The 71,750-nt window shown below is 42.9% G+C and overlaps 1 protein-coding gene and 16 non-coding genes across 17 annotated transcripts; 1 reads left to right on the top strand and 16 right to left on the bottom strand.

Moving 5' to 3' along the window:
* Positions 1-12,598: 12,598 nt before the first annotated feature.
* On the top strand, positions 12,599-19,399 carry grxcr2 (glutaredoxin and cysteine rich domain containing 2). The gene is made up of 5 exons (XM_030361045.1): positions 12,599-12,930; positions 14,147-14,333; positions 15,044-15,153; positions 16,203-16,436; positions 19,167-19,399. Exons 1-5 carry the CDS (start codon positions 12,874-12,876, stop codon positions 19,395-19,397), a joined length of 819 nt encoding a protein of 272 aa, XP_030216905.1. The 5' UTR covers positions 12,599-12,873; the 3' UTR covers positions 19,398-19,399.
* Positions 19,400-41,608: 22,209 nt separating this feature from the next.
* Positions 41,609-41,680, bottom strand: trnae-uuc (transfer RNA glutamic acid (anticodon UUC)). Its single transcript has one exon. It is a non-coding gene; the product is annotated as a tRNA-Glu (tRNA).
* A 198-nt stretch (positions 41,681-41,878) lies between these two features.
* trnae-uuc (transfer RNA glutamic acid (anticodon UUC)) lies at positions 41,879-41,950 on the bottom strand. The gene has a single exon. It is a non-coding gene; the product is annotated as a tRNA-Glu (tRNA).
* Positions 41,951-42,195: 245 nt separating this feature from the next.
* Positions 42,196-42,267, bottom strand: trnae-uuc (transfer RNA glutamic acid (anticodon UUC)). Its single transcript has one exon. It is a non-coding gene; the product is annotated as a tRNA-Glu (tRNA).
* Positions 42,268-42,557: 290 nt separating this feature from the next.
* trnae-uuc (transfer RNA glutamic acid (anticodon UUC)) lies at positions 42,558-42,629 on the bottom strand. The gene has a single exon. It is a non-coding gene; the product is annotated as a tRNA-Glu (tRNA).
* Positions 42,630-43,556: 927 nt separating this feature from the next.
* Positions 43,557-43,628, bottom strand: trnae-uuc (transfer RNA glutamic acid (anticodon UUC)). Its single transcript has one exon. It is a non-coding gene; the product is annotated as a tRNA-Glu (tRNA).
* A 250-nt stretch (positions 43,629-43,878) lies between these two features.
* trnae-uuc (transfer RNA glutamic acid (anticodon UUC)) lies at positions 43,879-43,950 on the bottom strand. The gene has a single exon. It is a non-coding gene; the product is annotated as a tRNA-Glu (tRNA).
* A 249-nt stretch (positions 43,951-44,199) lies between these two features.
* On the bottom strand, positions 44,200-44,271 carry trnae-uuc (transfer RNA glutamic acid (anticodon UUC)). Its single transcript has one exon. It is a non-coding gene; the product is annotated as a tRNA-Glu (tRNA).
* A 243-nt stretch (positions 44,272-44,514) lies between these two features.
* Positions 44,515-44,586, bottom strand: trnae-uuc (transfer RNA glutamic acid (anticodon UUC)). Its single transcript has one exon. It is a non-coding gene; the product is annotated as a tRNA-Glu (tRNA).
* Positions 44,587-44,877: 291 nt separating this feature from the next.
* Positions 44,878-44,949, bottom strand: trnae-uuc (transfer RNA glutamic acid (anticodon UUC)). The gene has a single exon. It is a non-coding gene; the product is annotated as a tRNA-Glu (tRNA).
* Positions 44,950-45,869: 920 nt separating this feature from the next.
* trnae-uuc (transfer RNA glutamic acid (anticodon UUC)) lies at positions 45,870-45,941 on the bottom strand. The gene has a single exon. It is a non-coding gene; the product is annotated as a tRNA-Glu (tRNA).
* A 250-nt stretch (positions 45,942-46,191) lies between these two features.
* On the bottom strand, positions 46,192-46,263 carry trnae-uuc (transfer RNA glutamic acid (anticodon UUC)). Its single transcript has one exon. It is a non-coding gene; the product is annotated as a tRNA-Glu (tRNA).
* Positions 46,264-46,512: 249 nt separating this feature from the next.
* trnae-uuc (transfer RNA glutamic acid (anticodon UUC)) lies at positions 46,513-46,584 on the bottom strand. Its single transcript has one exon. It is a non-coding gene; the product is annotated as a tRNA-Glu (tRNA).
* A 598-nt stretch (positions 46,585-47,182) lies between these two features.
* trnae-uuc (transfer RNA glutamic acid (anticodon UUC)) lies at positions 47,183-47,254 on the bottom strand. The gene has a single exon. It is a non-coding gene; the product is annotated as a tRNA-Glu (tRNA).
* Positions 47,255-48,845: 1,591 nt separating this feature from the next.
* trnae-uuc (transfer RNA glutamic acid (anticodon UUC)) lies at positions 48,846-48,917 on the bottom strand. The gene has a single exon. It is a non-coding gene; the product is annotated as a tRNA-Glu (tRNA).
* A 246-nt stretch (positions 48,918-49,163) lies between these two features.
* Positions 49,164-49,235, bottom strand: trnae-uuc (transfer RNA glutamic acid (anticodon UUC)). Its single transcript has one exon. It is a non-coding gene; the product is annotated as a tRNA-Glu (tRNA).
* A 455-nt stretch (positions 49,236-49,690) lies between these two features.
* trnae-uuc (transfer RNA glutamic acid (anticodon UUC)) lies at positions 49,691-49,762 on the bottom strand. The gene has a single exon. It is a non-coding gene; the product is annotated as a tRNA-Glu (tRNA).
* Between the last annotated feature and the right edge of the window lie 21,988 nt (positions 49,763-71,750).

Below are 71,750 nucleotides of genomic sequence, written 5' to 3'. Positions count from 1 at the left end.
CGCACACACACACAATCACACACACACACACACACACACACACACGCACGCAAGCACACACACACACGCACACACACACACACACACACACACACACACACACACACTCATGCACTCACATGCACACTCCTTGGTTTGCATCACTCTGTGGATGATTAACACCTGCTGGTTGGACTACTAGCCTTTTTTCTTCCTTTTCGAAGATGTAAGAATGGCGGCTCGATTTGTCAAGTAACTAACAAAAGAAAACATCAATGATTTATTCATGACTTCCCAGAAACACTACGGTATTCAACTGCTCCATTAAAGTTGTTCTACAATTGATTATCATTGATAATACGCACATTATATATTATTTAAAACCCTGAGGTTTTGGTTGCAGATTTTGTGCTGGACAATGGATCCGATGTGATTGACAGAATGCTGCTAGCATAGTGTTGTGTACAGAGCTTATGTTGCCATTGAAATTGTTTGGCCTACATATTATACGATGCAATATGGGTATAATTGGATTTTTATTATTATTAACTATTGGTTTCACAATAGCTAAACAATAAAAAAATGTCACACTTACTTAATGCAATGTTTGGTGCTGCATGGTTTTGCTGATGCCCCTCGAGTCTAGTTCACACTTGGTGAGGTTCAGCTTCATGCAGTCATCGAGGCATCAGTTCAACATGAGTGAAAATCGGTCTCCACTCATGTTCACGTAGACGGCCACAAAGCCTTTGTTTTTCCCCAAAATGCAAGTTGGACCATCAGTGGAATAAGTTTATCCATTGGTCAATTCTTTGGCAAAACTCCATGAAAGACCTGAACAAATCTTCCCCTCTTGTTGGTCCCTCCATTAGCTAAACAGCGAGTCTTTCTTCACGCAACGTGTCGCCTGCAACGTGTCTCACAGTTATAATGGCTAACATCTGTGGACTCATCGGAGGCCAGAGGAGAACCATCTTCTTCTTTTCTTTAAGAACATAGTTTTAAGAATACATCATGTTGCTTCCTCTATTAGTTCAACTCCACTGACCGTCCGATCACTGAGCTGTCAGATCTCCATCACAGCACACACAGTTCCTTAAGCGACATGTTAAATCAGACAACCGAGACGTGTGTGCTAGCTTAACCGTGGGCGCACTTACCTTAAAGGTCCTATGGCATGCTACTTTATGGATGCTTTTATATAGTGTTAGTTGGCCCCTACTACATTACTTGAAGACGTTCAAGAAACTCAGCAGAATTACAGCCGCTATGAGCCAGTCCCACAATGAGCTTTCCACAAACGTGCCGTTTTTAAGAGGCGGGTCAAGGTGGAGGGTGGGGGTGTTTGGCCCTGAGCAGCTTGCGGCCACAGTACCATGCGCTCCTTTTTACAGTGGATGCATCGGAATGGTTAGTTGCACGCAGCTTTTTGCTGTGTTCTGTAAATATTCTAGAACACTCCGGGTGATTTGGCGGGAGTCCTGCAGCTCTATTTCTAAATAATATTATAGTATACATAGATATCTATATCATATATTATATATTTTATCGCAGCCAAAAGCTGTGTGCGCCTCCAGACGATATTATGGATCACAAACGGCTGCGTTGGGTCTCTGGTTCTTCCATCAGAAGTAGACTGAACCGTGACATGGAGGAGAAAGGGATTGTTGCGCACGATTGTTGACCGCGATTGTCTCCCGCCGGAGACCCCCTGTCCGCTGCCGAGGCGGTGTTGCCTCGGCAGCGGGCAGGGGTCTCCGGCGGGAGACAATCGCGGCAAACCTCCTCATAAAGTGAAGTTTTCATGCCATCGGACCTTTAACAAATGGAATTAATTCAATATTAACAGTAAATAACAAGAGAAAGATCTGTTTACAGTGGACACATATTTTGCGTCTTATATTTGGGGGGACAGATTAGTTAGGCCAATGCAGGTGGGGTCGCCATGTTGACGGTGCTGTTGTTGTTGTACTAGTGCTGTTGGTGTTGCTATGGGGACTGCTGGTGGGGTTGTTGTATTAGTGCAGCTAGAGTTGATATATTAATGATGCATTACCACCCTATTACAACACTACTAATACTAGAACACTAGAACGCGTTGTCATGAGTGACCATAAATACCCCATGGGGTAGTAGTGCTGGTGGCGTTGCTATGGTGAAGTTGTCGTTCGAGTGCTGGTAGTGTTGCTATGGTGACAGTGGTGTTGGTGCTATTGAAGTGCTTACAATTAGACGCATATTTTTGGATTCCCTTTCAGTTAAGTGTGTGTGTTTGTGTGTGTGTGTGTGTGTTTCTATTCATATTGCTTTGGGTATTGGGTTTACATTTGAAAAAGAGGCAAGCCTAGACATTGAATCGGCTCCATTTTTCATCTTTTGTTTACATGAACAAGGTTTGAATGGAAGTGCTCATCATGAAGAACCACTAGCTGTATTACATCATTACAGACAGAAGCTGAAGCTCATTTGGTAGAAACCTATTCATTCATCTCCTGAATGAGCCGCTGATAGGAGAGAGCACTGCTGACAAGTCTGGTAGACCTTCTCAGTGGTAATTAAAGGAAAGCAAAATGGGACAATAATACGTTTTATGATTCAGTAACTACTCCATCCTCCTTCCCTAGATACTCCCTTCATATATCCTCCTTTTATGCTGTTTGGTCAGCAATAGTACTTTGACACAGTGTGAGAAGGTGAAATCCTCCCCCTTCTCACTGTCCCGCATTAGAGGAATTATTATTATTATTATTGTGTGTGTGTATACATTAGATTGGGCTGGTATAGAATTGGTCCTCCGTCCCGGTAGGGGGCAGTATGCTAAGGGAGCTTAGGATCAAAGTATCAGGGAATAGCCCAGGGGGGTGTTGATAGAAACAGCTGTTTTGTAAATATCTTTAGGTTCTGCACAGGGTGTGGGTATATATGTATTTGGTGATTGTTTGTTTAGTATCATGTTTATTTAGTATTCACACAATATACTTTCTGTTCAGTTATGTTGGATTGTTAGCTTTAGGGTAAATGTTCCCCCAGCTAATGGTCTGGCCCATATGGCCGTGATTGGTCCAATTACCATTTCCCTATTTAAGGGCCTTTTCATTTGGTGTTTGGGGCGGAAGGTGGTGCTGGCTTGACGTGAGGCCAGTACGAAAGGTTATGATATCCTATGTTATGTATCTTAGTTTTGTTTGCTGACCGATGCAGTAATTTCCTTTTCGTTTGGAACGTTGCTATATTTTTGTGTGAATGTTTTGGAGACATTAAAACTTCACTTTTTTCTTAGTCCTCTGTCCATTGCCCTCATTTTTGCCCACACTCGGAATTCCCAGTTTGCCGTATCCCAGATACGTGGGGCGACCACGCCGGTCCCTCACACACAGCAATAGTGTGGCCACATACAACGAAAGACAGACTCATCCCTAAAGAACACCAATGAAGGTCCATTTTAGGCTCTGATTGTCTGCAAGTTTCACGTCATACACTTAACACACAAACACTTGTGATGCACACACACGTCGCACACACACATACACACCAACCACTGTGAACGAATGCCATGCCATCTTGACCATCACTTGCATTAAGCCCTTCATACTATTTTGGACGCGATTCAGCTGATTGGTTCACCGCTGATTGGTGGTGTTGCTGGTGCTGGCAACAGCTCTGGTACTGATGATAGTAGCTGGTGGTACTGGCGGGGATAGATACTTTTGGGGGTACATGACATCAGATCACAGAGTCAATCTGAATCAGATCTTTAATCTGCATATCAAAATCTGTATCAGTATATCAACAGTTAAAATAATGTTTTTCAGGGAATATTCATTCATGCAATGAAAGTGTTTAAGGCCCGTCTTTTTGTAGATCATTATGCTGCCCACATAATAATGTTCTGTCAGCCCCAGTTGTTAGAACTGGTAGTTGTACCTGGGAAGTTTCTTAGGCATGATGTTGTATAGTGGCCAGGGTACTGCTGATCATTCTCCTCCTGCTCCACGCCCTTCATCCGCTCCTCCTCAATTAACTTCTCCTTTATTTGTCCTATTTATATTCACCCCACCTGTTCACTGTTTCTCCCTTCATTTCTAATCTTTATTTTTTCTTTATCTCATATAAAGTGTTTCTTTTTTGTCTTCTTTTTTTTATAGTACTCTTTGGTCCCCCTTATCTCCCCCCCCCCCACCTAATTTTCCATTTTCTTCCTCGTCTATTTCTCCAAGGTTTTTTTCATTGCTGGTCATTATCTTCCTTCTTTCATTCTCATTTGGTTTCTTTAACATTTCATTTTACTCTGGGGTGGAATGTGGCTCCGGAGGGGGAGCTGGGTTGGCTGGTAACCGGAGGGTTGCTAGTTCGATCCCCGGCTCCTCCTAGCTGAGTGTGGAGGCGTCCCTGAGCGAGACGCCTCACTGACTGCTTCCGACCAGCTGGCTGTCGCCTTGCATTGCTAACACCTTCGTCAGTGTGTGAATGAATGGGTGAATGGGAGGCAATATTGTAAAGTGCTTTGAGTGGCCACTGGTTAGAAAGGAGCTGAATAAATGCAGTCCATCTATTTTTACTCCTGGTCCCCGCCTCTTACTTTTCTATCTCTTATATCACCTTTCTTCTATTCTTCCTTCTCTTTTTACTCTGTATCAACGTCTATGCCTTCTTCAAAGGTCTCCTTTCTTCCAGAATTCCCCTCTTTTCGACACAGTTCTCCTTGCTCCATTACCCAGAACCCACTACCAGGAGGAAATATCCTGTTCTCTTCCTCTACTCCTCCTCCACTGTCGGTCTCCCATTGGTCTACTCCATTACCACAGTACTCCATTTCTCCACCTCCTCCTCCACTGTCGGTCTCTCATTGGTCCACTCCATTACCGCAGTACTCCTGTTCTCCTCCTCCTCCTCCTCCTCCTCCTCCTCCTCCTCCTCCTCCTCCTCCTCCTCCTCCTCCTCCACTGTTGGACTCTCATTGGTCTACTCCATTACCGCAGTACTCCTCCTCCTCTTCCTCCTCCTCCTCCTCCTCCTCCTCCTCCTCCTCCTCCTCCTCCACTGTTGGTCTCTCATTGGTCTACTCCATTACCGCCGTCCTCCTGTTCTCCTCCTCCTCCTCCTCCTCCAATGTCAGTCTGTTATTGGTCTACTCCATTACCGCAGTCCTCCTGTTCTCCTCCTCCTCCTCCAATGTCAGTCTGTTATTGGTCTACTCCATTACCGCAGTACTCCTGTTCTCTTTCTTCCTCTTCTTGACTGTCCTCTTCACCTTTCATCCCTCCCACTTCAAGGTGTTGCTGCTCCTACTCGTGCCCTTGGTGGTGGGAGTGCTGGTCATGATGGTGGAAGGTGGGTAAGCCTACTGGCAGGGAGCCCACATTCACAATGAGACTTGTGCTGGTTGAAGGTCAAACTTACATTCAGTAAATATTTTAGACCAAATTTGTGTGAGTGTGTGTGTGTGTGTGTCTCTCTCTCTCTCTCTCTCTCTCTCTCTCTCTCTCTCTCTCTCTCTCTCTCTCTCTCTCTCTCTCTCTCTCTCTCTCTCTCTCTCTCTCTTTCTCTTTCTCTTTCTCTCTCTCTGTCTCTCTCTCTTTTTGTCTCTCTTCCAGGCCCAACTACTCCAGATGACATCCCCATCAGGCCCGCTGGCCGACGTTTCATGTCTCTCTCTCTCTCTCTCTCTCTCTCTCTCTCTCTCTCTCTCTCTCTCTCTCTCTCTCTCTCTCTCTCTCTCTCTCTGACTCTATATCAATCCATCTCCTTATCCATCCATCTCTCTCAAGGGTTTGAGTTATGATTCCATCTCTGTGGGGGTCTCTTAAAGTTGTTGACGGGGGGCGAAGAGACCGTACCGGCCTTGCGCTGAGTTGTTGAAAATAAGTCGTAAATAAGCCCCTTCAGGTCGAAGCAAGACACCTCCGTTTCGCGTCGGTGTCTGGTTCGCCCAGTCCGGGCTTATTTTCCCGATAATGACAGACGTTCTTATTATCCCTTACTTAACGTCAATATTACTCTGTATGTGGAAGGGAAAATAGCTTTATTTGTAATTACAATATTATGCTGCTGTATTTTCAGAGCCCCCCACAATTATTTGAGTTTGCTGCTTTCATGGGAGCCAGACCTCTCTCTATGGGAGCTCAGCTCCCACTGGCTCCCACCTAACTCGAACCCTGTCTCTCTCTCCAATTCTCTTTTGCAGATCACATTGCCCTTTGCACTGGTTGTGCTTGTTTCTGCTCTTGTTTCATCACACAGACATATGCTAATGAATAACATCCAATTATCAGAAGCATGCTCTCTTGTGCTATGAATCTAAGAATTAGAAAAGACTAATTTCTAATTCTTAGATTCCGATCTAATAACAAAAATAACATAACACAGGCTGCTGTTCAGTTTTAGGATGCAAACCCATGGTTTGCCACAAAACATAGCCTCTCTTTTGACCCAACACATTGTTGTACTACGATTCTGGTTCACAGAAACAATAGAATCTTTTAAATCCACAAAGCATCAATATTTTAATGAAAGCTGATCTATTGGCTGCCATCACAGATGTTTAAATATAACGAATTGTTTTGTTTTCAAAGACGGAATAGATGAGCCTGCTCATGTCACTGATAAAGCGTGGATGAACTGAACACTGAAGTCTATGTGCTTCGCGCTAAGATTTAGTAGATTCTGTGGGCCTGATATTAGATGAGGGCAAAAAAATGTAGTTACATATCAGCTTTTTTAAGTTCAATAGGGATGCTTGGGGGTGAATACATCACAAGTACGTTAATTGAACAGAGTTTGTTTTAAAGGATTCTAACCAAAAATCTTTAAACAAAGTAGAAATATATATATATTTAAAAGATTTTTTTTTTTAAAAGTAAGCTATGAAAAAAAGAAAGTGCATGTAGAGCACAATCTGTATTTCTCTCTCTCTCCATTACTTTCCGATATACGGACGGACTCCACCACGGATAATTACAAACTGCGGCCACAATATTTGGCAGTGAGGACAAGAAAAGTTGTAGAATGTTGTAGAACTTAACTTGTGTTATTCTTAGATGAGGGTCCATTTCCAGTATCCCTTTCAGCAAATCTAAAAATGGCTTAAAGGCCATCTTCATCTTCCTCTTGATATTCTACTGAATTTAGAAACAATGTCAATTGAATGACGCTTAAAGCCACATCTTAATTCTGTAATATTTCAGTCATTTGTACACTACTATTTGACAATCTACCAACGATGTCATCAAGGGAGCTGAAGTATTCTTTATCCTCCTCCGTATCAGATTTGTTGTAACGATCCTCTGGAGTCTAAAACAACAAATGTTCAAATATATTATACTGGTATAAAAAAAAAACTGCCATCATTTCATGCAGTTATTTTTCATGATAAATAGCTTTAGGCTCCAGCCATGATTTAGAGAGCCCTGATTCTTGGTGAAATACAAGTTGGTCACCATCATCTAACAGGTGCTCAGATCGTAGGCCATTTGTATCCATGATGCCGGCCAGCTGGAGAGACAACACAGAAACCCATTAGCCTACATTATAAAAGACGGATCTACAAAGCTCTAAAGACTTTAGAGTGATGTGTTCCCACTGTAAGGGGATGTCTGGTGGTTAAGTCACACTGACCTGCTCCTCTTTATCGATTCAACTACCAAGAACAAGGAGGCATCACAGGGCTCTCTGTCATGTTTCCTCAGTACTATATGAGACATTGTACACTTTGACATTTTACATGAGTAACAACAACAGTAAAATGAAGACCCACAGCAACTGAGGGTCTGACTATGCCTTGGTAGAACTCACCTGAATTGCGGGGCCTGTATGGTATTAGCAAAGTCTAAATCGGAGATTGGGAAGACCAACCCATAGTCAATCAGTTCGCTTTTGGTTCGGCTGATAGGCAATCATGATGTTGTCGCCTATAAACTCGATGTTGATTATTCTGATGACCTTTGACGCTGCGAAGGCGACTGCAAACTGCGCTTACAAAGGCTTGAATAAGGATTACTGTTTTTCCACATTCATAATTAATATCAATGATTGTCATCGCTGCTGTTTACAAATACCCACACGTATTAGAGAAATACAATATGTAGATGTTGATTGAAACTAATTTCCAGAGGGCTCAGAGGTTGAATCTGTATAGCATTGATGCAGGCTGGTGGTTCCTGTGAACTAAGTGCTCAGGCCTCTGCACATAGGCACACAAAATATTTCCATCAGAGAGTGCATGGATTACCTCCTTTGGCTAGAAGCTAATGTTGTGGCTAACAGTTTAAGGTATTGAGAGACAATAGGCTGCTTTAAGGGCCCCATACTGCATACCGGAAGTTGAGCCAAGGGTGTTAAAAGACTTCCGTGAGGCACATTCCACAGTAGAAATGTGACTGTAGCCTACTACTGGTCAATTACAGACAAACAAACTCTACTGGAAGAACCATGTGTCTCCAAAGTCCCACGCATATGGCCACTGGCTCCCTGACAGGTGCAGGTGAAGGAGAATGTCAAGCTGATGGTGTTTGTTGTCAATCGAACTATTCTTTGTACGTATGGCATGGCCAGGCTTGTCTTCTTATTTGTGCTCCTCAGAGGCAGTGCATTCTGATTAGCATTACATCATGGCATTACAGCCCAGCCCATAATAACACAATGTAACAGTCTTTTGGGGAATTAAGTGTCTATGTAGCTCAGGCAATGTCAACATTGGGATCACCCACCCGAAACAACTCTGTCAAACTGAAGCAGGGACTGGGGGATCCAACTGAGGGTCCCAAAGAGCCTTGTTCCGGCGTGGGGGAAAAGCCAGGGGACAGCCCCGCCGTGGGGGGCGAGCCAACCCAACAGGTTGACTTATCGCCAGGTGGGCTGGCTCGAAGCGGTCCACGGAAACGTTATCTGGGTTACCACCAACGTCCCCCACGAAAGCCTCCTCCCCAGCCTCAAGGACCCGAATTGGAACATCATAGGGAGGGATTTTGCCCTCGCTGGGAAATATGGCAGATGAATATATACCCAGCTGTCTGAAGGGTGGGCGGGATGTGAAACTGGGAGACCGTGCTGTGATGTCGGGGCGGGAGCGAGAACCGTAATGTTGTCCAGGAGCGTGGCCCGGCAGCCCGGTGTCGGGCGGCAGACCAGGGGGCCGTTGCGTTAGGGACGAAATCCTCCGGAACTGCCCATCAACCAGCTCAGGGGATCAGGACAGAAGGATCTTTTTGGGGGTCGGTCCTGAGACTCAACATGACCAACGGGAGCCCAACCTTCATCCTTGAAGCTGGCTCGGAGCCTCAACGGAGCGATGGAACTGTTTGCACAACCCGTTGCCTGTGGATGATATGCGGTGTTGCAGTGCATCTTCACCCCAAGGCCACTAGCGATTGCGTTCCAGACCTCAGATGTTAACTTGGGCCCACTGGCCAAGGAGACGTCGAAATGGGCGCCAAAACCCAAGGGCCTATGAACGCCAGAATCACCAACCAACTCTGCGGGAGTTGTTGCCGACAGCGGAACGGCCTCCAGCCATCGGGTCTTTCTGTCAGTCATAGTGAGGAGGTAAGTGAACCTGAAGAAGGGAGGAAGAGGTCCCACCAGGTCCACATTAACATGGGCAATCCTCCTTTTGGGAAATGAGATATGTGCCAGTGGGGCTTTGGTGTGGCGATGCACCTACAAGCATTGACACACCATACCAGTATTAGCCCTATTTTTGTGTCCGTGTCAGATTAAACTAGCTGCCACCAGCCTTTGAGATGGCTTCCTGTCAATGTGGGAAAGGCCATAAATGGCGTCTCCATACCTGTTGTCTCCACCAGTCGGGTGCGACAGTGCTTTGAAATGCATTGAAGTGCTTGTTTAATCTCTTCAACACTCATTGAGTGTTGAACATTGCATCACTAACCCCTTTGTCACTGTGTCAAAAACAGTGACAAACACCTGAAGGGTGGTTTCCCATTATAACAGAATGTTTCAGTCTAATAGTGAATTATACGTGTGACTATGTTGCGACCGCCACAGTACCACCTAACTATCTTTCATTGACAAGTAGCTGAAACAAAACAACCAGGTGATGCACCTTCACAGGCGAGAGAGAGCCTCCCATTAGCACGTAAACCTTTTAGCGGTGGAGGTGACGGGGGTCTTATAATGCACAGTCCGACAGGGTGAGGGTGGCCATCAATTTAACTCTAAGCAACAGGATTCCTGATAGACGGAAGGACTCCTTCACCACGAGACACTCCTCCACCCCGAAACAATTTCTCGCTTGAGCAACTAAAAACCTGACACTCTGTTGGCAAGTTTGCGGCAGGAGAGGGGTCTTTATATTCTTTGGCATACGAGAAGTGTCTTCAAACCACATATGAACAGGCGCTACACTGTTTTAATGATGGCCCCTGTCTGGGAGGATAATTGCCATTGATCTTAAGTCGCAGAGTGGGGTTAATTGTAGCTCTGTGTTAGGTTAGCGTTCTATAAATGGTAACTTAAATAGCCTGATAAACCCACACCACAGCAAGGAGAGGTGGAGGATAATAACAAACACTTAATATTTTCAGCAGATTCAGGCCAATTAGAAATGTTATCTAATATTTGGCAGATTTGATACTGATGGGTGTAAAGCCCTACTGGAGTGTGGTGGAGGCATTTTCATAAGCAAACAAAGATGGCTGCGGCTAATGTTTCAAAAGTTACGTTGCTAACCCTTTGGGTCTATCCCTTCCAGAGGCATTTTGGTCGGTTCCCACATTTTCCAACACAAAGAGTATTGTGTTGAGCAATGTGGGACACGTTACTAATGCTGAGATGGGGTCAATTTTTTTTATACATTTTTCAAACTTAAAAATCTCAGAATCGCCTTGCACTGGCTTAAACCAGTTATAGTCTTATTTAGTCTTTATTCTAGTTGCATTTCCTTTTCTTTGTGTAGTTTCCATCATATTTATTTTTATCTGCATAGCTTGTGACTTTGTGGTACCTCATAATGTACAATGTTAGCAGCAGGCAGCAGAGACGGTGACAGGTTAACCTGCACTTGACCCACATATGCGCAGTTTGATTCAAATCAATCACAGCCCCATCTTGACAATCTTGCCTTTTTTCTTCCCAGTCATTGTATGAATTAAATGAAAATGGAGAGATTTCCGATGATTTAAAAATGAGTCTACAGATTTCACAATAGATTGTTTTTTTGTTAGTCTATTATATTTTACTGTTATTTATTCTCCCTTTTGTGCTGGGTAATAAACAAAATATCAAAATAACTGTTTTAAAGTCTTCAGCCATCACACTATCTTTAAATGAGCACAAACTCAATCAAACACATTTATGAAACACCCTTTAATATAACCTTTTGCACATGAGAAAGTTTGAAAAATGTATCACAGAAGATAAACATCTGCCACTGCCATCAATAAATGTCATCCTATTTGGTGGCCGAAGGCGGTCAGAAAAGCTCGTCTAGACCAAATTGGGCTAATGAATGCAATACACGTACACCTGACTGCCATCAAATCATCAAGTTCAAAGTTAGCGGGCCCATTTGGGGGAAAGAATAGCGCCTTCCCATTTGGAGAGAAACTGGAAAATGCTGAAAGCGGTTGTGTTGCAGGTTGTAAAACGAATATATATAGATGTATGGATATTTGTAGATGTCCGGATAATCAAACATGTGTAGATGTCAAATAATGTTCGGCCCCTGTGTCGGGTCATCGATCCAATAAGGGAGAAGGATGACTGCTGACCGATCACCTTTAATTTATTAAGGTATCACAAACACTCAGGTTCAGGCAAAGTAGAAATAAACGTTCAAACTTATCAAAGTTGTAATCCAAACACATGTCAAATTGCATTGACAAAGGGGCATCACGTTTTTGCAAAGTACCCCTATATACAGGTCTTGTGTATTCCTACAAAAAGTCTGAATAACACAAATTGACTTTTCGAAAGAAAATAAATACATGTAAGTGTATGCCCTCATGATAAGGCATAAGCAATTCAGGCACTTTTTCTTAACTCTACCGTCATCTATTTTATCTACTTGTTTACAGCTTAATTTCTCTTAGGCCTTTATTGAAATGCATTTTAATTGGTAGCACATTAGTTCTTATCTATTGACACAAACACGATTCCTCTCAATCTCACCATAGTAAGATATCTCAGATATAAGCTTAAGAAAGTAGGCCTTGAAAGTTTGTGAAATTCATCGAGAGGTAACTCCGTTAGTGGTTTACTTTGTTCAACAAACCACTACATCCTTTTTTGCAATGGCAGGCTGTTACTTCCTGTCAGCATGACCAAAAACACACACACACACACACACACACACACACACACACACACACACACACACACACACACACATCCACACGCACACACACACACACACACACACACACACCCACACGCACACGCACACGCACACGCACACACACACACACACACACACACACACACACACACACACACACACACACACACACAGAGTGGCTCCTTTTCAGAGGAGCATGATTATTTGATGACTGAGGATTCCAGTTTCGCGACAAGCCTTTTGCTAATACGATCCAACGGTGAATAATTGAACAACCGTCCGGCTCTTGACGCGGCTGCCCTGAAACACAGGGTCCTCCCTGGGTTAGTAAAGCATAGAAGGGGCAGAGGACCACGTTCGCTCCCTATTCACTGCCGCCTCGTCCCTATACCTCTCATATACATCATCCTGAGCGGTTCATTCCCTGACAAACCCCTTCTATCATCGCACACCTCTGTCCTGAGTGCAAGGATCTATTGGTTCATCCATCCGTCCATCCGTCCTCTCGCACTGTCTCCCCCATTGCCTTGACCTCATTCCGTCCCCAGGAGGACGCTTCTTCCCCGGCGGCTGAGCTCAGAGGTCCCCCCCTGAGAGACGACATGGAGGAGATCCAGAGGCAGCTGACTCAGCGGTATGAAGGCGCCAAGCATAGGAAGGTGAGTGGGTTGGACATTATATTGAATGCATTTAGAAGAAAAAGGTTGGTGGAGCAGACTCTGCTAAAAGGAAACCTGCCAGGTCTGTGTGCATATCAGCCTGAGATACAGGTCATTTGAAAATACATTGTGTGCATGTGATTAATTCACTCTTGATTGCTAATTGGATTTACACACTGATTTGATACAAACTAATTGAAAAGCTTTTGGATGTAATTTTTTTGTAAAAACTGCACAAATTGCAATGCATTTCAAAGCATTGAATATTGTTCTGAGAATAATACCAGCCATTTTTTCTTTTGATGGGTTTTTTCGAAACTTTGTTGCTGTGTTTGTATTTCAATCAATTATTACACATTAATAACACACATTAAAAATTTTCATGTTGACAAAATAAGTTTCACTGAGGCGACTGAAACCTGAGTTAAGACTAAGTTAAGTTAATATTATAACATCTAAATATTCAACCACTGAATGTGAAACATTTCTCTTCAACACAAGTATTACTATATTTGCCAGGGTTAAGTGGTAAAAGCAACACAGTAGGGGTCTCCCAGGAGTCTGGGAGCCATTGAGCAAATGGCAGGTTTGGATACATGAATCCCTCATGCATATATGCACATCCCTCATGTTTATATTTAGAAGGAGCACATTTGGCGTGGCATCGTTTCACAGGGACAAGACAACAGGTGAAAGTAGTTTCCCCTCATGCTGTCCTCTGCCTATTCACCCCTCAGACAGTCCTCTTAAAACGTGGACTTCAAAACGCCCAGTGCTTGGAACAAAACGACACAGACATAGACAGCAGAGAGAGAGAGAGCTCTGCCAACGATACAGAAATAGCCCTAGCTTTGAGCCGTCTCCCCGCCCCCCGTCATTGTCCTACCCCTCAACACCTCATCCTGCCACCACCAGGTCTTCACAGGAAAAAATAAATAAAGAATAGACAAAAGTAGAACTAGTTCGGGTGTGAAACAAACATCCATGCTCCGTCCAAGTTCCAAACAGAACAAGTCCTGGGTACAGAAGGAGTAACCCTCCCTGGAGCCAGCTACATTTGAGACAACCATCTGGCTCTGCTCATCAGCCTCGCCCATGGGTGCAATTAATGAGTGGAATCAGCTGGCTGGGAAAAAAAAACAACCAAACACCGAAAGAAGGCTGAGCATCAATAAAGCACAGAGGGCAGAACCGTGTGCTCCGCGGCGCCCTACAGGTGCGGTTCAAGCTGGCGTCGTCGTACAGCGGCCGCGTGCTGAAGCACGTGTACGAGGACGGCCAGGAGGTGGACAGCCCCGAGGAGAAGTACCCCCACAGCTTCCTCCACCGCAAGCTCCCCCCCAGCCACCTGGAGCTGGAGCAGCTGTGTGGCTTCCAGGAGCCCCCCCCCGAGGACCAGCCGGGTGAGCCCTTCAGCGCGCGCTGCAACGCTAGGCTACGCTAGGCTCTGAGCCATACGCTGCATGCTATACCTTAATGTTGGGGTATGCTTGTATAGTTTGGGGTTGTGCATGCATGTGTGTGTGTGTGTGTGTATGTGTGTGTGTGTGTGTGTGTGTGTGTATTTGTGTGTGTGTGTGTGTGTGTGTCTCTGTGTGGGGTCCTCTGTGTGTGTGCTTATCAGTTTATGCGTGTGTGTGTGTGGGGGGAGGGGGGTGCTCTGTGTGGTTTTGTACGTGTGTCTGTGTGTGTGTGTGTGGGGGGAGGGGGGTCCTCTGTGTGGTTTTGTATGTATGTGTGTGTGTCTGTGTGTGTGTGTGTGTGTGTCGGGGGGCAGGGGTTCTGTGTGTGTGTGTGCATGTGTGGGTTTACCTGTCTTACATAACACCTTCAACCTGTGCCTTTTTTGACTGCCACCATCACTTTTGCTCCAGTATGAAAAATGATAACAACAATAATGAACGAAAAACATCCATCAGTTGGTTCTTTCAAAGGCAGAGACACGACTTCTCCCTAACATGTGTTGGGGGTTTACTTCATCAATTTTCATGAGTGAATTTAGAACAAAACTAATTAAAATGTAATCTCTAACTTAATTGATTTTTAAAACTACCACCGTCACGGCGTCGTTTGTTGTGCTGTTCTGACGTGTGTCCTGTGTGTCTTTGTGCAGGTGTGTACCCTCCCACCGGGGTGATCGCCCAGCGCATCAACGTCTACCGGGGGATGGCTGGCTACAAGCCTGCTGTGTCCCAGGGCGACGGGACTCAGGGGGACCCCGATGTGAGGCCGTCCGTCAGTGTGTCTGCGCCCTGAGTTTGTGGCTGGCTCTGGAGATATGGATTAGCAATATGCAAATCCATATCCTATAACAAATAGGAATGTAGAGCAGACCCTATGAATGTAATAACGTACCTCCTTTTTGTCAGGTGAAGCGTGAGCAGGATGGATTTGTGCTTTCAGCCTCATTTAGTTTCATGGAATACAACAAAAATATTATTTTATTTTGCGATTATGTGTTTGGCAACAATCATAGATGTATCAACGATTTGGCATAATGAAGCAAAAAAAGTTGTTTATTCAAATTGACTAAATAGACTGATAAATAATATTCCAAACCACCAGACATATCATTTTTATTGCAGGGCGGTTACAGCATCTTCATTATTCCAGCGAGTGAAGGATAAATCGATGGCGCCTTGCGGTTCTGTCTCTCGTATGGCTTATTCTCTTAACAAAGTGCCGGAAGGCTAGGGCTTCGTATAACTATATTCTGGACATGAATTCTATCAAGGACTTTTCATTCTTAGCGGTATGTAGTATGGATTTGATGTTCACTAGGTCAGCATTGCTACTGGCCAGCCGAACTACGGCTGAAGATTATATTCAGGAAATCATAATTGTCTTGCTGAATAAGGACTTTTCTGTGGTCGTAAAGATTGGCTTTTCATGAATCAATATTGCCCTTCTCATGCGTCCATATTCTTTATATTACATGTAAAGCATCACAAACAGGGACGGACGTGGGCCAAAAAAAATGTCCCGGGGTTAATGCTCGCTGTGGGCCAGTCGACAGCAGGCCCACAGCGAGCTCATGCTCTCTGCTCCTTCTGTGTACGGCCGCCGTCAGAGTCCAGTTCTGATCGGCTGTTTTGGAATCTTCCAGTCCGTCACAAATCAGGCTCTAGATGAACCACCTGGAGTCTGATCAGAGGGCAGGACGTCCTAATGGAGGGTACACACGATGACATGGTAGGAGGATCCTAGGTGACCTCAAAGCACCGGGGTGTTAAGATGGTGTATAAAGGACCCCCCCCCCCCCTCTCTCTCAGTCCTCAGTGCTGGACTTTGGCAAGATCATCATCTACACCAGCAACCTGCGCATCATCCGGGCCCCCCGGCAGAGGACCCCGGATGCGGCCCCCCAGAGTAGCCCCGAGGCGCCACCGAGACGGGGCGGGGCCGGCCCGGAGCCCCGCCCCCACAGCAGCAGGAGGAGGAGATCCAGGAGGTCTCCGTCGTCTCCCCGCGACGGGGGGGAGACGGAGAGGGGGAAGGAGAGGGGGAAGGAGAGAGGGAAGGAGAGAGGGAAGGAGAGAGGGAAGGAGAGGGGGAAGCCATTAGGCGACGCTGACGACAAGGTAATGGTCCCTGACCGATGTCGCCAAGGTTACGCTACACACACACACACACACACACACACACACACACACACACACACACACACACACACACACACACACACACACACACACACACACACACACACACACACACACACACACACGCACACGCGCTTGTTGCTTGCTTTGTTTCCTTTCATCTGCTCCCTCCTCTCCCCGGTCTCTCCTGAACTCTTCCTCTCTCTCCGTCTCTTTCTGTCTCTTGACCAGATCTCCATTCCCCCCCCTTTGTTTGACTCTGCTTCCTGAATGGTTTAGTCCGGGGAGTGACTGAGTGCCAGGCGGCTGGGTTGCGGGGTATTGTTCAGCGATGAGAACAGTACATTTTGTCCCCACGGGGAGGCGCACAGGGGAATAGGCTTGGGGATGTGTATGTGCATGTGTTTAGTTAAATGTGTGAATGCATGTTTGTGTGCATGTGTTAATGTAAATTTGTGTTTTTGAGATTGTGTGGGTGTGTGTGTGTGTGTGTCTCCGCGGGTGTGTGTGTGTGTGTAGTTGTGCGTGTCTGTGCAGGTGTGTATGCATGTTTGTGTAGCTCTGTGTTTACGTGTGAGTGAGCGTACTTTTAGCAGTGGTTAAGCGGGTGAATGACCAGTATAATGTTGATTAACGACCATTAAATGGGATCCTCCTGTTTTTAATTAAATGTGTAAGCACAGGAGTGCAGTACATAATCAAGTGTTTAGTCTCTATCAGCCTACCCTCATATCACTTTTCATTGCCAGTTTTGTTGAACATTTAGAGAACAGCAAACACTCTGATTTGATGGAAGTCAGCCATCCAAGAAAAGACACAAATATGTTATATGAAGATACATGCACAACATCCCGGCTGGCTAAGAGATTCAGCATCCTCCACCCGGGCCGCAAGAGATCAATACTTTGCCAAGGTAGACATTGCCCCCTCCGAGCCACTAAAACAATCACCTTCTTATCAGAACGACACCGGTGTCATCCTGAGGTCTGTGTGTGTGAGCGTGTGTTCTTGTGTTGCCCTTTCTCACTCTCTTTCTCATGTGCATCCCCCCCACCTCTCCCCCAAACACCGCCACTCCCCTCCATACACCGGCACCGCCATCCCCTCCAGCCAACCGCTTCTGTCCTCACCTTGGTCCTTTTGCACCTATATGTTTCCTCTCTCTACCCCTCTCTCTCTTTCTCTCTCATTTAGGAGAGTCATCTATCACCACTATTTTATTCTCTTTCTTTTCTTGATACTTGGCACGGCCACACACACACCCACACACACCCTCCCACACACACCTCCGTTGGCGGATGCGGTTCTGTTCACCTTCTTCCTACCATCCTCACCTCTCCTGTTATATTCTCATGTTCTGCCGCCTCAGAGGAAGTGTGCTAGAGATGAAGAGAGGTTTAAGGAAAGAGATGGAGAGAGTTTTCAGGGCGCTCAGGCCTGTTAGCTGTTTTCTCCATCCTACTCATCTCCTAGTGTGGTCCTCTCTGTTCTGGTATCGCCACCCCCCTGCGTTCTGCTGCCGGCAGCCATGGCCCGGTGAGGTTCTCATGTCTTCGGGCCCTATTCTTGGTCTAATATTTTAGTTCAGTTTGCCTCCAGCCTGGGCTTTCTTTTTAAAATCATTCCAACCACCAAGGTTATGTATGCTGTTTGTGGTGTGAATGATACGTGACTATCTGTTTTCTATCTTTCTATCCATCCACCAGGCTAATGTCAATTTATTTATCTATCTGTCTGTCTGTCTATCTGTCCGTCTTTCTTTCTGTCTGTCTGCCATTGTGTCATGCTGCCATTTCAACAAACAAAGGCTATCAAAGATAGCAATAGAAAGACTAGTTGAGTGTATTTCCCTAAGACCTGCTTGCAATCAAATATGTTTTCAGATGTTCTCCTGTGTACCATTTAAAAGTGTGCTGTCTAGTGCTCACCCCTCCATCATGTTTAATTTGTTCAAATTACAAAACATTGTTGAAAGACACTTAAAATTATCCTCTGATAGCTTCTTCCACTCTTTATTCATGTTTCTCCATTACCAAACACCCGCCTCCTCCTTGCTCCATCTTCTCTCTCCTCAGCACCTCACTCCCACCCATTCCCCAGCCCACTCCCCCTATTCCCCACCCAACCTCATTACTCTCCCATTCAACCTCATCATCACCACCACCGCCACTACATGACCATCGCATCGCTCAGTCTCTCTCTCTTTCACTCTCTCGCTCAGTCTCTCTCTCTTTCACTCTCTTGCTCTCTCACTCTCACTCTCTCGCTCCCTTGCTCTCCTTCCTTCAGGCAGGCACTCATGCCTGTGTGTATGTCCCTTGTGTCCTGTGTGTGTGTGTGTGTGTGTCTACGATGTGTGTGTGTGTGTGTTCTGTGTGTATGTGTGCCCCGTGTTTGTATGTGTGTCCTGTGAGTATGTGTGCCCCGTGTGTATGTGTGCCCTGTGTGTGTGTGTGTGTGTGTGTGTGTGTGTGTGCGTGTGTGTGTGTGTGTGTGTGTGTGTGCGTGTGTGTGTGTGTGTGTGTGTGCGTGTGTGCGTGTGTGTGTGTGTGTGTGTGTGTGTGTGTGTGTGTGTGCGTGTGCGTGCGTGTGCGCGCGTGCGTGCGTGTCCTGTGTATGTGTGTGCGTGTCCTGTGTATGTGTGTGTGTGTCCTGTGTGTGTGTGTGTGTGTGTGCGTGCAGGAGGTGGCCAGCGGCTGCCAGCAGTGCGGCGGCTCCGGCCGGGCGGCCTGCTCCCTGTGCCACGGCAGCAAGCTGTCCTCGCTGGCCAACCGCTTCCACGGGTCCATCAGCGACCTGCGCTGCCAGGCCTGCTACCCCCACGGCCTGGAGCCCTGCCAGGCCTGCACCGCCACTGCCAAGTAGCACCGCTGCACATGGGGGGGGGGGGGGGGGGGGGGGGGAGTTCTGAGAGGTGTACATTATTTTCAGATAACAGCAGGAGGAAAAAAGAAATACGAAAACTTGAACTGAAATAATTTGCCGTGCTGTCTCCAGTTAGTGGCCAAGGGTGGCATGGGGTAACTCCAACCCCTGGCATCTGATTGGCCAGCCCATGTGCGACCCTACTATCCTACATTATGATTGGCCATCATCCCTGTCCGAGGCTGGACTTGGTTTTAACTGTTTGATGAATAAACCGAATGCACCGAAAGCCCAGAGAAGCATAGGGAAGTACTGATTTGAGCGGAGCGGTCGACTGCACATCGTCCATACGTCTCCGGGGATGGGGGGGGGGGGGGGGGGAGTAACGCTGGTCTCGTCCATCGCCGTTGATTGACCTGGGCTCATTTTTATTTAGCCCCGATCCTATTACCCATCCCTCATGAAAAGGTGTTTATCAGCTCTACGCTTTGCTTAATTCTCCAGACTTCCCCGTAGTCAGAGCTACGAGAGCAGCAGGCTTCAGTCTGGTCGGTCTGAGTAGAGAGAAAACATTTTGCAATTATTGACCACCGCTGTCTTCTGCCGGCTAACACACAACGTTGTCAAGTGTGAGGTGATGTTTCGTTCAATATGAATCTCTGTCCATGAATACCAAGCATTAGTCAGACCCATTTATTGCTCCGGTCAGACCTTTTGTGCTTCCAGGAACGACAAATAGTGGAAGCTGAAAGCTTTCATTCTGAGATGGAATCGGCCGAGAAATGATAAAACCCACTTATATTTTAACGATTCGCTGGAGGCCATGTTATAAGCGGGAAAATCCAGTCTTAGGTGTGCTGCAATCGGAAAATAATGCACTTCCCGGAGGCAAGCCCGTGGTTCCCAGCAAACCTAGTATAGGATTATCCCTCGCATACATACCCTCACTGCATGTGTGTGTGTGTGCTTGTCGGTGTTTTGAGTGTTTTATGTACGTGCAATTATGCTGAGGGTGAGGGGTAATGGTTAAGGCGAGTGTGCCTGTTAGGTCCTTGTGTGTGTGTGTGTGTGTGTGTGTGTGTGTGTGTGTGTGTGTGTGTGTGTGTGCGCACGCATGTTTGCATGCATGTGTGTGTGTGTGTGTGTGTGTGTGTGTGTGTGTGTGTGTGTGTGTGTGTGTGTGTGTGTGTGTGTGGTCGTGTATGCGCCCTGTCCAGTCTTCTAGTAGAAATTCCCTGTGATGTTATGTCCCTCTAATGGAACATGTTTGTCGCGGTGATATTTGGAAGGACTATTAGGCCAGGAAAGCCATTAGTGGCGCGTGGGGGTGACAAAAAAAAAGAGAGAATCATAAACTTCAATTACTGTGTGCGCTGAGCGTTGCTTTTGATAACACAAACACATAATCATTCCCCTGTTGCCACGTCGCTCTGCATCCGCATCGCTCTTTCAGATAATGCGACACGCAGTGTAACCGCGTTAGTGTTTTAATTAAAGGCACGCAGACAATACACATGTTATTTCCCCCTCTCCCCACTCGCTATGAAGAGGCCTGCTCCTTTTCTGTACTCATCTTTTGTTGTGTAGGGAGTAATTGATGCTTTAATATCCTCCATACCGCTCTCCTTATGGAGTCAAATGGAGTTTAACTGTTTACACCCCGGGAGAAGACATCGAGGAGTAGCAGACACAAGAAGGAAATCAGGGCATCCCAGAACTGAGAGGGGATATCATATCACATAGAGAGTGGGTGGTGGGTGGTTGGTAGAAGGAGGTTGCTGGTCTGAGGAGAACACATGACTATGGTGGAATATTCGCTTGCAATGCAGTTTAATTGTTGATTATACAGAATTATTAGACGCAGGTTCCTGTCATTTTAAATGTATGTTCGTCAGACTTTGAGACTGTTTTTCTGTATTAATAAACCATGCCTAAATCCCTTGATCTCTTATGTAATTATTGTAAAATGCCTGTGAAGTGTGTGTGTGCGTGTGTGTGTGTATGTGTGTGCATGCGTGTCTGGGTGCGTGTGCTGGTGCGTGTGTTTGTGTGTGTGTGCATTTTCTTATATTGTCAACTCTATTTATTACTCTGCATACTGATTTTGGTAGGCAGGTGGAACTTCACAATGTAAAATAGAAAAACAATCTCAATCGCATTTGTAAATTATTATTATTATTAATAATATTGAGTAAAAATATATTTAGCCTATATCTTTTTTTGTCTTGCACTATAAATCATTGCTCCTTTATAGCCATCTTTCTGACTTGATGAAAAACTCACTTGTAAATCACATATTGATCAACTTGTTTGCAAATTACGTCTGAGACAGAGACAGAGACAAATTTGAGGAATAGAATCAGCTTCCCAATGGTATGTAGAAAGAGGGTTATTGAAGCAGTGTTTTTATCAGTGCTGGACTATTGGGATGTAGTTCATAAGCATGCGTCTGCTTCTACCCTAAAACCTTTGGATTCAGCATATCAATCAGCCCTTAGATATATTACAGGTGACTGCTTTAGAACCCATCACTGCACCTTGTATAAAAAGGTTGGTTGGCCTTCTCTTTTAATGCGACGTGAGAAACACTGTTTTTTATTTATATTTTAAACTTTCATTGGGAAACAGCCAACTTACATGTGGAAGATGCTTGACTGGGACACAGAGACCTTTTGAACCCAGTCAGTGAGCTGCTCCTCCTAACGGTTCCACAAGCTCTCTCCAGCCTAGGAAGGCCTGCCTTTTCATTCAGTGCTCAAATCTCATGGAATGCTCTGCAGAGCAACTTAAAAATGTCTGCTCTTCATACTTTTGGTTTATTTAAATCTATGACTTCTGAATTGTATAGAACCCACTGTAATTGTTTTCGCTGATTTCATTCTCATTTAGTATTTCATCCTATTTTGTTTTTGCTCTTTTTGTATTTTGTATACTTTGTAGATTTATTTTATCATAATGTTATCCTTGTTATTGTGTTGCTGTGTATGCTCGTCTCCACTGTAAATGAGGGAAACCTCAGTGTCTCTTGAGTGAAAATAAAGGTTATTTTATTGTATTATAGGTCAATTTTTTGGGAGTTTAGTAGCGGGCAGGTTGCAGGTTGCCACCAACTGAATACTTCACCCCTCCCTTAGCCTAACGACTAAAGTGGCCTATACTGGCCCATAGTGTGAGGTTTAATGTGCAAGTAAAAAGGGACGTTCGTTTTAACTGCATCATGGTTGAGTTCTGACTGCTCTAGCCTGCCAATAAATCTGTTTAACCAATCACAATCGGGTATCTCTGTCATCATCACCACGGCACTAAACAAGTTGTAGCACATGGCGGAAGTAACAGCCTCTCATGTTTTTCTTCTTATTGCAGCCATAGTAGTAAACTACATTGATATACTACAATTACAACTGTCTATTATATATACTGATCTTTAATCTCAATAGGCATTTGGCAATATAAGCTATCGTATACTTGAATTTGATGCTTTTGATAACATAACGATGTGCAGTTGTATCGCAACTGTGAACTATCACAGAAAGAGTGATAGCCTATGAATTATCAAACAGGGAAACAACCTCCAAAACGAATGTCTCCAAAACATGGACGTAATTTATCATAATCCCTCTCATCCACATACTGCCATTCGCTAAAAGTCAAGCTTCATTATTATGAAATCCTCTAAAAGCGTAGGATCTTTTTTACTCTTTATAGACTATGAGGCGCGACTGATAGCGGTCTAAGCTTCTTGGACATGGCCTCCGAGGATGTGTTTAGCCCCTTCGGAGAGGCGGATGATGTTAATGTCAACGTCCAAGAGAGGGTAAAGCTTCTAGACACACATATAACGCCACTGTGTGTATGGATGTGTGAAGCTCCATCTGAGCAGGGGGTTAGTCTTCTCAGATACAGAGCGTAACGGTGCCACGGTGTGTGCGCCACATTTCATACACTACATTGCTTATATCATATTATTATTTATAGTAGGTTGCAAGTTGGATCCCCGGCCCCAACTATCGTCGAGTGTCGAGGTGTCCCTGAGTAAGACGCCTCACCCTAAGTGCTCCTGACGAGCAGGCCGTCGGTGTGTGAATGTGTGCATGACCGGGTGAATGTTGAGGTGATATTGTAAAGCGTTTTGAGCGGTCACTGGTGAGAAAAGCGCTGCATAAATGCAGTCCATTTACCAACGGCCGTTTCTCCTACTGGGCTACTGCAGAAGCATGGCAGCCTCCATGGAAGAGGACCGACCACCTATGCAGATATAATTGGCTCAGTAAGGTACCGACAACACAACCACAACCAAAAGGTATACATACTTATGAATATTATATTCAATTTCTGCCAGGTCCGTTCTGCTAGACGCCACTCAATTCTACACGTTGTACCAGAGTCTCGCTTAAATGGGTTTGTCCCTCCTCTGGTAACCTTGACAACCAGGCTGGGTTGTTTCATTGATCCCTCCTTCATCGGCCGACAGTGTTCTGACATGCATTGCCTGTGCCAAAGTGTAAATTGGTGAGGTAAATTAGCTTTTAATTTGCCACATTTATTCCTTGTACACATCACTCTGTGGCTCTTTGTTAGTGGTTTACTGTTCTGATTGGCTAAAAGCTGATCCAATCACCTGCCGTAATACCAGAGATAATCATCGCAAAATATGTCGGCAAATTATGAATAAATCATAATTCAAAACCAAATAATATTTTTTTTACAGCACTCAAACCATATGCTAAAACAAACATACAATATGGCTATTGTACAACTCAGCCCTCCCCCTCTTATACAGCAGAAACCCCTACAAGAAAAGTCCCACCTACAAGACGTTTGTTTTTACGTCTTTAATATACAATCGTCGACATCAATATCCATGACCATGGAAAGCGCTTCAAGCACAGCACGACCTATAAGAACATGTTTCCATTCATTCCACACCATTCCAAGTATCTACACTTGACCAGCAGACTGTATGCTAAATCATGTTTGTATTTAATATGATCTCTCCCTCTCCTTCACACCAATCTCTCATTCACTGCTCTCCATCTCTACACTTTTTTGAGTGTGTGTTGTGGTGTGGGCAGCCCTCAGCTATGCTTGCTCTCTGCCCTCATCCGTGAACTCCAAAGGTTTGTTTCCCATGTTTTAAAGTCTTCCTGCACTTCACCGTGTCCCGAGGAACCAGAATCATTTGATACCCATTAGTGTACAGTGTTCCTCTATTGCTGAGAAGCCTTAACAAGGGACCACACACACACACACACACACACACACACACACACACACACACACACCACACACACACACACACACACACACACACACACACACACACACACACACACACACACACACACACACACACACACACACACACATATATAATATATATATATGTGTATAGGTATAGGTATATATAGAGAGAGAGAGAGAGAGAGAGAGAGAGAGAGAGAGAGAGAGAGAGAGAGAGAGAGAGAGAGAGAGAGAGAGAGAGACAGAGACAGAGACAGAGACAGAGACAGAGACAGAGACAGAGAGAGAGACGCATGGAGAACGAGAGTGTTTCACTTTTATTCCCACAGCTGGTTATTATGGAAGCACATAAACACACCCACACCAACCCACACACACACACAGAGGAAACCATAAAGGCATGTGTGTGTGTTGGGGCCGGGCTCACTGCTTTGTTCTGCCGTGTTCTCGTGTCTTGTGACATTAGTTCACTACCGCCATGAGTGGCCAAACAATTTCTTTAATATATGCAGCCACCTTCTGGTGTCACATGCATTTTTTGTCCGAAGTAGAATTGTGACAACGGGACAATGAAGAACAAATGCATCATCCAGGTGCTCCAGCATTGTCTGCCTCTTCCTCTGCCTTCCTCTCCCTCCTCCAACCCCCCCCCCCCCCCCCCCCCCCCCCTCCCCTCACTCTGCTCTCCATACCCTGCAACTCTATATGGGAGGCGGATGCTTAAAATATCTGTGTGGAGATGGATCCCTGACGTATGCTCTATTCCTCAGGTTTGGACATGGTTTCGGAGGTGTCTACGGCCCCCGTCTGTGCACGTGTCGCTATGGCCCCCGATTTGTCATGCAACTCAAGAAAGGGAGAAAGAGAGAGAGACAGAGTACTGCCTGTCATCCTCATATATTGAAATTATCTATATGACTAGATTTAATTTTATGGGCTGTATTTTGACGATTAGCCATTGGACAGGTATGATACCTCTTATACGGTAGATTAAAACACCACTTATATTGAAAATGTGCCTTTTAAATCATATGCCCTCACTAGGTAAAAAATTAAATAGATAGATATCATAGATAAGGTGGGAGAATGTGCTGGTGGGGGTGCATATATGTGCGGAAGCTAATATGGGTCGTTTATAACGCGCGTCACAGGGAGCAGACTGTGCCAGTCTATGGTCATTAAGCACACAGTTCCATGCAGGATAGCAAGCCACTTCTGCAATCTGCAAGCAATCTAGCAGTCTAGCTTTCCCATTTGGTCCAGGATGATCACTGGACAGTTTCTCTCTCTCTGGCTGTCAATTTCCATCTCTCTCTCTTTCTCTCTCGCTCTCGCTCTCTATGCGTCACCCTCTCACTCTCGCTCTCTATGCGTCTCTCTCTCTCTCTCTCTCTCTCTCTCTCTCTCTCTCTCTCTCTCTCTCTCTCTCTCTCTCTCTCCCTCTGTTTTCCTGGATGGGTTCTCACTTCCCATCTCTCAAGTAATTTCCCTTCATTGAAAATTGTGCCACGTTATTCTCTCACCTGAATCATCTGCTCACAAAACGAAAAAAGAATAAAAAGCAATTCAATATAAGCGAGTGTTCCTGTTCCACAGGGTGCTTCGGAACACCGTGCCATAAGCACTATCTTGAGTCCCATTTACAACTAGGGTAAGATGCAGTTTAGTAACGGTTTACTAATGACACACTGAAGACTTAATACTCACCGTGGCGAGGAGCTGAAGAAGGAGGAACATGACATCATCAAAGTCTATTTTGAGTCCCGATATAAACCATGCCCTATAGGTTTTTATCTCGGTTTATTTCAGACACTTTGATGTCTCATGCACGCAATTGAAGTTTCAACCATTAGAGCCCATATCAAATGTATCCAGTCTATAGACCGATGGAACAGATAATAAGTGACTTGCGTTACATTGCTCTGTTTCCAACGTCATTTATATTGTTTAGCATTGCTTCGGTTAACCTGGATGAGGGCTGCAAATAGCAACTAGCACCTCCTGGGGACGAAGCCAGTGGTTCTGAGTTGCTGAATGACGGACAGACATTTTGGCCGACTCATCATAAATGCAGTGAGTGAGGCAATCGTGTATTTGTGGAGGGGCCAGACATGCACACACACACGCACGCACGCACGCACGCACGCACGCACGCACGCACGCACGCACGCACGCACACACACACACACACACACACACACACACACACACACACACACACACACACACACACACACACACACTCACTCTCATCGTGTGCACACCAAATCAGACTTTTCTTCAGCTCTACTTTTGACTGAATGCTTGACGAGAGAGAAAGTAAGAGAGAGAGGGTGTTAAAAGCTGTAAAACTTGAAAAATATAATCTCTCTTCTGGAATTGACTCTCTATCTGTCTCTCTCTCTCTCTCTTTCTCTCTCTCTCTCTCTCTGTCATTCTCTCTCTCTCTCTCTCTCTCTCTCTCTCTCTCTCTCTCTCTCTCTCTCTCTCTCTCTCTCTCTCTCTCTCTCTCTCCTCTAGGAACTATAAACTGAGGTACTTTAATGACTCACACAGCCGACCCCGGGGGGGGGGGGGGGGGGGGGGCTGCAGAGTATCAGGTGTTCCGGCCCCCCCGTCTGCCGTACGATGGCTGTCATGACACCCCGGCCGCCAGGGCTTTAGACAACACCGGCAGCCAACTGTCACAGGAGGTGGTGCCTCTTTGAACGGCTCCAATCAGCCGAGTTAAAGAGTAACGGCATGCTGTTTAGCGGCCAATTAGATGGCTCTGTCCCTGGACCCGCCAGGACGCCGGGGCTCGGTGTTTATGCAGTGGGCTCTTTGTTTGGCCTCACTCTATGTGTGTCTCTCATACAGAATACAAAGACGGATGGCATTCAAGCAGGGCAAAACGTCTTTCATCTGTATTATATTTTAGCGTATATTTGGTCAATTCTATACTGGTTGTTTACTAAAAGGTAGCCTACCTGATAACAAAACAAGAAGGAGATAAAATATGCATTTGATGTGTTGTAAATAAACCAAGGCACATTTTCATAAGCCTTAAGCTTGTATTGCATATGTTTGTTTACCTTGCAGCATAGAGGGAGGAGGAAATTAAAGGGAATGTCCATGGATTTCCAATACTTCTTTTTTCTTTTTAAGTTTAACAAAACAAAGAAACAAAAAGGTCTTCTGTTTGGTCTAACATTAAATTCCATCCCTCCGATGATGTGGAGTTAGCAAGAATGTGTCTTTGGAGTAAAGGGTCCCTTTAATTCTTTCAGCTGGGCTATAGGCTGGGCTTACTCAGCTCTGTCCTTGTGGAGTCCACAAATGCTCCATGTATTAAAGGCTCCTCCACAGTCATGCTGGGTAGCTAATTGGTGACCCCAACACCCCAAACCCAGTTGGTTTATTTGTGAGCCAGTCTTATTCACCTAACTCCATTTTTTTATGTTAGCAGAATCCCATAACCCTTACATTGTATACGATGCAGCTGATTCTCTTTATAATAAAACAACATTAACAATAGCTTAAAATACTTCCAACAACACAATATATTAACACAGTTGAAATGAACATCTTTATCTTGATACATTATCTTTCCAAAACGTTCTGTTTTACTATTACTACTATTTTTTACTATTGTGCTGGCAAGGACTAAAGTCAGCTACGTAAGCATCGTGATATCACCGCAGCCGGACAGTGTAGCCTGCGAATAAATCCAAGGAAAAAGAGAACAAAGAGCAACAATGTAGGACGTCCAAGAAGGACGGCAAACTTTTGCGTGACATTTTCTTCAATAAACAAAGCTTCGCCGTTGTCCAGAAATACCTCGCGGGTAATGTGTTTGTTTGTTATTATCCACACGGAAATGTAATCTGTTGGCCAACGGACGGCGTGTGTAGCTCGAAATTGCTGGCACCCTTTCAGGCGTCTCAGTACCCAAATGGAGGAGTACTGCCAGACGAGTACAGCTCAATACAGCTCAGTCCGGATCACGCACACTTTTGATGGTGGAAACGCGTCCCGTGCCGCACCTTTGCAGACTGAACCGACCCGCACCCTCCGGTGGAAATGAAAGGGTGCGGGTCAAAAAAGCATGATATCACTTTAATGTGATATCATGCTTATGATATCAGGCTGGCTCTTTGATAAGAACCAGCCGGTCACAGACCTCCTAAATGGCCAGCCTGTCCTCCGACCTAATCAACAGAATAGATTGTTTGTATAGGTCATCCAAAACAATGCATAACTACGTTTTAGGCCCTTTCTAGCAATAAATGTTCACCTGAATACGTAATCTTCTGTCAGGAAATCTATATGATGTTTAGTATGTTAGTTTATGCAATGTTTTATTTCTTACCATGGTGATTCTTATGGACGCTGCAATCCTTGAGCTTGCTTGCATGTTCTAATTAATGTCCTTGCGTTGTGTGGTCATCTGAGCTGTTTTGCTAGAGACTTTCAAGTGACGATACTTATTCTTCCTCTTTTAAACGGATGAGGAGGACGTGTTTTCGAAGAACATAACAAAAACGTATGTTTGCTTTTCTTCTGCCGAACGAAATCCATTTTCGAAGCCTAAATGCAATCAATAAAGTAAAAGGAAGACGAAAAACATTCTAAAAAGCTACTTAAATTATCAACATGGACAATATAATAAGTGACGCAAAAACTACTTTTATGTGGGTGAGCAGAGTGACATGGGAGTGAAATAGAGACGTCTGGTTTCTTTTATATGAACCAGGGCATTAAGGTTTAATAAAACTAGTAGATAACATACTATAAATCCACAGTGATATATAAATGATATTAAATTAGGGGGCTCTAGCACTACATGAAGTGATAGAAGAGCATTATAATACTGTTGATAAACGCCTGAAACGTTGATATGGGTTGATTTGGACGACCTATATAGGCTGGAGATCACATGCAACGGCTCCTCGGAGTGATGCATTTGCATCTAATTCCTGTGCTTTGTACAGAGACCAGATGGAGGCCACTCACAGGAGGTTATTTTCTATTCTGCTCTTCTCCGAGACACCGTCTGTTACGGTCCCGTCTGCCCAGGAGAAGACTTATCTTCCTAATTAGGTGGAAGAGCATTGTTTACAGCTTGGAGCTTTTAGAGAGAAGAAGTATTTTTAACTAAACCCTCTCTTCCGTGCTGCCAGATTATGAACAGCGTATGTGTTGGGACGACTTGTGGCGAGGGCCCCATGTTATGCTGTGTTCACTTTCTAAAAAAAAAACCTCTCTCTCTCCCGCTCACTCTATCAATGCTTCATGTTTATTGTTGTTCTCTTGGCATCAGAGGGACCCAGTTTGTCACGAATAAATAGTTGCATAATACACATAAGTGTAATTATAGCTCTGCCTTATTCACATTTGTTTGAGGACCCTGCACACACTGTGGCAATGGACACCCAATAAAGCCTTTTGATTTGGATGCAGATTTTGGACTGTTTTGACATTTTGTCTTTAAGAATGCAAATTTTTAGGATATCGGGCTAGTCCCATGTCATAGTGACAGAAGAATATAATCGGTAGCTCTGTCCTAAATTAATAGCATGTTAGTTCCCCATCGAGAGTGGCACGTGTGAGCGGTAGGATGCTGGCTGTGTAGTGCTGTGAGTCCGGTTTGATGGTCTCAAAGCACAAATAATCCACCCAAAAGCGTCAAAAAATAAACCGCCTGGGCGATAATACGTCACAACTAATAACAATCAAAAACTGTTGCAATATATTGCATTCAGCAAAGTTACTTTAACGCACACGCATCCCACACAAACAAACACAAACTAGATCAATGTTTATTATCAATGCTTTAAGGATCCACATTTCTTAAATTTTCCCCAAGCAATACAATGTCTGCATATCGATTTTGGTTTTATGAGCTGACATTTTGTCCAACGCCCTACTGGGGTGTTCTATTTCCAACTCCATCCCCCTCAGAGGAGACCACCAACGTAAGCAAGACTAATGGTTCCGGGAACACCTGATGTCTCTATTCAAAGATCTGATTATTGATATATTAAAGCCTATTTGGTTTCTCCCCACAGTACATTTAGGCTCTCATGCAGATGTGGTGTTAAGTGAGGATACAGCACTTGGAGACAGGAGAGAAAGTAGACCCTTTTCACAGATAGTCATCGTAGGACAAACATGGGTGTCCTCATAACACAAATTATAGGTCTGGTATTTTCATGTACAAGGGAAAGGGTAGTAGACTAAACTAGTGTAGATAGGTCTGCTGCAAAGAGTCTACTGGGTCTATCAGTACCAGACGCATAATTAGTGTTATGAGCAACAATTGTGATAGTAGTGTCCTACTATGGTGCCTTTTGTGAAATGGGTCTTTCAGCCCAAAATAGACAATTTAAACCCTCCCCTGTCAGCAATCAACGATCATTAGATCAGAGGTAATAAGAGGGCTTTATTTGGCCAAAAAAGACTTGATCATTTAGTACCACAATAAACACATTAAGACCAGGTTTAAAGGGTTCAGATCAACAAGGTTTGAGAGCAATACGATGCTCTGAGACATGTAAAGAGACCAAAGACTCTTCATCTTATTTCAGATCATATCAAAGTAAAAATTATACAATTATGTCAGTCTTTTTTCAACATATACTGGATAAAATAATCAATGATGTGCAATTCAGATCAAAACAACCGTGGCTAAAATCTTGGTAATCTTTAATTCCTTCAAATCCTATGCTTCCTAAAACCGTGTTTCCATTTATAATACAATAGTCTCTCTCTCTCTCTCTCTCTCTCTCTCTCTCTCTCTCTCTCTCTCTCTCTCTCTCTCTCTCTCTCTCTCTCTCTCCACCGATAAATGGTGCTTCATCCATTAGGGAGCGAGAGCACAATTGCTACAACATCACGGATTAGCATTTTACAAAAGCTACTCTGCACTCTCTGCGTAAAGATTTAATGGAGAGACTAAATGTGTTTTACACGGTGAAGAGAAGCTGATTATGTGAGTATCTCTTGGAGACGGCTGGATACGGGGGAGGGGGGGGGGATGTTATTGGTCAATGGGACAAGGCAATGAAGGTTCTTCTTGGTTCTTATAGCAATGCTAGACTGAAACTAGTGACACACAGGCTCTATTGAGTTGATATGAGCAGTATTACTCTATGTTGACCCCAAAATCGACGGGGCGACGCGACTCCATACAAAGTCTGTTTCAGGGTCGCTTCTGGGTCCTGTCGGGGCATTGACGTGGCGGAAGATACATGTCGTTACTTGGGAGATTTCCACCAAAGTACCAATCTACCAATCACTAATTTAGATGGATAAATCATTTTCCATCCTGTTTGTGGCACCCCCATTTTTTGACCTAATGTTGAGGGTCTATTTCAATACTTTAACTTAATTCCCAAGCTTGGGCTTAAAGGGGGACACTGAGAATCTGTATATTTGCGTGTCCGAGATTCAGACGCATCATTTAATTCCAAAGACCTCATTGGGCGTTCATAACGAAATTTCCTTTAGTTTACCGTTATTACTCAAATATAGACCAGATAAATGACTGTACATCTTCAGTGATTGATTCAGTTAAAGGCCCACTATGCAACTTTTTTAGCCCAAATTACATTAATTATGCTGGTTGAGAGTTATTCTGATGGTTCTGCAACCATTTCTGGGTCGTTTGGTGGGTGTGTCATTGCCCCATGTCACCTCCCAAGGAAAAAGCGCATATGCAACTTGCTCTGTTCGGACCGACACAATCCAGATGTGACGCAGCGGAAGTATCCAATCGCGCCTCGAAAATGTAGTCAGATTGTAGTTTCGAAAATGCTTTACGGCACAGACACACACCCAAACATGGCACCGGCTAGATATAAACTGCCAGTTGCGAGGCAATTGTTGCATTCATCATGGATCAATCGACTGATAAGGGACCCAAGAGGCGACTGTCGGTGGAACAAAAGAAGAATGGACCAGAAAAGAGATCAGACACGAGTGAAAGGGGAACTATGCAACTTTTTTGGCTTGATTTACCTTAATATAACAGGCTAAGAGTCATTGCGATGGTTCTATTATACATTTATGTTCGATTGTTCGTTGTTTCGACTCCCCCTTGCGCATCTTGGCGGAGAAAAGGAATATGTTTCTGCCGGCGACCTGCCGCCCACTCTCGCGGGAGTCTTGGGTCTCGCAAAGTAACAAATTGCTTTACGGCACAGACCCCCAAACAGGGAAAAGGCTCGATATAAACACAAGTAACTAAGGGATTGTTACATTCATCATAGATCAGCCTACTAAAAAGAGACAGAGAAACCCAATGTCGGAGGAACAGAAGAAGAGAAAAGGGAGACTGACCGACAGAGAGGCCAGACACGAGTAAACGTTGGGCAAGCTTTTCAGGAATAGCGTGAACTGAAAGAAAAAGAAGACTGCAAATCAGACGCCGACTTGGCCGTGTTGCTTTTGAAATTGAAAGTTTACCTTGGGTGAACTTTGTCTTCGTGGTATTCTTGATGTTGATAGTCTCTGTACAAATCTCAACCATTTTGTTGTGAGCCCTGTAAAAATTGTTTTCTCGACCGTTTTGTTGTGAGCCCTGTATGTTTCTAGCTTGCTTGGTTGCAACCATATAAACACCTTTGTTTCCATGGGTGTTTTGCTGTTCGTCTTTCTCGTCCCCCAGATACAGACTGAATCCCCGAATCCAGGTTCTTGTTTATTTCGATTATTATGTTGGCCAACACTCTTACACAGATTGATCTGTTCAACCTAAGATAAAACAATTATAATCTAGGGTATAAATTCTCCCCGTCAACTATAAAAAATGATGGATTTATGTTTATTGCAATACAAATACAGCATTTTAAAAATGTATAACCTTGCCTACACTTTATGAACATCTACTTCGGACATAGCTCCACGCATTCGCCGGCTTCTTTGAAAACAAATGCACACGGCTCGCGTAGAAGTGCATGGGGAAGGGTCGTCTATGAGTTGTTACGACAGTGTTGTAAAATATCTACTACGAAGCTGTAGGGGGCGCTGTGTAGAGAAATGTGCGTGCCAAAACCAAGAAAACAGCAAAGAAATGCCCAAAGTTGCATAGTGGGCCTTTAAGACTTCCCTTATGCCGCTTTTCCACTGCATGGTACCAGCTCGACACGACTCGACTCGACTCGACTCAGCTCGCATTTTTTGCGTTTCCACCGCGAAAACATGGTATCTGGTACCTGAAGTGGCTGCTTTTTCTAGTACCGCCTCGCTCTAGGTTCCAAGCGGCTGAGCCGATGCTAAAAGGTGACGTCGGCAGACGGCCGGCCACTGATTGGCTAGAGAGTGTGACGAAGTCACGAGAAGGACATGGCAACCATGCTGGTAACAGCCATAGCAGCGCCGCGGCAAACATATTCAACTTCTTCAACTTCTTCAACATGCCAGCTAATAATAGTAATGTTATCGATGTTCTCCATTGTTGTTATGTGGGTTCTCTCCATGTGTGGGTTGCGTAGGTGTTGTTTGCGTCGCGTACAAAAATACGTCACGGCCCTTTCGCGCAGCCGACCCCGCCCACGTCCAGGAGGTACTATTTGCGGTGGAAAACGACCCGTGCTGCTGCCGTGTCGAGTCGTGTCGAGTCGAGTCAAGTCGAGTCGAGCTACATGTGCGGTGGAAAAGCGGCTTTAGTGACCAGTTGTGTGGGAAATCAGGTGGTGCGTGCGCGAGCTGAGCACCCCCCCCCCCCCCCCCCCCCTACCTCACTACTGTACTTTTCAAACCTAAGCAAAAGCCTTGCAGCCTTTATACAATTGTGGCCTATATACAATGGTGTATGACCAAAGTCGGTTGGACTTCAGTGATTTAGCTTATGATGCCATGTATTCTGTAAAAAAAACATTTTCAAAAGGTTTCTGACACAATCAATATTAACTTAATGGTATCCCCCACTGGCACAAACAGGTTGACCAAGTTACTGATGAATAATAGACTGCTTTTTTTCTTTTCTTTTCTGGAGATCCGTCATCCAGAATAATGCATTTATTCACATGCTCTGGAAAGGCCTAGTGCTGCAGTTCCATTTAATTTGGAAGTCTTCCGTAACACAGTCGGACTCGGACCAAGAGTGGATCCGACAGACACAGACTTCCTCCACGCAGCGTGATATTGCAGTTTGGCTTTTTGAAGGGTTGCTCCAATTCAACTTCTGTTTTAACCACATAGAAATCCTTAAATTGAAACTTCACAGAATTTTAAAGGCTTTTGAAAGACTCATTGATTTTTCATGCTGCAGCTTTTCAATGCAAGACACTTCAAATATAGTAAAAATCGAAAGAGATTTCGAAAACACGTGGCGAAAAAACGTACTCCTTTTCAAGCATTCATTTGTCACTAGTCAAAATGTTGAATCAACAATACATTCCTTACTAGTGGATATGTTCATTGTAGAAATCTTTAACTTAACTACATTTTGTCAACTAATATACAGATAGTTTGGATTTCATTTTTGCGTTGTAATTCAATTAAAGCTAGTGAAAATTATAATAATGAAACAATTCTATTTTCTTGCTAGCCAGAAATAAATCTTTTTCCCTGATCAAAATGTTCAATGGCGTATTTAAATATATATCCAAAATAAATAATTGCACAGCAGTTATACCTGCATGGCTGAGCGCTTCTTCACAAGCAGGAGAGGCTGGAAGGTGGAGAGGTCACAGAACAAGACTGTCCCTGTGTTCCCCGGCCTTTCCAGGTGTGAGTAAGCCCTGTGCATCACGTGAATGATGGCGTTGTCCACGCTAAGTTGGGCCTGGTACGCGCCTGCAGTGGGTCCATGGGGTCGCACACCAGCGCCCTAAGGTGCTGCAGAACCAGTCCCTCGGAGATCTCCATGACATGCGAGATCATTACCACTGGCCTGTATTCTCTGAGAATAATGGGACGTTCAATCTTAGGCACCTGAACAATGCAGGATGTCTTCCACAGCTGGGGCACCAGCTTCAGCCTTAGGGAGAGGTTGAAGAGGTGTTGGCACACGCTTTAATCACCCTGGGGTTGATGGTGTCTGGACCCATTGATTAATACCTTTAATGCACCGTTAAAAAGTGCACAACTGACGCACAGTTATTTCCGCACCATATCCCATGAGGTATAGTTGACACCACCAGTGCCTGAGGAAATTATTTTTATGTTTTTTCATGGTCTGTTAAATGCTGTAATAATTAAGCAGCTGTCACAAAGTGGCCCCCAAAAAAGTTGCATGAAAATGTAATTCCTAAATTCCTAAAATACCTGAATAACTAGAGCTACAAGAATTCAAACCCTTTGTATTGGATTTCATACAAGGAGGTTAGTAACAAGAACAAATTGTCCAACTGTGATTTCACAAAGTTTGATTAAATAATTTTGTCAATTTAATGATCTCTCCTGTGATAGACCACTCTTGTGTAACGCTACTTTAAGCACTAACGGGTGTGTGTGTGAGAGAAGGGGGGAGAGAGAGAGAGAGGGAGAGAGAGAGAGAGAGAGAGAGAGAGAGAGAGAGAGAGAGAGAGAGAGAGAGAGAGAGAGAGAGAGAGAGAGAGAGAGAGAGAGAGAGAGAGAGAGAGAGAGAGAGTATGTGCATATGTGTGTTTGGCACTGCTTACCTTGTGTCTTTAGATAAGGGTTATCTATGTGGGTGCTATGTACAGGGTACCCCAAGCTTACCCAGCCTCCTTTCAATGGAGAGGGAACAGAGAGAGACTTCCTGGGGTCCTGGTTTCAATCAAGAACAAAGGAGGGGAGGGACCTGTGGGATAACCGAGGGGAGGCAAGAAATGGCCACAAACAAAAAAACCTTGCCACAAAGGCAAAGCAATTAACACTGGTGTTGTGAGGCATTGCATTTAAGAGGTTTTCCCGGAAGATGATGAATTAGAAGAATTATTCCAAAAATGTCCATCTTGAGTATTCAATCAGCCCATTCAGCCAATAGATGATGACATCCATGCTTGGGAGAACCTTGCACAGGGAACAGGGGCATGTGAAGTACATTGGAGATAATTCAGAGATATTGAGGATCATCAGCAGGAGAAGGATTCACTCATCCATGACTCCACCAATCACCGTCCCCGACATGCGTGATGGAGTAGTTCATATTTTTAAATGACTAAAAATCCCTTCATAAATAAACGTACACACTCATTGTGTCTAGATTCAGAAAACAAATGTCAGACAGACGTGAAACACACTGCCTCAGATCTGAATCCACTCGACGGTGAAATGCTGATGTTCTTGAAAAAATGTCAGCAGGCAGCTAGCTGGGCTAAGAGGTGACAACCTGTACCTTTCACTGAAGGGTTGACTGGAAACACCGTAATGTGTCTAACATTCACCGAGCACAGAAATTTTTCCATTTTCCCCTTTCCCACTGAACAAAACAACAATAACATCTGGTTTTGTGTTTGGTGGGAAAGGTTGCAAGTGGCATTCATTACCGGGACAAATGAATGTGCAGAAGACGCATATTCATTGGCTCAAGCTCCTATCACCATTGATGGAAACATGACACGGTGGAGATGATCATTTCCACTCTGCTACGAGGTGTGTTGAACTTCTGGACATTTTGCGCTTTGCGGGAGACCGAATAAGGAACAGCTATAAAATAGAAGTAACCAGCGTAACCTTTTCACTGGCCTCCATGCTGCTTTCTAAACAATACTTTTCAAGAGGCAATGGTAGAGGGGGTAAATCGCCTATTTGAAGCAGAATTTATATTCTAAAAAACCTGCATGTACGCCCAGGGCCGTAGCACCAAATCCTGGGCCCCTATACTATAGGTACTGATGGGCCCCCCTGCGCCAGGTTGTTGACGGGGGGGGGGTCCGGAGCGATTGTTGAGGGGGGGGGGGGGGTCCGGAGCGATTGTTGACGGGGGGGGGGGGGGAGGAGCGATTGTTGGCCAAAAGGTAAAAATTTACTTTCTACACTGACGCATGTGTCGTTGCTAGTTTGCAATTGGCGCAGAGCGTTCTTTTCCCTCCACCGCCACGCGCCTGTAAATTAGGGTTATGATCTTGCGCCCCAAGGGGCGGTTCGGCGAAAGGAGGAGGCGTGTTCTGGCACAAACATTCCCTGGTGCTATTTTGCAGTTTTAGAAAACAATTGCGCCACAAACCAGGAAATACCTGGTTTAGGGTTAGGTTTGCTTGTTTGTCGTGTTATATATGATTGTTCACAATTGGTTTTGGGGAATAAATCGAGGTTAGCCCACCTGGACAACTCACAGGATCATCTTTCACTTTCTCGCCCCGGCAGTATTTTGTTTTTTTTCACCTATACACATACCCAAATGGAAAAGCTTATAACACAGTAACCCTAAGTCCTAGATGGATGTATGATACTTCATTTGAAAGCTGACAAGCTCTAGTTTCTGTAGATATGTATTTGGCATGTATCATACACACAACCTAAATGACATCAGTTCAGACATGGCTCTAAAGCAATTTTTTTTGTCTTCGAAAATAATAGGTCATAATTGAACTACAATAACTAGGATGTGCTTTATATGTAAGGCATATGGCAATATGCCAAATACCTTCTACATCATGCCAACTACACCTGGAAGAAATTTTGGAGTTCTAGGCCTAAACCTTGGGGAGTTAATGGAGTTTTTATGGTGTGTTGTCACTGGCGGCACAAACCTCTCCAAAATGTCTCCAAATGGCCAAATTGTGCCAAATGCATTTACTCTACTTCTGTGACACTGGAAACATTACTGAAGCATTTTGGTTACTATAAAACCTTTCTCCATGATTCAAAACATAATTTTTTCACACATTCATATTGAGATATTGGCCATATCATGAAAATATGACAAGAACTAAATATGAACAATATATGCGCAAAATATGCGCAAAGTGAGTTGTCTGCCGTGTTGACGCAGCTTTATATCTCGGCTCATACGTATCACAGCTGGACACGCCTAGCAGCGTTGGAAAGGTAAACTCATTGGCTAGAAGCCCAAGTGATTGACATATCAATAGCCAATACGCTGTCCCTATACTAAAGCCGCGAAACAAAGTAAACAAAGCCCATTGGCCCTTCGAACTGGGAGCGCTCCATCTACTTCACGGGCTGTACCGGAGTGAAAACTGAACAGAAAAAGACGGGGACACTTTTATTTTGTAGCCAGCAAAGTGATGAAAACAAGCATATCCAACAACTGCATACTGGAGCTAGAGAAAATATCGATACGGCTGCGAACGTCTGTATGTTAGTTGACGAACAAAGTTTGGAGATGGTAAACAAATGGACTTTACACGACGATATTCACAAGCTGGAATAATTTTATGAAAAACCATTTGGATGCTTTTGATCAGTGGATTCTCACGGACAATTGGAATATAAATAATTGAGGAATGGACACATATTACGGTTCTCAGATTGCTTCAAAGGTAGGGAGTCACTCTGTTTTTTGGCATTTCCGGTTTACCATGCTGGTAAATATCAATATATATATTTATTGTGCTCATGATTTATAGAAAAAAACAACCGGATGAATAAATTGTGGAGATTCTACCCTTTCTAACGACGTATAGAATGTCTGTAATGATGAAAGTTGAAGCGGGTTATGTCGCTCCGTAGTGGAAATATATCGTCAACAAACCAAATCGCCCACCGGTGGGCGATTGGGTCTTAAGAGGTTAAGTTAGGGCTTCTAGGACTTATAACTTTGTTTCCTGACGCATCCTCCCCCACACCAATTGTGAACAATCATATATAACACGACAAATAAGCAAACAACTTTACCTCAAGTCTATCCGTAGCCACTTGCTGCACTCGTCGTGGAATAGCCTTCTTCTTCAATGACACTTTCTTTGGGTTCTTTGGGTCAGCAGCTCTTTTAGGAATGATGAAGTCGAAATGAGCACTGCAAACACGGTGATCCTTCTGCATCAGCATCTCGATTGGCGTCTCAATGTCCATATTCAAAACAATAAGCCGGGGAAAACACAAACCCGAACCATCTCTCTCTCTTGACTTCAAGCTGTAGATGGATCGTCTTCTCCGGTGCTGGAGCTGTCCTTCACTCTATGCGTCAATCACGTGTGCAGTGCGTCTTCTGTCAACAATGTGCCATGCTTGATTGTTGCGAACAAATATTTTGTAACTGTAACTTACATAATGCAGGTCCTTTAATTTACGTGTCAACACTTGCTATACATTATTTACAAATGTAAATTATAGAAATTATAAATTTCAAAACTTTCCTCCTTGAACTGAACTCCGGCGCATTCGGCAATCGACTTGTGTGGGCTTCCTGTAAACACGGACCTACCGGCAATGCTTGTTAAACTGTCTTTTTAATTAAACTCTGGGTTTGCAAACTAAGTTGTTTGTGCTTCGTTTTATGTGCAGGGACCCAGTCATACTACTGCAGAGGTTTGGTGCTATTTTTAAGAATATTAGTGGTTCAAAAATGCCGATTTGGAAGCAAAACTCAATGCCCCAAGCCAATAAAATGGACGCCAAACATTGCACCGGGCAAACTATAATACTTGATTTTCAATGAAAAAGGTATCTGGAAGGCTTATTTGATGGGTTTTCTTGCCAAAAAAAAAGACCTTGGGTTAAATTTGTGCCGGAATTACACTCCAATGAAAGCGGGGGCGCGTGTGTGCGTCCATCTGTTTAACCCACGCAAACTAAACACGTAAAGCATACAGTCCATGGCAATGTAATGGGGGACACATACATATTAGGAACACAAGTTATCACAAACCGATAACGACAATGCATACGATACTGGTGAGAAATGATGTTTGTTAATGTATTGCGTATATCATTAAATAGAACCACATTTACCGCATATCATTTGTGTGTTAAGTTTTCTTTGCCAAAATGTATTTGAGGACATAGTGTTTCTGAAGTTGTGGAAGAAAACGCTATTCCATGTGTGAATTAGGCCATATTATTTGGCCATAAACTGAGCCATTTGAAGTTTGAAATTCATGTAGTAATGCATCTGTCTGTAGTATACTATAGTTTACTGTAGTAGTATATATGTGGTATACTGTAGTAATAAAACTGCAGTTTTCTGTAGTTTACTGTAGTAAAACTACTATAGTAAGGTTAAAAAACACTACAATATTTACTATAGTATATGTACTGTAGTTTATTTACTATAGTAAACTATAGAATTTTCTGTAGTATACTATAGTTTACTGTAGTAAAACTACTATAGTAAGGTTAAAGAACACTACAATATTTACTATAGTATATGTACTGTAGTTTATTTACTATAGTAAACTATAGAATTTTCTGTAGTATACTATAGTTTACTGTAGTAAAACTACTATAGTAAGGTTCAAAAACACTACAATATTTACTATAGTATATGTACTGTAGTTTATTTACTATAGTAAACTATAGAATTTTCTGTAGTATACTATAGTATATATAGGGTATACTATAGTTTATTTACTATAGTAAACTTTAGAATTTTTTCATGTGGGTGTCGAGCCGTGGTCTAATTAATCTCTCTCTGTGAATTGCACGAATTATTTGCGCTCCGATATCAACCGGCCTCTCGTCAAAAGGGCATGCCATTGTGATCACGTAAAAGCCGTGGTGAACGCGGGTTTAAATACCCTGAGCAAAACCGGGTTATCATTAAACTTAATCTGCGCAGAACCTGCTCCGACCAGGAATCCTAACCGCTAGACCATATCGGACTTGATGAACATTTTTAAAGTTATTATTGCCGACCTTGATTATTTTTTGTTTCTATCTTTCGTTATTAATTGTTTTATTGTAGTTTAATTGCATAATTCAAGGTGCCCAATACTTTTGTATATTGGACATATTACACACATGAGCGTATGCTCACCACAACAGAAGGGTGTGGTGCAAGTTGAGTCCGTTTGTATACAGTAGGCCTTCAACGGTCATGTGAATATCTTCGTTTCATTGTCGCACAACAGCATGGTAACGATAGGTGACCAGGGCCTACCTAAAATGACTAGTTCCCATACCGGGAGTCGAAACCGGGCCGCCTGGGTGAAAACCAGGAATCCTAACCGCTAGACCATATGGGACTTTAAAAACTCTCTTAAAGTTATTATTTGTGAATTTGAATGTATGACGCATGCATATGCATATGACGCAAAAGAGCTTCTGCATCTGTAGGTTGTGGTGCGAGTGGAGTACTTATACATTACAACTGACAAGCGAAAAACTTTGTTTAATGGCAGTGCCACAGCATGGCCACGAAGAGCCGCATATAAATGTTCTAGTTCCCATACCGGGAGTCTAACCCGGGCCGCCTGGGTGAAAACAAGGAATCCTAACCGCTAGACCATATGGGACTTTAATAACTCTCTCTTAAAGTTATTATTTCTGAATTTGAATATTTTATGTTTCTAACTTTCTGTGTTATTTGTTTTATTGTAGTGTAATTGCATAATTCCAGGCCCCCAATGATTTCAGAATTTTTTGCATATTACGCAGAAGAGTAGGTTGTGGTGCGAGTGGAATATGTATGCATTACAACTGACAAGCAGAAAACTTCGTTTAATGGCAGCACCACAGCAGACGTACCTAAAGGTACATGTTCCCATACCGGGAGTCGAACCCGGGCCGCCTGGGTGAAAACCAGGAATCCTAACCACTATACCATATGTGACTTCATTAACTCATTTAAAGTTATTATTGCCGACCTTGATTATGTTTTGTTTCTAACTTTCCTTATTAATTGTTTTATTGAGGTTTAATTGCATAATTCAAGGTGCCCAATACTTTCGTATATTGGACATATTACACACATGAGTGTACGCTCACCACAACAGAAGGGTGTGTTGCAAGTTGAGTCCTTAGTATACAGTAGGCCTTCAACGGTCATGTGGATATCTTCGTTTCATCGTCGCACAACAGCATGATAACGATAGGTGACCAGGGCCTACCTAAAATGACATGTTCCCATACCGGGAGTCGAACCCGTGCCGCCTGGGTGAAAACCAGGAATCCTAACCGCTAGACCATATGGGAAATCTAATAAAAAATAGAATTTGATTATATTTTGTTTCAAACTTTATTTGTTAATTGTCTTTTTGTAGTGTAATTGCGTGATTCAAGGCTCCCAATAATTTCTGAAATTTTGCATATTACGCAGAAGAGCTTCTGCATCTGTAGGTTGTGGTGCGAGTAGAGTATGTATACATTACAACTGACAAGCGGAAAACTTCGTTTAATGGAAGCACCACAGCAGACGCACCTAAAAGAACATTTTCCCATACTAGGAGTCGAACCCGGGACGCCGGGGTGAAAACCAGGAATCCTTACCGCTAGACCATATCGGACTTTCATACCACTTTTAAAGTTTTATTGCCAACCTTGATTATTTTTTGTTTCTAACTTTCTTTGTTAATTGTTTTATTGTAACTTAATTGCGTAATTCAAGGCCCCCAATAATTTCTGAAATTTTGCATATTACGCAGAAGAGCTTCTGCATCTGTAGGTTGTGGTGTGAGTGGAGTACTTATACATTACAACTGACAAGCGGAAAACTTTGTTTAATGGCAGCACCACAGCAGACGCACCTAATAGTACATGTTCCCATGCTGGGAGTCGAACCCGGGAAGCCTGGCTAAAAACCATGAATCCTTACCGCTAGACCATATGGGACTTCATTAACACTTTTAAAATTATTATTGCCGACCTTGATTATGTTTTATTTCTAACTTTCGTTATTAATTGTTTTATTGAGGTTTAATTGGATTATTCAAGGTGCCCAATACTTTCGTATACTGGACATATTACACACATGAGCGTACGCTCACCACAACAGAAAGGTGTGGTGCAAGTTGAGTCCGTTTGTATACAGTAGGCCTACAACGGTCATGTGGCGATCTTTGTTTCATCGTCGCACAACAGCATGATAACGATAGGTGACCAGGGCCTACCTAAAATGACTTGTTCCCATACCGGGAGTCGAACCCCGGCCCCCTGGGTGAAAACCAGGAATCCTAACCGCTAGACCATATGGGAATGTTTTTAAAAATTGAATTTGATTATATTTTGTTTCAAACTTTCTTTGTTATTTGTTTTTTTGTAGTTTGATTGCATAAATCAAGGCCTCCCATATTTTCAGAAATGTTAGATATTACGCAGAAAATCACATGCATCTGTAGGATGTGGTGCGAGTGACATATTTATACTTTACAACTGACAAGCGGAAATCATCGTTTAATGACAGCTACACAACATGCTCACGTCGAGATGCACCTAATACTACTAGTTCCCATACCGGGAGTCGAACCCGGGCCTCCTGGGTGAAAACCAGGAATCCTAAACGCTAGACCATATGGGACTACTGTTGCTACCGAATTTTATTATTTTTTGTCTCTCACTTTCTTTGTTAATTGTTTTATTGTAGTGTAATGGCCTGTTTCAAGGCATCCCATAATTTCTGAACATTTTGATATTACGCAGAAGATCTTACGCCTCTGTAGGTTGGGGTGAGACTGGAGTATGTATACATCACAACTGACACGCGGAAATCTTCGATTAATGGCAGTGCCACAGCATGGCCACGAAGAGACGCATATAAATGTTCTAGTTCCCATACCGGGAGTCGAACCCGTGCCGCCTGGGTGAAAACCAGGAATCCTAACCGCTAGACCATATGGGACTTTAATAACTCTCTTAAAGTTATTATTTCTGAATTTGAATATTTTATGTTTCTAACTTTCTGTGTTATTTGTTTTATTGTAGTGTAATTGCATAATTCCAGGCCCCCAATAATTTCAGAAATTTTTGCATATTACGCAGAAGAGTAGGTTGTGGTGCGAGTGGAATATGTATGCATTATAACTGACAAGCAGAAACCTTCGTTTAATGGCAGCACCACAGCAGACGTACCTAAAGGTACATGTTCCCATACCGGGAGTCGAACCCGGGCCGCCTGGGTGAAAACCAGGAATCCTAACCACTATACCATATGTGACTTCATTACCTCATTTAAAGTTATTATTGCCGACCTTGATTATTTTTTGTTTCTAACTTTCCTTATTAATTGTTTTATTGAGGTTTAATTGCATAATTCAAGGTGCCCAATGCTTTCGTATATTGGACATATTACACACATGAGTGTACGCTCACCACAACAGAAGGGTGTGTTGCAAATTGAGTCCGTTAGTATACAGTAGGCCTTCAACGGTCATGTGGATATCTTCGTTTCATCGTCGCACAACAGCATGATGACGATAGGTGACCAGGGCCTACCTAAAATGACATGTTCCCATACCGGGAGTCGAACCCGGGCCTCCTGGGTGAAAACCATGAATCCTAACCGCTAGACCATATGGGAAATCTAATAAAAATAGAATTTGATTATATTTTGTTTCAAACTTTATTTGTTAATTGTCTTTTTGTAGTGTAATTGCGTGATTCAAGGCTCCCAATAATTTCTGAAATTTTGCATATTACGCAGAAGAGCTTCTGCATCTGTAGGTTGTGGTGCGAGTGGAGTATGTATACATTACAACTGACAAGCGGAAAACTTCGTTTAATGGAAGCACCACAGCAGACGCACCTAAAAGAACATTTTCCCACACTAGGCGTCGAACCCGGGACGCCGGGGTGAAAACCAGGAATCCCAACCACTAGACCATATGGAACTTCAATACCACTATTAAAGTTTTATTGCCAACCTTGATTATTTTTTGTTTCTAACTTTCTTTGTTAATTGTTTTATTGTAACTTAATTGCGTAATTCAAGGCCCCCAATAATTTCTGAAATTTTGCATATTACGCAGAAGAGCTTCTGCATCTGTAGGTTGTGGTGTGAGTGGAGTACTTATACATTACAACTGACAAGCGGAAAACTTTGTTTAATGGTAGCACCACAGCAGACGCACCTAATAGTACATGTTCCCATGCTGGGAGTCGAACCCGGGAAGCCTGGGTGAAAACCATGAATCCGTACCGCTAGACCATATGGACCTTCATTAACACTTTTAAAGTTATTATTGCCGACCTTGATTATGTTTTATTTCTAACTTTCGTTATTAATTGTTTTATTGAGGTTTAATTGCATTACTCAAGGTGCCCAATACTTTCGTATATTGGACATATTACACACATGAGCGTACGCTCACCACAACAGAGAGGTGTGGTGCAAGTTGAGTCTGTTTGTATACAGTAGGCCTACAACGGTAGTGCGGCTATCTTTGTTTCATCGTCGCACAACAGCATGATAACGATAGGTGGCCTACCTAAATTGACTTGTTCCCATACCAGGAGTCGAACCCGGGCCGCCTGGGTGAAAACCAGGAATCCTAACCGCTAGACCATATGGGAATTCTGTTATAAATTGAATTTGATTATATTTTGCTTCAAACTTTCTTTGTTAATTGTCTTTTTGTAGTTTGATTGCATAAATCAAGGCCTCCCATATTTTCAGAAATTTTAGATAGTACGCAGAAAATCGTATGCATCTGTTGGATGTGGTGCGAGTGACGTATGTATACTTTACAACTGACAAGCGGAAATCATCGTTTAAAGACAGCTACACAACATGGCCACGAAGAGATGCACCTAATACTACTAGTTCCCATACCGGGAGTCTAACCCGGGCCTCCTGGGTGAAAACCAGGAATCCTAACCGCTAGACCATAGGGGACTACTATTGTTACCTAATTTTATTATTTTTTGTCTCTCACTTTCTTTGTTAATTGTTTTATTGTAGTATAATTGCCTGTTTCAAGGCATCCCATAATTTCAGAACATTTTGATAATACGCAGAAGATCTTATGCCTCTGTAGGTTGGGGTGAGACTGGAGTATGTATACATCACAACTGACAAGGGGATATCTTCGATTAATGGCAGTGCCACAGCATGGCCACGGAGAGCCGCATATAAATGTTCTAGTTCCCATACCGGGAGTCGAACCCGGGCCGCCTGGGTGAATACCAGAAATCCTAACCGCTAGACCATATGGGACTTTAATAACTCTCTTAAAGTTATTATTTCTGAATTTGAATATTTTTTGTTTCTAACTTTCTTTCTTATTTGTTTTATTGTAGTGTAATTGCATACTTCCAGGCCCCCAATAATTTCAGAATTTTTTGCATATTACGCAGAAGAGTAGGTTGTGGTGCGAGTGGAATATGTATACATTACAACTGACAAGCAGAAAGCTTTGTTTAATGGCAGCACCACAGCAGACGTACCTAAAGGTACATGTTCCCATACCGGGAGTCGCCGCCTGGGTGAAAACCAGAAATCCTAACCACTAGACCATGTGTGACTTAATTAATTCATTTAAAGTTATTATTGCCGACCTTGATTATTTTTTGTTTCTAACTTTCGTTATTAATTGTTTTACAGAGGTTTAATTGCATAATTCAAGGTGCCCAATACTTTCGTATATTGGACATGTTACACACATGAGCGTACGCTCACCACAACAGAAGGGTGTGGTGCAAGTTGAGTCCGTTAGTATACAGTAGGCCTACAACGGTCATGTGGATATCTTCGTTTCATCGTCGCACAACAGCATGATAACGATAGGTGACCAGGGCCTACCTAAAATTACATGTTCCCATACCGGCAGTCGAACCCCGGCCGCCTGGGTGAAAACCAGGAATCCTAACCGCTAGACCATATGGGAAATCTAATAAAAATAGAATTTGATTATATTTTGTTTCAAACTTTATTTGTTAATTGTCTTTTTGTAGTGTAATTGCGTGATTCAAGGCCCCCAATAATTTCTGAAATTTTGCATATTACGCAGAAGAGCTTCTGCATCTGTAGGTTGTGGTGCGAGTGGAGTATGTATACATTACAACTGACAAGCGGAAAACTTTGTTTAATGGAAGCACCACAGCAGACGCACCTAAAAGAACAATTTCCCATACTAGGAGTCAAACCCGGGACGCCGGGCTGAAAACCAGGAATCCTTACCGCTCGACCATATGGGACTTTAATACCACTTTTAAAGTTTTATTGCCAACCTTGATTATTTTTTGTTTCTAACTTTCTTTGTTAATTGTTTTATTGTAACTTAATTGCGTAATTCAAGGCCCCCAATAATTTCTGAAATTTTGCATATTACGCAGAAGAGCTTCTGCATCTGTAGGTTGTGGTGCGAGTGGAGTACTTATACATTATAACTGACAAGCGGAAAACTCTGTTTAATGGCAGCACCACAGCAGACGCACCTAATAGTACATGTTCCCATGCTGGGAGTCGAACCCGGGAAGCCTGGGTGAAAACCATGAATCCTTACCGCTAGAGGCCTATTCAACTAGCGGCCCGTGGGCCAAATGCGGCCCCTCTTAGTTTTTTTCTGGCCCGCAAGAGGCTGCATGCAAAAAATAAATAAAATAAAGGAGAAACATAGTTGCATGCAAATCAGGTTTTTGTGTGTAGCCGGTGATACTAGCCGGTATCAGTACCCCACAATCAGGAACTGGCATCACTTATTCTGACAAAGTTTGGCTCAACTGATATGTGTGAGTCTAGCTTTTCTCATATGAATGCCATCAGAACAAGGGCACGTTGCTCCATGACCTATGAGAAGCTGCATGAGTGTCTCAGGATGAGCCAAACTAGGCAAACAAGGCAGTGCAATCTTTCTCTCTGACTCACTGGCTTAAAATGTCTCATATGTACAGTAGTTCTGTTTTGTGATGATTCAAACAACATTGTTGAATTCTAAATACGTGTCCAAAATATGTGAGAACAAAATCTTTTATAATGATACGATTAAAAGTGAAGAAGGAAGGAATGAGTCTGACAAGTTTATTCCATGTAGTAGCACTATATATATTAAGTTAACACTACTTTAAGTACGATTTATTTGTAGCAATTCATTCACGTAGTTTTACTCGGTGTGGCCCATGAACCCCCAGTGGTTTTCCTTTTCGGCCCACTTGTTAAGGAGGTTGAATAGGCTAGACCATATGGAACTTCATTAACACTTTTAAAGTTATTATTGCCGACCTTGATTATGTTTTATTTCTAACTTTCGTTATTAATTGTTTTATTGAGGTTTAATTGCATTATTCAAGGTGCCCAATACTTTCGTATATTGGACATATTACACACATGAGCGTACGCTCACCACAACAGAAACATGTGGTGCAAGTTGAGTCCGTTTGTATACAGTAGGCCTACAACGGTCATGTGGCTATCTTTGTTTCATCGTCGCACAACAGCATGATAACGATAGGTGACCAGGGCCTACCTAATATGACTTGTTCCCATACCGGGAGTCGAAGCCGGGCCGCCTGGGTGAAAACCAGGAATCCTAACCGCTAGACCATATGGGAATTCTGTTAAAAATTGAATTTGATTATATTTTGTTTCAAACTTTCTTTGTTAATTGTCTTTTTGTAGTTTGATTGCATGAATCAAGGCCTCCCATATTTTCAGAAATTTTAGATATTACGCAGAAAATCGTATGCATCTGTAGTGGTGCGAGTGACGTATGTATACTTTACAACTGACAAGCAGAAATCATCGTTTAAAGACAGCTACACAACATGGCCACGAAGAGATGCACCTAATACTACTAGTTCCCATACCGGGAGTCGAACCCGGGCCTCCTGGGTGAAAACCAGGAATCCTAACCGCTAGACCATATGGGACTACTACTGCTACCGAATTTTATTATTTTTTGTCTCTCACTTTCTTTGTTAATTGTTTTATTGTAGTGTAATTGCCTGTTTCAAGGCATCCCATAATTTCAGAACATTTTGATATTACGCAGAAGATCTTATGCCTCTGTAGGTTGGGGTGAGACTGGAGTATGTATACATCACAACTGACAAGCGGAAATCTTCGATTAATGGCAGTGCCAAAGCATAGCCACGAAGAGCAGCATATAAATGTTCTAGTTTACCGGGAGTCGAACCCGGGCCGCCTGGGTGAAAACCAGGAATCCTAACCGCTAGACCATATGGGACTTTTTTAAAGCTCTTAAAAGTTATTTTTTCTGAATTTGAATATTTTTTGTTGCTAATTTTCTTTGTTAATTGTAATGTAATTGCTTGATTCAAGGCCCCAATGGCAGCACCACAGCAGACGTACCTAAAGGTACATGTTCCCATACCGGGAGTCGAACCCGGGCCGCCTGGGTGAAAACCAGGAATCCTAACCGCTAGACCATATGGGAAATCTAATAAAAACAGAATTTGATTATATTTTCTTTCAAACTTTATTTGTTAATTGTCTTTTTGTAGTTTGATTGCATAATTCAAGGCCTCCCATATTTTCAGAAATTTTAGATATTACGCAGAAAATCTTATGCATGTGTAGGATGTGGTGCGAGTGGCATATGTATACTTTACAACTGACAAGCGGAAATCATTGTTTAATGGCAGCGACACAACATGGCCACGAAGAGATGGACCTACTAGTTCCCATACCGGGAGTCGAACCCGGGCCTCCTGGGTGAAAACCAGGACTCCTAAACACTACACAATATGGTAATTCTTTTGAAATTGATTTAATTATATTTTGTTTCGAACTTTCTTTGTTAATTGTCTTTTTGTAGTTTGATTGCATAATTCAAGGCCTCCCATATTTTCAGAAATTTTAGGTATTACGCAGAAGATCTTATGCATCTGTAGGATGTGGTGCGAGTGGCGTATGTATACTTTACAACTGAGAACAACCACAGGCTGCAGAGGGAAAATGATTCTCTCAAGGAAAAAATAGCAACATTGAAATGTAATGCTATTGTTGAAAACTTTTTTTTTATTGTGATGCAGTATATATGGTACTATGGTATCGTAATTGTAGTATTCTTTAGCAAAATAAAAGTATAATAAACGTTCTTTAATTTACTTCAGTAGATTGTAGTTTATGAAATAAACTGTAGTAGCATATCATGTAGTATACTGTAGTAATAAAACTGCAGTTTTCTGTAGTATACTATAGTTTACTGTAGTAGCATATATGTGGTATACTGTACTAATAAAACTGCAGTTTTCTGTAGTATACTATAGTTTACTGTAGTAGTATGGTATACTGTAGTAATAAAACTGCAGTTTTCTGTAGTATACTATAGTTTACTGTAGTAAAACTACTATAGTAAGGTTCAAAAACACTACAATATTTACTATAGTATATATAGGGTGTACTGTAGTTTATTTACTATAGTAAACTATGTAATTTTCTGTAGTATACTATACTTTACTGCAGTAAAACTACTATAGTAAGGTTCAAAAATACTACAATATTTACTATAGTATACATAGGTTGTACTGTAGTTTATTTACTATAGTAAACTATAGAATTTCCTGTAGTATACTATAGTTTACTGTAGTAAAACTAGTATAGTAAGGTTAAAAAACACTACAATATTTACTATAGTATATATAGGGTATACTATAGTTTATTTACTATAGTAAACTATAGAATTTTTTCATGTGGGCATTTAGGCTACTTCAGACCAACCGCGCCGGTAAAATAGCAACATCTCCATAGAACCACCCACAAAGCTAATTGCGCTTGGCGTTTCTCACTTTAAAATAGGGCCCACAGTGTGCAAAATACCCAGTGTGAATCGGTGGGGACGTTGGTTTTGATTGGCTCACGCAGGCTCCACCAGATCTCCCAAAAACTGGACACAGGGTAACAAGTCTAAATTGAATTAATCATGCACTGATCTCGGAGAAGTTCTTAACGGCAGATCTTTTTACAGTTGTATTTAGTTTCCATGTCTTTCCATTTTATTTCTAGCTCTGAAACAATCAATGAGTTCTGTAAATCCGTGAACGCAAAGCCGGCAACGGGCATGCCCCTAGAATCCAGAATGATCAAATAATGAACTTTGTATTATTTTCTACATGTTTGCAACGAATGACTGAATCCATAAAAGTAATTATTTTGATGTCTAATTTATGGCATTCTTCTTCTGCCGGTCTTTAAAGATTTTTCCAGATCCCCAAAACTTTGCAATTAAGGCTTTCAGGGCGTCTCAAGTGTCAATCAGAGCCTCCCTTTTTTTCGCACACTGCATACACACATACCCTCCATCTCTCTCTCTCTCTCTCTCTCTCTCTCTCTCTCTCTCTCTCTCTCTCTCTCTCTCTCTCTCTCTCTCTCACTCTCTCTCTCTCTCTCTCTCTCTCTCTCTCTCTCTCTCTCTCTCTCTCTCTCTCTCTCTCTCTCACTCTCACTCTCACTCTATCTCTCTCTCTCTCTCTCTCTCTCACTCTCTCTCTCTCTCACTCTCACTCTCACTCTCACTCTCACCCACACGCATACACACACATAAAGTTCTCTGATATTAAACTGCGACTGAATGTATTACACATACATTCATGCAAATTAATTCATCTCCTCTTGTTGCTCCCACGTGATGTGATATGGAATATGGAAAACTCTTCCAATTTTAGCCCTTCTTTATAGCGATTAGAAGTCTGGGACTTTCCACCATACTGCCTTGACACTATTTCTGGATTGGGATTTGTCGCAAGCCATCTGGAACGAGTCAAACATTTCTGTCACTGCAAAACAAACCTGATCTCATCAATTTGGCAAGAAAGACACAATTTGGCAATTTCAAAATGCGTGTGAAATGCCAATAAAAAATTGATGTCAACCATGTTTGGTGTTCAGCGATAGAATTATCCATGTCGATCACCATAGCAACATAAGAAGAACGTTGATTTCAAACCATTTTCAGGCGAGACCTGAAAGAATAAACATTCGTAATAACTTACTAACTAAACGTCAAATACAATAATTTACCAAAGATTATAGCGATGAAATGCAGATTTCTAGATAGAAATGTTCTCAAAAAACATTTTAATGCTGATCACAACAGAATAAAGTAAATGTCAGCCATCTTGTTTACCGGTTTGCTGGTGACGTTTTGGAATCATCTGCTCTCCACAGAGGTTTGTGGGAAGGAGTGGCATATCAACTACACACAAATTGGCATTTGGCTTACGCACAGCACGCATTTTGAAAGTGTCATATCCTTTTATTTGTACGGAAATTTGTGAGATCGGGCAAAACATGACCTCTTCACCATTTCAATGGCACTGTGTCCATCCCCTACCTCTGAAGAGGAGAACAAGAGTGTGTCGTGAGTCAACACAAAAACTAACTGATCCTGAAAGGCTGCAGTCCAGGGTCCTGGACTGCAGCCTCTGTCCTCACTCTTGAGGACACACTTCCTTCATGGTTCATTGAGGAGGATGAATAAGACTGGATATTTACACATGTTTAGTTGGACACATTTCCGCTGTCCACTATTTTCAAATCATCCCTTACATTCGCAAGTTTAAAGTTTGAATAAAAACATGATTATTCTTTAACGGTAAAAGCTGTTAGCAGAGAGAAATTGGGTGAAAGAGAGAAGGAAAATATATAGAGAGAGAGTGGGAGAGAGAGAGAGCTAGAGAGAGAGAGAGAGAGAGAGAGAGAAAGAGAGAGAGAGAGAGGGAGAGAGAGAGAGGGATATTAAATATAAATTAAGATCATATTTTGATAAGTTATATGGTCATTCGTTCATCTTTGTCATCTTATGTAACTTATTTAATTTGTATTTGAGTTTCTCTAGAGGTTTTTGTTTGCTTTCGTCATGCCTTTAGCACAAATTAAATTGAAATTTAACAGAGAGAGTGAGAGAGAGAAAGCGAAAGAGAGAAAGATGGCATTGACGCATTCGCCAGGAGTTTGAGTGTATTACAGAACAGAGCCACCCCAACTCATGTCGCATATTGAATGGGGGAAAAAACCTGATGAGCTAAATGGGTGAGTTGGTTCTCTCCGCACTACTTAGTATTCAAGGAAGGATGAGAAAAATCTCTCATCAATTTTCAACAGCGCATAACAAGTAACTCACAAAGACGTTGAGGGTCCATGTGAAATTAGCCTGCTGTTCAGCCTGTTGAAACTTCAATCTAAAAGATGAAGTGAAGAATAAAAAGCCTTCATGTATGAGGGAAAGAGAGAGATGGAGATGGAGAGAGAGAGAGGGAGACAGAGATACAGAGAGAGAGAGAGAAAGGATGAGAAAGGGAAGACGGAGAGATTAGGGGAGATTAATCAGAGCGCAAAGAGTGAGTCAGTGAGCGAGCGAAAGGGAGAGAGGGATAGAGAGAGAAAGAGAGAGGGATAGAGAGGGATAGAGAGAGAAAGAGAGAGGGATAGAGAGAGAGAGAGAGAGAGAGAGAGAGAGAGAGAGAGAGAGAGAGAGAGAGAGAGAGAGAGAGAGAGAGAGAGAGAGAGAGAGAGAGAGAGAGAGAGAGAGAGAGATGGAAGGGTCAGAGGTATTCAGGGGGACAAGGTATACAAAGTGAGAGAAGGAGAGGGGGAGCAAAGAGAGGGTCTGAGAGATGGAGAGCAGTACGAAATAAAGTGAACGGAGAGACAGAGAGGGGAGAGGGGGTCCGGGGCATGAGAGAGGGACTCCAAGTAAGTGTTGGTGTGTGTGTCCTTGCTGCGGTGCGGGCCTCTGAGTTTTTGTGTGTGTGTGTGTGTGTGTGTGTGTGTGTGTGTGTGTTTGTGTGTGTGTGTGTGTGTGTGTGTGTGTGTGTGTGTGTGTCTGTGAAACTGCATGGTCAGTTTTTCCAGGTTGATCCATGATATCAAAGCATGGAGTTCAAATGGAAAGGTTGATGATGAAGATGATGAAGATGCAAATCAGGTTATTTTGCCTCCGGCTTGCGGACCACCAACGAGCGGTGGCCATCAGTGTCAGGCCAAATCAGTAGTGGAAACGGTAAACGTCATTAGTATTGGGAAATAGGACAAGCTATGTCTTTGTACACCATTCCCACCCAACAGGGGACTGAAGAGAAACCACATCCCTCCTGATCTGGTTCCTCCTGGTCTTCACAGGCTGTTTGCTATGAAGGGCAGCTAGTGTCATAGGGATTAAACCTTTGCTTTTTCAACAGAATAACATGTTTTTATATGCTGTCTTTGCAGAGCGAGAGAGAGAGAGAGAGAGAGAGAGAGAGAGAGAGAGAGAGAGAGAGAGAGAGAGAGAGAGAGAGAGAGAGAGAGAGAGAGAGAGAGAGAGAGAGAGAGAGAGAGACAGAGACAGAGAAAGAGAGAGACATACAGACAGACAGACATAGAGGGTAGATATGAAGGGCACACACACGATGAAGGTGAGTCATTCTTGTCGACACTAATGAGAAATTAATTGCGCCACAGCTGGCTGACGGCCAGCTGCAGTACCTTAGTGCAGCTATAGGGGGCACCAGAATCATAACATAGAACCGTTCGAGACGATTTATATCAACGTCAGCCGAAGCCCATCGTTCTCGTTTTATACAAACTTTACAACATACCTATAACAGCCTCTGGACATATTTCAGGATTTATCACTGTAAACCAGTCAAATATTACTATATGGGGCATAAACGACACATGTTTTAAAATTCATACATATATAGGCTATACATATATTTACATTGTACGTATTTATTAAGAACAAACGCAATAAAAACACACAGGCTTTAATTGTCTTTCAAGAAGTTTTTATATTGACTCATCTTAGGTGTTTAAAAGTTCAGGCCTTCTGACATCTCACCATTAATAGGATAGGATTAATAGGATAGGATTAATAGGATATGTAACATAAATAAATCTGCAGATTTTTCCTTTTCTCAGAGCAGTAGAGTTCATCAATTTAAACATCAGTGTTACCCAGACATACACAAACGCCCATATGCGCACAAACAAACAAACATGCACACAATATATACACACAATTAGATAAATAGGGAAGAGGCTCACACACAACTGCCGGGATGGATTTGGCTGACATCTCGTTCGATCAGCCCGTCTAATCATCTCCTTGTCAGTTGGAGGACGTTGAAACCATCTATTATTTTGGGCTTTTCGCCCAGAAGTGAAATTAGTATTCTGCATGCAACAATTTCCTGATCCTCAACTTCAAAACAACTCCAGCCTCTGCCCCTTTCAAGGGTTGGTTGAACACTCAATAATCAAATATTTAATTCATAATAATATCTGAATGAAGCAGTAATTACTCTGAAAGAAATTAATCAAGTGTCACCCCGCAGCATGTAAGCTCAAGTGTGTGTGTTGCTCATTACTGCGTTTCTCTCGGATCTCCACCCGCCAAACCTTAATGTCACTTTAAACACAGAGAGGTCGCTGTGCATCCCCATCAATCTGACCTTTGGCGCCGCGCAGACCGGCCATGCCAAAGAGAGTCTGGAGCCGCCAATTAACCAGCGACACATCACTTTACTCTTTAAGGGAAGCTACCACGTTCCGTCTGAATTGATGAGGACGACCAGCGATAGCAATAAGGCACACTTGAAATGCTAACAAAGAATGTTTAGCTAATGGATAGCCACAACCTGCTTGGATAAATGCTAATTGCATGTCCTCAAGATGCATTAGGGTGAGGCTACATTGTTTATTGCCCAAGAGAGATATTCCAACCCTGTGTGTGTCTGTGTTAAGTTGTTATTGAACAACACCCATGGCATTGCTTTGCTCATTACTGCACAGAGGTTTCACTACTGCACCTAAGTCCAGTAATTGAAATTCCAGGTGATTTATTTTTAAACGTGATTAATCTTCAGCCCAAACTGCACACACACACATGCACGCACACACGCGCGCACGCACACACGCACGCACACACACACACACACACACACACACACACACACACACACACACACACACACACACACACACACACACACACACACACACACACACACACACACACACACACACACATACACACTCACTCACTCGCAAATAGAGCCCTGTGAAGCCAATGTATTTTGATTTGTATACCTTTCATAAAGATTAATCGTTTTGCTCATGGGCACTTCATCGATATTATAGTTGGAGATTTTTTAATGGCGGTTGTTCTATTGTTAGAGTAATGTATCAAGAGACACAGTCTTCTGAGAGCCATAGGAGACAGTTTGCCGGATGAGAGGACAATCCGTTAGCCGCCAGAAAGGTCTTCTTCTGCCTCTGCATGAGAACATGGCCGACTTCCTAACACATTATCATAAACTTTATTAGCTTTATTATTATTCCTTGCAAGGCGAGACTGATGACTCGGTGAAACAGTGAAATGCCTACGAAGGTATAGAGTCCTGTTAAATGGCAGCCACGAGGAGGAACACATAGATCATAGATCTGTAAAGCTGTGGAAGGTTCTCCTCTGTAGGGTTGTGTAAGGTTCTCCTCTCCACCTCGCTTTTTGTGTTTCTGTTTAGTATAGTTTACTGTTTCTACAACAAAATAGTTCAAAATAAGTAGAAAGGAATTTGTAAATAATCCAAAAAATAAAACAGAAAAAAACTTGGCGAGGTGCAGGTATCTAAAAAACATGAATAATAGAAATAACATAAACTAAAAAAGAACATCAATAATATCTATATTTTTACAACAGAACTAATATTAGAGCCAAAAACTAATTGTGTTCGAGTGTGTTTGCATGTGTGTGTGTGTGTGTGTGTGTGTGTGTGTGTGTGTGTACTTGAGACACATACAATAATATCATGTTTTGGCGTTCATCAGACATGCATCTAGCCTCTCTTGTAAAATTGTTGCTGAGGCAGACTGGGATGCATGTCCACCATGCCACACCTTTGGTTGTGTCTCTTTAATATGTTCCTGTCTTTATATATAATTGGTCTTTTATAAACTATTCTCAATGATGAATGATTAAGAATAATTAGAGTGTTGTTTTATTATGGGATGTTGTTCTTGTTGTGGGCCTCTCTGCTGTTTCCAAGGCAGTGGGGAAACCATATAGGAAATAATAATAGCCTAATTACCCGTATCTGAGACACACACACACACACACACACACACACACACACACACACACACACACACACACACACACACACACACACACACACACACACACACACACACACACAACCATACACACACATCCATGTCTGTGTGTGGTTGTGTGTATGTGTGTCCCTCCCCCTTATGACTTACCTCTCTTATCCGTCGTCTGTGTTCTGCTTCACATCAGCCATCGGAGAAAACCAGGACGAAGAACACTAACCAGAGGGGAGGAGCCACACCCACTACCGCCGTTTAGAAGTCATTATCTCCCCGCCATAGCAGCTGAGATAAAAGCTGTCATACCCTGACGCAAACCCACTGCTGATTAACAGTGTCCTTAAGGGTTGATTTGAAGGACTGAGGAGCGCTCAAACAACAGTTCAGAGTCCCCCCAAGTCATTGGCAACTAATTAAAAAGCTGTGCTGTCCAATGTGTGTGTGGCAGTTTAGTCGTGTTGTGTGTGTGTGTGTGTGTGTGTGTGTGTGTGTGTGTGTGTGGGGGGGGGGGTGTGTGTGTGTGTATTCACCTTGAATTTGTTCACGGAAATGCTATAAAAAAAAGTTATAAAGGTATATTCAAGGACTGGTCTGTGATCAATCCATCTTAGCCGTTTCTCCTGGCTTCACAAAACTCAAATTGACTTCCTTGTACTGACCGTGCCGAAGAGCATTTAGCAGACTCGGACCTGGCAGAAATTTAAACAATGCCGATATGGCACTATTTTTTAATCGGTACGGAGTTTGTGGACCAGAAATCGGTGAATCCGCATACAAGTACTTAAAGTATTATCAACAAGACCAAAGTGCTGCTGCTAGGGTGCACCAAATGCTCTTAAGCATTTGGTGCAAGTGATTTTGACCAATGATATTGATAAGGAGCCTGTTTTAGTGGAGCCAGGAGAGACGTTTACATGGTCCCCCAGAATGCGAGGGTCCATTAAGGCAGAGACGCAATGGGGTCAGAGAGAATAAAAGCCTGCATTGGTTTTCATCTCAGAACCCTGGAGTAATATGGACAGAGTAAGAGCCTATAGGTGTGTGCGCACACATGTTTGTGTGTCTGTGAGATAAAAGGGATGGTATATGTAGGTTAATTTGATCGCATACATCTTAACAGACATGCAAAGTGACAGGAGAGCACATATTGTGTGGGTTCAAAATTGTGTATGTACGTGTAAAAACAGCCTGTAGTGTGAGTGTCCGTCATAAAGAGTCATCAGTTAAGTCTGTGTGTGGGTGTGTTTGTGTGTGTGCGTTTGTGTGTGTGCGTTTGTGTGTGTGTGTGTTTGTCTATGTGTGTGTGTGTGTGTGTGTGTATGGCTGTGTGTTTGTGTGTTTGTCTATGCGTTTGTGTATGTGTATGTATGTGTGTTTGTCTATGTGTGTGTGTGTGTGTGTATGGATGTGTGTTTGTGTGTTTGTCTATGCGTTTGTGTATGTGTATGAATGTGTGTTTGTCTATGTGTGTGTGTGTGTGTGTGTGTATGGCTGTGTGTTTGTGTGTTTGTCTATGCGTTTGTGTATGTGTATGTATGTGTGTTTGTCTATGTGTGTGAGTGTGTGTCTGTGTATGGCTGTGTGTTTGTGTGTTTGTCTTTGCGTTTTTGTGTGTGTGTGTGTGTGTGTGTTTGTGAGTGTGTTTGTGTGTGTGCTGGTGTGTGTGTGTGCACGTGTATATGTGTGTGTGTTGGTGTGTGGGCGTGTAAGGGTGTGTGTGGGTGCACGCGTTCTGGTCGAGCAGACAGATGTGGGCAGCAGAGGGCTTCCAGAGTCAGTGCTAGCCCGAACACACACACACACACACACACACACACACACACACACACACACACACACACACACACACACACACACACACACACACACACACACACACACACACACACACACACACACACACATCTCACATGACTGCCTCTGTCTCGACCCACAGCTCATCTTCACTGTTAGGCGGAACTCTCCTTTACCCTTTAACCATCACTGTAGAACTCCAGCCTTCGCCCCGCACAACACGCCTTCTCTCTCTCTCGGAGACGGAGAGAGACAGATGGATGGATAGGGAGATGATGAGGAATCGCACACTATAATTATCATTATATTTCTGTGTTAAATTACACAATGCTGGACCCCAGGACTCTGTGACATTTGTGTCGACGAGGGCTCCCCCGTCCAGTGTCTGATGTGACACCAACTGATTTATTTCACTCATTTTCCCAGGCCAAATATCTATTGCTCATCCACCATTTTTTTTTTTTCTTAAGTATCTTACTCTGCTTATCATTTATACTCCTCCCTCAATCTCTCCCTCTCTATCGCTCTCTCTCAATCTATTTTCAGGTTTCTTCCAGCGTGTTCATTGGAAATCAAATGCATATTTCTGCTTTCATCAGCGACCAGTGGACCGTTTCAGAACATTTGTGAGGAGACGTAGGGAGAAATTGTGTCTGTGTGTCAGATGCCAATTTCCCATGGCTGCTCATAAGGGGAGAGAATTTATAATTAACCTCTTATGGTCTGTTCCATTTCGCTCCTGGTCACGAGTCATAAGGATCCAGCTGATATTCACATGCAAGAAGTAATCATTAAAAAATGTCTTCTTCCATCCCCTGGTAATGGTGACAAGTATACGTTGAACATGATTTTTTTATCATCATTTAGTGAGGGTTTACAAAAGTGGATGTGTGTGTTTGTTGTGTGTGTGTGTGTGTGTGTGTGTGTGTGTGTGTGTGTGTGTGTGTGTGTGTGTGTGTGTGTGTGTGTGTGTGTGTGTGTGTGTGTCTTTGTGCATGTGTATGGGTGACTTCTTTATTTAACTTTGTCACAAGGTTTTAGAATTACAGCTTAAATTGACATTATAATGCCATTTTGAGCGATTGCCTTTGCAAATAAATGACATAAAAGCATGAAAATGCTCCAGATATTTGAATCTCTTTCTTTATTAACAAAGTTTAACTACTGACAGCTGGAGAATAATCAAAACATATATTTCAGTGGAAATGGGTTTATTTTTTTCTAAAATCCCTGATAAATAACGTGCATTGAAGTCATGAATCATTTGGCTGCAGGAGAAAAATATACAAAAAAAAGATTATGTTTGAAAGAAATGAAAACAAATGAAATCATTACTTTATTTTTATGGCTAGAAAAGTAATTTGAGACAAATTGCACAGAGAATTATTTTGGCTGGTGACCAGGCAAATCCCTCTTCCACTATCTCCCATGATGCATCATGCACACATCAAGCATCTGTCAGGCCACCGATCCGTAGAGGTAATGAGCCAGCAGTTACTAGGGGCATAACACACTCCAGGACATAGTCACATCCATTCTGCTGCAGCGGCACAGTGGGTTCTGTAAAACAACTGGAAAAGGCCATTACGCAATTAGTCCGTTTGAAAGAGGAATCATAATGAATGAGATTGTCATGTAAGCTGCTCATTCGTGTCCAATAATGGATCATATCATTAGGGGAAGGACCGCAACACTGTCTCCGTTCCCCCGGACTGTAATTCATCTTCGGTTCACACTGAGTATGCACACAGTCAACACAAGTCCCCTGATCCCCATGCCGCATAAAGTGGAGCTCATGTATTAAGGTCATGCACAGGTGATTATGTGAGCTCTGGAGTAAGCAGTGCTGATATAAGACACAATAAAGGCCCAATTGATTGGAATATAGGTTTCACAAAACAGAATTTTTTGAAAAGACGTCAAAAGTAAGTGTTCATCAAATGTTTTCTGCTTTCAAATTATTCTTTCTACTCTAGATGTGGGTCTCCCAAGAGTGAGTGTTTGGTGCTAAAGCCTAATCCTGGCCTCGTCTTGACTAATCAGACCCTAGTGACTTGAACATACACACACACACACACACACACACACACACACACACACACACACACACAACCACACACACACACACACACACACACACACACACACACACACACACACACACACACACACACACACACACACACACACACACACACACACACACACGGATTTATAGCCTAGATTGCAGGTTCTACATGCAAACTGAGACTGCAATGCGCACGAAAAACTTGAATTCAGTGCACGTACAGCTGGCCGATTCGTTGCTTCAACCACAACAAAGTGACCCGTGTCAAAAGTGTCAAAGTTATACCGTTTTAATTTTCCTCTATGACGACTTTGAAATCACTGCAGTGTAGCGTTAAACACACACATAGAGTCAGAGCCTCTCTCAACACAATATATTCAGAATGGGACATGCACTCTCACGCACACCCTTACACACTCCACTGGCATTTAAAAAAGCAACCACCTTGTGAAGACTTCAGACATGGACAGTAATGCTGCCATCAGCGGGTACACTAAGGGTAGACACCATTAGCCTGATAATCATCCTGTATTTCTATTTTATTTCACTTCTTGATTCTCAAGTCAGAAGTCTCTTCCGTCTTAACAGTTTTCAGAGACCGGCAGGTTGCTTCCACCTAAACCAATCATTAAGCCTCTAACAATTCTGCAAGCCAGGTTGTTCTCTGTTTTTACTTATAGTTTTTTTGGCGGAGTGGGGCCTAAGGCTCGAGATCAGCAGCTGGTCGCTGCTGGATATTAATGGAACTTTTAAAAAACATCTTCAAAAGCAGAATCCTTGGACTTTAACGCTACTTTCGAAAGAGAATCTTGCATTTTTCTTCTTCTACCATGACAACGCAGACAGTTAAAACAGCGCTCTGGGGATTTAGCCAGAATATTTAGTGATAATATTGAAATCTCTCAGGCTGGTTTCACCGGCGGAGACTCCGGCTCCCCGACCTTTTCGCACATCTGCCACGTCTCTCTCCATCTATCTCTCTCCATGCAACTTTTAGTTCTGGTTCTGTTTTTTGTTGAGCCCTTCTGCTGTCTCACCACTTTGTGAAGAAGTGGTGAGACGTAGAAGTTACTATAGCTATATTGAATTACAAATCTTAGCTGGGGCCACTATGAGAACATCTAACCGTGGCATTGGTGATCTAGACTACACTGAAGCAAGCTGAGGTTACATAAACTGTGTGTGTGTGTGTGTGTGTGTGTGTGTGTGTGTGTGTGTGTGTGTGTGTGTGTGTGTGTGTGTGTGTATCTGTTTATGCATGTGTGTGCTTCTGTATGTGTGTGTGCTTCTGTATGTGTATGTGTTGTTGTGTGTTTGTGTGTGTGTGTGTGTGTGTGTGTGTGTGTGTGTGTGTGTGTGTTTGTGTCTGCGTCTGTGTGAGAGTGAGTGAGTTAAATAATTGGAGAGACATTGGGGTAGCAAATGGGCCAGGGATACGGTTAAGTATCCATAGCAATCGGGTCATTCTGCATAATTACCCCCCGTAGCTCTTATTAAAACCATCTCAGCCACATGCTTTTAATCAGCCCTCAACCCAAATTTTTATAGTTCATTGAGGCCAATGTTCACTTTGCACAAAAATTATGCCAGCTATGCAAATAATCCAGGAACTATTTCAGTGGTTTTCCAAGTTTTAAAGATGCATTAAGCCCTGCTTGTACAACTCTTGTGCTTTGTATCTAAATTTCTCTTTCATCCCCAACACCCCCTGTCCCCTATAAAGCACCTGGTCACAATCCAGAGTGGGAATTAGAGGGGCCAAGGTGGATCCCACCAATAAGGGACCAAAAAGGGAATAAGACCATCGGGTAGTGAATTTTTATTTTCCTTTATTTATTCTAGATGTAAACCTGTCAGACTAATACATTTATATTGAATGCACAATGCTGTTTTCAATATGGAGCTGTAATTGCAAATGGATTTGTGGGGAAACAACGTTGCTTTAGTTGTTTGACTCAAAGGTACGGCTGGCATTGCGATGCGTTTGTGGATTCATTTCCAACACTGATCCTTTGGACTTCTGTCTTTGTTAATAGGCTATTGGGAGACAGGGAATATCAGCCAATCCCCTGAGCATAGGGAGCTGACATTTCATCCCAAAGATACTGCACAGAGAACTGATGTCAGATGCGAAGCTGACAGACACAAAAACTGTCTGTAAAACTGTTGTTTATACACTGTTATGTATATATTTCTTATATTTATTAGATTTTCATCCCCCGGCAGTGGATGCCCGTCTCCGGCACCGGGTAAACTAGGCGGCCCTCCTCCGCCTAACCACAGAGTTAGCCCGAGCCTGTGGTCGGGCACCAGCTCTATCAGGGCCCCCACCAGGTTCCGGTTCTGGAGAGGGCCGAAGGAGTGCTGGGTCGGTCCTATCCGAACCCACCCCAAAGCCATCTCCCGGACCACTTTCTCCAGCGCCTGACGTCTGGCCAGTCAACATGCAAACTGAGAATGCAATGCGCACGAAAAACTTGAATTCGGTGCACGCTCCGCTGGGTCCAGGTTGAGCAGTACCTACACTGCCGTCCCCTCCAAAGCCAGGGCGAGGTGAAGAATTAGAAGTTGTGACTTGAGCAGAGCGGTCAAGTAGACGTTGTCAAGAAGTCTCTGGAGATGCGGGGCAGTTACGCTGGTCTTGTCCATCGGTGCCAATAGACCAGGGCTCATTCTTATTTGGCCCGATCCTATTCCAACCCCCCCTAAATTTTTTTTAGGGTTACAGAAGAAGTAGGTAAATTTCAATCTGGTGGCCGTTTGGTGCAATTGCGATTTATGCTTGTTGTCATTTAATTCTAATCGCCCAGACCTTTCAATAGAGGGGTTGAATGTTAAAATGTACAATGGGTTCCGAAAGATTTCGACCTGTTTATATTTTCGGTTTATATTGGATGGATATTTTGAGATTTCGCCTAAACCTATCTCTGCTAAAACCTGTATATTTGCTGTATTCCACTTGATTTACATCCAATATTGACCCAGGTACTCTTACAGTGTTGTGCTATGGCCATGGGCTACCAACTGATGATGCATAAGGTCGTCTTCATTCTAAAACCTGACATTTGTAGCAGGCCGAAATAAAATCTTTGTGTTCTAGCTTTATTCACTCTAAAAAAGTAGTATCCACATTGATATTTTCAATTGCACACCAATCTCACAGGGGCTATCTTTCTTATATTAAAGCCCTTGCAAATGCAGAGATTTATTCTATTTACATTGGGTATGTTATTTTCAGAAAATAATACCGAAGTGGGCCTAGTGATGAAGTGGTTAAGGGCAAAAACAGAAAAAGACCAAAACAAAACAACAAACAGAAGAGATGATAGGTAAGTCAGTGTAGCCTGACGATAAAGGCAACTCTGTACACAACACACACATTGTTGTTTGGAATTCTATCAACTCAAGATAACTAGAAATCCCATAGCGGGCTATAATAAAAAGAAATTAAAGTTACATATAGAGCCATGAAAACACTCACGTTACTGACTATAGGCTTAATCCTGTGCACAAGATTGGCTGTGTGTGCGTGCTCGTACTTCATACCACTGCAAAAGTCAGTGCGCTCACCTGAGTGTAAATAGGCCGGACTTGTACCTGTATCAGGCCTGATAATCATGCTGAATATAATTTTCATTTCACTTATAATTCAGTCTGATGTTTCCTCCATCTGAGCAGAGACTCGGCTAGGGTTAGGGTTAAGGAGTTTTGCTTCCATCTAAACCAAACACCAATCACACTGACATCCTTCTCATTTAAAAGAAGAGTAAATTACACTTAAATTAATTTCCTTGTGTGGTTTGAATGAGTTGTTCTACCTCGTTAGAGCACACGATAATAAAGCTAAACCTTATTACCTATTTGGACCATATTTGTAGTGCGAACACCAGTTCTGACTGGTTTCTGCTTCTATACATAGAGTGTTCAAGACAAGACCATATAATGTTTTATGGGTCTGAGATAAAACAGACCCTATAGATGTGGCTTCTTTAACATTCTCGCTCATCGCTGAAAAGACTGAAGATTTTCCTTGGTTTGGCAGATGCCTCATTAACCACCTCCAGAGTGGTCATCCGTTTACCTTGTATCTCTGAATAAAGCAATCAGTGTTGAACCTTTATCACTCTTCAAATCACACCTGGCCCCGAAATCAAGTTACCGGAGGCACCACGATCTCGTTCATGACAAGACAACTTTGCTGTTATGTAACTTCCCCAGGAATGAGATATGCAATCTCTAATACATTTTCACAGAGCCCAGAAATTATTGTAATTTCAGAGGAAGAAATGGTGCACTTGCCACCAAATACTGTCTGTGATAACATCTCCACGTCTTCCATAAACATGGCCGAGTCGTAGTAAGCCAGAGTGATGAAGAATTAAGTAATTAAAGGGGTAGTTCGGAATTTTGGACACAGGCCCTGATTCCCAAGTGAGCTTTGGTATTCTTTATCACTGGAGACAGTTTTGAACACATTTCATTCAGTCCTTCTAGTTGCAGAGTTCGCTCGTGCTAGGCTAGCGCAAGTCAACGGGAAATGCTAGCCTGCTATTAAAAACAGTCTTACCCACTCCACAGTACATCCGAGGTAAATCAATTATAACGACTATAAATGTAAATGTCTGTTTATAGAATAATGTTAGAAATAAAACCAACCTTGCATTGCATTGCATTTTGAGGGAATTGCTGGGTCTCAGCAGCAGTGTTATATTCCTGGTAGTAGGCTAAGGCAGCGGCGGACTGATACCTAGGTTACCGGCTCTAGTTTTTTTACCTGCCGCTGTCATTGCTACAAACGCAGAGTACAGTGAACAAAGGAATTCTATTAGGTATTCAATAAACAAGATATGGCCACGTTTGGAGGACTTAGCGATGCATCTGCTTTTGAAGGCGATTATGAGGAATTTGTTGTATCCAACAAACCGTACATGTACGAGCCGGTGTTTTGATGTCCAAGCCAGCAGTAACAAGCCTCAGTTGAGTCCTTTCTAGATCTCGCACTGGAAATTGGTGGAAACTTTGTGGTGCCCATCTGTAGCGCTTATTTCTACAATTTCTAAAAGCACACTGAACCACCATGTTGCCCAGTCCTTCAATTGCGCTTCTGTCCCACGCTTCTCTGTTTACGTTCTTCTGTCGTGATTCGGTTACAAAACTAACCGGCGCATAGTAAAATTCCGCTTCTGCTGAGAAAGTTGTCCCTCGATGATTCATGCGATGCAAGGTTAGTTTTATTTCTAACATTATTCTATCAACACAGACATTTAAATCTATAGTCTGGCGTTATAATTGATTTACCTCGGGTGTACTGTGGAGTGGGTAAGACTGTTTTTAATAGCAGGCTAGCATTGCCCGTTGCCGTGCGCTAGCCTAGCACGAGCGAACTCTTCAACTAGAAGGACTGAATGAAATGTGTTGAAAACTGTCTCCAGTGATAAAGAATACCAACGCTCACTTGGGAATCAGGCCCTGTGTCCAAAATTCCGAACTACCCCTTTAAAGTAAAAATGTACATTCCAGCATACTCCTGCACAGCCCTCATTCATGTGTTTATGAATTAATTCATATTTCATGTGTTGTGTTTTGTTCTCCGATGGCATTTAGGTGGAGTAGTGACTCACCGATCTGTTGTGAGAACACAGTTGTCGGTCACGTCTATCATGGAGTTGGTCACTCTGTGATCTAGTATGGTCTGATCAGGGATTCAGGGAAGTGTCAGTGTGTAGTACGTACTGGCCTGTATTGGTCATTTATTGTAATAGGGCCAACCCATTGTGATAACTCCTTTGTCATGGTCACTGCCTTGTTTACTGTACATGTTGTAGGGCATAGTGGGGTAACCGCCTATTTTGGGTTTCTCAACAAACAACAAATTGCATCCATCGTGGTCAATTACATTCATGTCTCTATCAGTTATATATCTTGATCATTCATATTGACAGCAGTCTGTGTCAAAAGCCAATGTCTCCTGCAATGCGGTACGAGAATAAAGTTGTTGCTTTTGACAACATGAAGTTTTTTGTTTTGGAGACCAAATTTCTCAGAATGAGTTATTTCTCCTGGTTTTGGATATCTAACTGGGGAACAACCTCAAAAACGTACATCTCAAAAAACATGGAAGACTGCACATCCACTATCATAATCCCCCTTCTCTGCCAACTATTTTACAGTTGAATAAAAAGTGAAACTCGTCATAACTGAATCCTCTAAATACATAGGATGTTTTGGTAAAAGGAAGGAGCATCCGTGGCGGAGGATGTTCAGTTGCGATATGAGGCACATAGAGTCACTACGCGTGTGGCGCATTTCATATACCACATCAATATAATGCTCACACAACGACAATACCAATAAATGATCATGAATGAGTGGTAGCCATGGGGATAACACGCCTTTCTCCTACCTACAACCCTTAGGCCAAAACAAATCTTTTTCAGAGCTGTTTGTTAGTTATGGACTATTGTAGAAACACAGCAGAGCAACATGGCACGCTCCGTTGGGTTTGTAAATGTAATGTGAATGTAAATGTAATGAAGATATAAATGTAAATTTAATGAAGATGTATAATGTAAATGTAATGAAGATGAACAGTGAGGTGTGAGGGGGGGAATGACATGCGGCAGATGACGTGGGCTGGAATCACACCAGAGGTCTCTACAAGGTTAGACTCCATGGGTTTGGTTCTTAAAGAGTGAGTCACTAAGTCTTTCACAATGGCTTATGGCTTTATGGATTTGGATTGCAAATTGTCCATAGCATGATTGTCCCGAGTATTGATACTATTTGTTGTACAGTGTAACATAAAGTTGGAATAATAGCCGTTGCACTCAAAAGCTGTGATTTACCGATAACCTAACCATTATACAATGGTTGTTGTTGAACTTCAACAGCGAAACACTAGCAAACTCATCACCTCCTCCTGAGTTCTCCCTCTGAGAATCAACTTCTTAAGGACTAGACAAATTAAAATGATGAACCGAGTCACCCCTTTCCTCAGAGTGATCATTCTCCACCATGTCGTTTATTGGATTCGGCTTATATTGCTTCGCACACAAAAACCCACAAGCACACGCACCCATGCACACCTACACGTCGACACACACTCATGTGTGGAAAAAGTTTGAAAACTGTAGACTATAAAATGTTTTCTTCAGGTTGAATCCAATGTATTAAGAAATTAAAAGAGTTGAAATGCTCCTAAATGGCCAACAAAAGTATCATCTATAGTTAGTATCCTGGATGTCCTCTCACAGACTTCCTGGTCAGAAACACCATGGAAGCAAAAGCAGGTCTGTCTGAAGGGAATATCAAAGGCAGTTGAGTTGGCAAGCTATTAAATGGCGTGAAGACTCTCTGGACATTGACGTTACAAGCTGCTTTGCTGGCAAAGTCCATCATATTACTCAGGCCCGACACCTTTCAAAGACAAGAGCTGCTGTCAATGTAGGCTGTTTTTAAAAACAACTAAAGCTACATGTATAGGAAGGAAGACATCATGAAGCCATGAATCGTGGTCTAATGTGCAGATTTTTGTTGGGTTTTTAACATTGAACATACTACATTTGAAATGTATAATTACTGAATCTAATGTTTTTCCGGACAGTTTTTTCATTGTTAATAGAATAGAATAGAATACACTTTATTGCCATGTCCTGCATGAAAATTGTCTTTGGTCTCACTGGTAAGACACATTCCATTAAACATAGACATATTTCCACCAGATTGGCATAGCACATCACATATATCCCCTCCCTCTAGCCCACACACACAAGCTCATCAGACACAAGGCAACAAGCACCAGTTCCAGCTCATTTGTAGCGCTCTTGTCTAGACCTTCCTTTCAGCACAGGGCTCTGGAGAGATGAGAGCCTACTTACTCCTTGGGGTGCTCATGCTCAGAACAATTGTGTTGAAAAGCAGCAATTGTACAGTTATTGTAAACTGTACAAAGATCAACACATTAGAAGATAAGATGGCAAAAATCCCAACAATAAAATCGAACACGCAGAATGAACATGATCAAATTCCATGGCGTGCATGAGGACAGAGCATGCTTATTAACATAGCTCTGGTCACTGGTTGCTGCCATGGTGGTTTATCCCAAAGCATTTCAACTTAATCTTCTACCATGCACATCGCTTATCCAGGGATAAGTTGTCACCTGGATTTCTCCAGCACCGGAAGGCCTTCCATGTAGCCATGTGCTGTGGCTGGCAAACTAAGGATAACAGCAGCTTCAATTAAATGTTAATGTTTATCCTCCTAAGGTTTCGTAAAGTTTCCTGAAGAACCTTGCGTGCAGTTGTTTGTTGGACCTGCATGAATATAATTATATGTTTTATAGCATAATGGTTACACTTGTACAGGCCTATGTTTGATGAATAATCTGAAATCTGGTTGACCTCAGGCTTTGTGACATTTCTAGCGAGAAATGTGGTCTTCATTTTCTTTGTTAATTTAATGTATTTAGGTTGTTTGAATCATCGTCTTTGCATTGGACAATCTTTTAATAAAAAAACGTAGTTGAGTGCTCCAGAGATGACTTATTTATTCTTCTTATTTGGATTTCCCGGGGCTAAGAATGCATATAAAACAGACCCCAGGGTCCCAGTAGACTAAACACTTTCCCTTGTCCTCGTTGTAAAACATCATGAGGTCAAAGGAAGAAGAGAAAGATATTCATAGGAAAAACACAACACACACATGTTACAGAATACTTATTGGTCTTTGAATGTAGTTGACCACTATGGCTGCAATGTGGAATGTCAAAAATGAAACGTGAAAATGAAGATTCCACAAAAGCAACAAGATTGAAGTTGCTTTTTCAAACACCTATTATGCATAGAAATGCTAAATATGACCCTTTTCACTTTTATTATTATCTATTCTATGCAAAGGGGATTTACCTTTGGACCGATGACAACCGCGTCTTTTTGACACATCAATGCCAGAACCAAACTCCACCGGCCACCTCCATGACTACCTGGTGTACGGGTGTGCCAAACTCCACCGGCCACCGCCATTACTACTTGGTTTAAGGGTGTGTCAAACGAGCAATGTGGCGGGACTTCTGCAAATCCCTTAATTGGTGACGTCACCAATTCAGGGAAGTAAATGCTGACTGCAAACGAGCTGTATTGGGTCTCCTCTCCCATGCACTCCCTCCATGGGTTGTATTGGGTCTCCTCTCCCTTGCACTCCCTCCATGGGTTGTATTGGGTCTCCTCTCCCTTGCACTCCCTCCATGTTGTATTGAGGCTCCTCTCCCTTGCACTCCCTCCATGTTGTATTGAGGCTCCTCTCCCTTGCCCTCCCTCCATGTTGTATTGAGGCTACTCTCTCTTGCCCTCCCTCCATGTTGTATTGAGGCTCCTCTCTCTTGCCCTCACTCCATGTTGTATGGAGGCTCCTCTCTCTTGCCCTCCCTCCATGTTGTATTGAGGCTCCTCTCTCTTGCCCTCCCTCCATGTTGTATTGAGGCTCCTTTCCCTTGCTCTCTCTCCATGGGTTGTACTGAGTCTCCTCTCCCTTGCCGTACGTCCATGAGTTGTATTGTGGGCTCAGGCATAGAGAAAATGCCATAGCCGGTTTCATAATAGAGTGATGTGTGTGTGAGCACCTTTGTAGTAATTCTATGGTGACTGACTGCAGCGGTTGTTTTGATCTACACACATCTTCCGTTAGGCTTCAGCGTGCGTGAGGTGTGCAGCTTCCTATAAGATAATGGCTGGCTTTCACTGGGCCCAGTGTGTTACTGCTCCAACATCCATATCCCAAGAGTACATGCTAGACATGTATTATACACATTCCACACATTTTGTACACATTTTGTACACAGGCCTGTGTGTGTGCCTCCAGGTAATGCCTGTCTAGGGCTGGTTGTGTTCTATGTTGTATGAAATGAATCATAATGATAATATTATGTTGCGGTCACATAGGGAACAGTAATAAGGGGTTAGAGAAATTATGTCACTTGAACAGTCTGTCTAGGGAACATGTGTGAACTTTATGACCTTATTATTTAGTTGTAAAGATGATTAGAGTTAAACACTACACCGTCTTACCCTCCTGTACGCAGCAGAGAAAGCATTTCTGTTGAAATCTTGGCAGACAAAGTGCAGACTTCTTGAGGTCTGAGAGATGAGCATGAGACTGTTTCCCGGAGGAGCTGTGGCCTTTTCATTCTTGGGGTTAGCTGAGCGTGGCAGTGACCACTGTTTCATTAATGTTTGATTAGCAGTTGGAATGGCCATCTTGAATTCTGTCACACATTTATTTGACATAATGGACTGGCCATAATTTAGCTACCACTTCAGAATGTAGTGGTTGATTAATAAATAATTGGACCCGGTTGAATCCCAGTGTGATATATTACAGCCTGTTCTATAAGCATTTCAATAGACTGTACAAAGATATGATGGTGGGGGAGCTATTCATACCTCATTTACTATTTGTTTGATTCTATTTATTT

The sequence above is a fragment of the Gadus morhua genome, chromosome 7 (assembly GCF_902167405.1).
Source record: "Gadus morhua chromosome 7, gadMor3.0, whole genome shotgun sequence".
Lineage (NCBI taxonomy): Eukaryota > Metazoa > Chordata > Actinopteri > Gadiformes > Gadidae > Gadus > Gadus morhua.
The sequence above is the reverse complement of the archived record's forward strand: the minus strand, read 5'-3'. Positions and strand labels throughout refer to the sequence as shown.

Coding starts and splice junctions, on each gene's coding strand:
- grxcr2 (XM_030361045.1), top strand. CDS start 12,874: ATGGAGGAGATCCAGAGGCAGCTGACTCAGCGGTATGAAGGCGCCAAG. Junction 12,931..14,146: donor AAGGCGCCAAGCATAGGAAG/GTGAGTGGGTTG, acceptor GGCGCCCTACAG/GTGCGGTTCAAGCTGGCGTC. Junction 15,154..16,202: donor GGACTCAGGGGGACCCCGAT/GTGAGGCCGTCC, acceptor CCTCTCTCTCAG/TCCTCAGTGCTGGACTTTGG.